The sequence below is a fragment of the Heterocephalus glaber genome, unplaced genomic scaffold (genome assembly GCF_053883595.1).
Source record: "Heterocephalus glaber isolate CG9 unplaced genomic scaffold, H.glaber_assembly_v1.0 deba00001720, whole genome shotgun sequence".
Lineage (NCBI taxonomy): Eukaryota > Metazoa > Chordata > Mammalia > Rodentia > Bathyergidae > Heterocephalus > Heterocephalus glaber.
Genome location: NW_028258433.1, coordinates 13,524,364 through 13,596,452, shown reverse-complemented (window position 1 = coordinate 13,596,452; position 72,089 = coordinate 13,524,364). Strand labels below are relative to the sequence as shown.

At 41.6% G+C, this 72,089-nt stretch overlaps 2 protein-coding genes and 1 pseudogene across 2 annotated transcripts; 1 reads left to right on the top strand and 2 right to left on the bottom strand.

Annotated features, from left to right (window-relative positions):
* LOC147821719 (phosphatidylinositol 3,4,5-trisphosphate 3-phosphatase TPTE2-like) overlaps positions 1 to 30,020 on the top strand; it is a 30,719-nt pseudogene extending 699 nt beyond the window's left edge.
* A 2,538-nt stretch (positions 30,021 to 32,558) lies between these two features.
* Slc25a15 (solute carrier family 25 member 15) lies at positions 32,559 to 55,425 on the bottom strand. Its single transcript, XM_087199578.1, has 7 exons — positions 55,311 to 55,425; positions 52,556 to 52,670; positions 44,889 to 45,147; positions 39,758 to 39,895; positions 37,394 to 37,563; positions 36,308 to 36,466; positions 32,559 to 35,064 (listed from the first exon to the last, which is right to left on the bottom strand). The coding sequence occupies exons 2-7, from the start codon at positions 52,608 to 52,610 to the stop codon at positions 34,940 to 34,942; spliced, it is 906 nt and encodes a 301-aa protein (XP_087055704.1). The 5' UTR covers positions 52,611 to 52,670; positions 55,311 to 55,425; the 3' UTR covers positions 32,559 to 34,939.
* LOC101722286 (dynactin subunit 1-like) lies at positions 55,029 to 65,407 on the bottom strand. Its single transcript, XM_021257793.2, is given in 6 exon segments — positions 55,029 to 55,580; positions 61,053 to 61,655; positions 61,657 to 61,692; positions 61,694 to 61,912; positions 62,022 to 63,476; positions 64,051 to 65,407. Coding segments are annotated over 6 exon segments (4,197 nt in total). The 5' UTR covers positions 65,383 to 65,407.
* Between the last annotated feature and the right edge of the window lie 6,682 nt (positions 65,408 to 72,089).

Below are 72,089 nucleotides of genomic sequence, written 5' to 3'. Positions count from 1 at the left end.
TTAAGGCTATTCTTTTTTTCTTTTTCAATTAACAAGTAATTTTCCATTTTTTTGAAAACAGAATATCTGTACATTTATTTAGAGACTTAATTTGTTAGAAATTCTGGTAGTTTTCAGTGTAAAAATTTTTCAGTTTTCACCTTTTCTATTTTTTTATTAGTTATACAGAATTAGAAGTTTTATTTTGGCAGATTTGTACATGCAGATAGCATACTTCAATCATTTTCATTTTGCATTACCTCTTTTGGCCCACCATCCTCCTTAGTTTTATACTGGGAGGGTTGATGAATATATTTATTACTTATATCCATCCTCCCTATTACACAGCCCTACCCACACACCTTTATTCCTTCCCTCTAGTCTAACAGTCTCCTTTCTACCTTCTCATCTTTTTAAAATTCCACATGTCAAGGAGAATATGGGATATTTGTCTTTTAGAATTTGGCTTATTTCACTCAACATGATAGATCTTTCCAGTTTTTTGCAAATGATAGAATTTTGTTCTTGCTGTGACAGACCAATACCCCATTTTGTTTACGTACCACGTTTTCTTTTTCCACTCATCTGTTGATGGGCATATAGTCCTGTTCAATATCTTGACTATTGTGAATCATGATGCAATAAACATGGGTATACACGTCTCCCTATAGTATGCTGGCTTCAGTTGCTCTGGTTAAATATCAAGAAATAGTATCACTGGACCAAATGGTAGCTCTATGTTTAGTTTTTAAAAGAACTCCACACTGATTTCTGTAGTGACTATAGTAATTTACTTTCAAGCAAGCAGTGTAGAAGGGATTTATCATTCTTCATCCTTACCCGTCAGTACGTATTGCTTTTTTAAAAAATAATTTTATTGGTGCTGTTTAGATATACAATATAATTACATTCATCATTGGAAATCTGCACCTTTACATAACCTTTCTTGGTTCTTGTTTTTACCCCATTCCCCTGCCCTCCCTTCAACCCCTCCATCTTCCCTATTTACAAATATTTTTTCAGTTTTTCATTTACTCATATTAATTCCATTCCCTTCTTTCCTTTCCCCTACCCCTCACACTTCCCTTCCCCTTTGCACCTTTTCCGATTTCATATTATTATACCTTTTAGTCCTTATTTACACATTCAGTTTCTCACTCTAGAGAAACTACTTGGTATTTACACGTGTGTATTTATTTTACTTAGGAACATGGCCTCAATTTGCACCCATTTAGCTATAAATGTCTCTAATTTCTCATTTTTTATGGCTGAGTAGTACTTCATTTTATTTATTTGTTTGATTTTGTTACCCTGGATCAAAGTTGGGCCCTTGGGCTTGCGAGGCAGGCAGCAGAACAACTGAGCTATATCCCCAGCCCCTAGTACTCCATTTTATATTTAAAAAACCCCACATTATTTTTTTTTAATCCAGTCTCTAGTTGATGGACAATCGCGCTGCTTCCAAGTTTTAGCTATTACAAATTGTGCTGCTATGAATATGGGTGCACATATAGGACTTTGGTATGATTCTTTTAATTCTTTGGGGAAGATCCCCAGCAGTGCAATAGCGGGGTCAAATGGGACTTCCAGTCCTAGTTCTTTGGGGTATCTCCATAACGATTTCGACAGTGGTTGTACCAGTCTACAGTCTCACCAGCAGTGGAGCACGGTTCCTCTTTCCCCACAGCCCCACCAGCATTTGTTATTGGTTGTTTTCATGGTAGCAGCCATTCTTTATAGAAGTGGAATCTCAGCATTTTCAGTGGCATCACGTGAATGACCAGGGATGTTGAAAAGTTTTTCATATGTTTATTTGCTATTTCTACTTCCTTATCTGAGAAAAGTCTGTTCATTTCAGATGCCCATTTTTGGATTGCGTCTTTAAATTTGGGAAGTCTGATTTTTAAAAGTTATAGATTCTAGATAGTAGACCTTTGAGAAACAGCAGGTGAAATTTTTTTTCACAGATTGTGGGTCTTTTCACACTGTGGTTTCTCTTGCAGTACAGAAGCTTTTTAATAAGACAAGATCTCAGTTATTGTTTATGCTAGTTCACGGGCAAATGAGGTTTTTGTTCATAATATCTTTTCCTACCCCAGTGTCTTCAAGAGTTCTACCTAACCTCTGTTCCAGCTGGGTCAGTGTTTCTCTTTTAATATTTAGATCTTTAATGCATTTTGATTTTAGTTTAGTGCATGGTGGCGGATATAGGTCTAGTTTTAATCTTTGGCAAGTTGAAACACAATTTTTCCAGCACCATTTATTAAAGAGGCTATCTTTCTTCCAGTGAGAGTGTTTGGCTCCTTTGTTGAAGATGAGGTGGCTGAGTGTGTCTTGAGTTGCTTCTGTATCTTCTAATCTGTTCCACTGGTCCTCAGGTCTGTTTCTTTGCCAGTACCATGCTGTTTTTAACCACAGTAACTTTGTAGGATACTTTCAAGTTGGAGGTTTGATACCCCCTGCCATGCCTCTGCTGCCTACAATTGCTTTTGCTATTTTAGGTCTTTTTGTTCCAAATGAACTTCTTTTTTGTTTATTTGGTACTGGGGCTCAAACTCAGGACCTTTTGCTTCCGAGGCAGGTGTGATGACACTGAGCTAAATCCCTGGCCCATCAAATGAATTTTTGGATTGTTTTCTCAAGGTCTAAGTATGCTGCTGGGATTTCAATTGGGATTACATTGAATCTATAGCAGATTTGGAAGAATGACCATTTTTCACTATGTTGATACTTCCTACCCAGGAGCAGGAGATGTCTTTCCATTTTCTGATGTCATCAATCTTTCTTTTCAGAGTGCCATAGTTTTCAGAGACGAGGTCTTTGATTTCTTTCGTTAGGTTGATTCCTAGGTGTTTCAGTCTTTTGGATGCTATTGTGAAAGGAATTATTTGCCTTATTTCTCTCTCAGTGAGTCTGTTGTTCATGTAGAGGAAAGCTATTGATTTTTGTCTGTTGACCTTGTATCCAGCTACTGTACTGAATTTAAGTCCAGAAGACTTTTGGTGGAGTTCTTGGAGTCTTCTATATAGAGCATCATGTCATCTGCAAATAATAACAATTTGACTTCATTTCCTATCTTCATTCCTTTTATTTCTTTCACTTTTCTAATTGCTGTGGCTGTTTCCAAAATTATGGTGAACAGGAGTGGTGATAGTGCACATCATTGTGTTGTTCCTGATTTTCGTGTGAAGGATATTGGTTTTTGACCATTTAGTATGATATCGGCTGTTGGTTTTTCATAGATGGTTTTATCTGATTGAGGAAGACGCCGTCTGTTCCAATTTTTTGTAGGGTTTTTATCACAAATGCGTGGTGGATTGTTTAAAATGCTATTTCTTTATCTCTTGAGATGATCATATGGTTTTCGTCCTTGGCTCTATTGATATAGTGTATTACATTGATTTTTGTATGTTGAACCATCCCTGCATCCGCGGGATGAATCCCGCTTATTCAGGGTGTATGATCTTCTTGATCTTCTGCATTTTATTTGCCATTATCTTATTAAGAATTTTTGTATCTATGTTCATTAGTGAGATTGACCTATAGTTCTCTTTTTCGGTTGGGTCTTTCTCTGCCTTGGGGATCAAGGTGGTGCTTCCAGGCATGAATTCGGGAGTACTGTTTCCCTTTCAATTTCATTGAAGAGTTTAAACAGTAGTGGCAGTAGTTCCTCTCTCAATATCTTGTGGAATTCGGCAGTGAATCCATCAGGACCTGGGCTTTTCTTAGTTGGTAAGATTTTAATTACATTTTCAATTTCATTGGTTGATACTGGGTTGTTTAGAATTTTTAGCTCTTCTTCCTTCAACTTCGGTAATTAATACGTATCTATGAATTTATCCATTTCCTCTGTGCTTTCCACCTTATTGATGTATAAGTTCTGTAAGTAGGTATTGATGATCCTCTGGATTTCTTCTGGGTCCATTTTAATTTCATCCTTTTCAGTGCTAGTTGCATGGATTTGGGCCTTTTCTTTCCTTTTTCTGATAAGCTTGGCTAAGGGTTTGTTGATTTTGATTATTCTTTTGAGGAATCAACTCTTTGCTTCACTGATTTCTTTGCATCTTTCTGTTAGTCTCCATTGCATGGATTTCTGTTCTGATCTTTATAATTTCCTCCTTTGTATGAGCTTTGGCTTTGTCCTGCTCTTTTTCTAGAAACTTGAGGTTCAACATCAGATTGTTTAACTGGCCTCGTTTCTGTTTTCCTCAGTATTCACTGCTATGAATTTCCCTCATAAGACTGCTTTCATTGTGTCCAATAGATTCCAATTGTGTTGTCATTTAATTGAAGGAACTGTCTGATTTCTTCTTTAATTTCCTCTGTGACCCGTTGGCTATTCACAAGTGTGCTATTCAGTTTCCATTTGTTTATGTAATTCTTGTGGTTGCTTTTGCAATGGATCTCCAATTTCATAGCACTATGGTCTGATAATATACAGGGAATAACTTCGATTGCTTTGCACTTAGTTAAACATGTCCTATGAGCAAGTATGTGGTCTATTTTGGAGAACGACCCTTGTACAGCTGAAAGGAATGTGTATTCTGATTTTGTGGGGTGGAAGACTGTAAATATCTGTTAAGTTCATTTGTTCAAGAGTTCGATTGAGTTCTACTATTTCATGACTTATTTATTGTCTAGTTGATCTATGTGTGACAGTGGGGTGTTGAGGTCCCCCAGTACAATAGTATTAGTGCATGTATGACTTTTCATGTCGGTATTTGTTTTATATAGTTGGGCGCACTAGTGTTTGGTGCATAGATATTTCTGATTGTCATCTCTTCCTCTTGGATTCTTCCCTTTACAAGGATGTAGTGTCCTTCTTCATCTCTCTTCATCAGTATTGGTTTGAAATCTACTTGATCTGCAAAGAGGATAACTATTCCTGCTTTTTTTCGGGTTCCTGTTGCATGGAGTATTTTTTTTCCACCCTTTAACTTTCAGTCTATGAGATTCCTTTTGAATTAAGTGTGTTTCTTGTATGCAGCATATTGTTGGATTTTGCTTCTTGACCCATTCTGCCAGTCTATTTCTTTTGATTGGTGAATTGAGACCATTAACATTGATGGTTACAACTGAAACGTACTGACTTATCATTGCCATGACTTTTTCTTTTTGTTGGGTTCTCCCCATTTACATTTAATTTCTTGTCATGCTAGATGGGTTCATTCTGCTTTGCTTCCTGGGGTTGTGATCCTCAATGTCTGTTCCTAGCAAATTGTGTAAATTCTTTGGAATGCTGGTTTGGCATTCACGAAGTTCCTAAGGTGTTCTTTGTCATGAAAGTATTTTATTTCTCCATCCGTTTTGAAAGATAGTTTTGCAGGGTACATTAATCTGGGTTGGAGGGTGTTTTCTTTTAGGGCTTGGAATATGTCACTCCAAGCTCTTCTTGCCTTGATGGTTTGTGTTGAGAAGTCTGCTGTGATTCTGATGGGCTTTCCTTTTTATGTGATTTGTTTCTTTTCTTTAACTGCTCGTAGAACTTTGTTCTTCTGTTGTTTCTGGAATCTAAACAATTATAAGCCTATATGTAGTTTTTTTTGATCAAGGCTATTTGGAGTCCTATATGCCTCACTTATCTGTATGTCAAGCTCTTTTCCCCTGCTTGGGGAGTTTTCTGCCATTATTTCTTTGAAGAAACTTTTTATGTCATCTCCACTCTCTCCTGCTTCTTCCTTGACTCCATTCAGTCTTATGTTATTCTTCTTTGCATCATCTAGCAGCTGCTGGATTGATTTCTCATGTTCCCTTGTAATTTTGAAGCAATTTTTCTTTTCCTGGTCAGATAAATCTTATCTTCTATATCTGAAATTCTGTCCTCACATTGGCTCATTCTGCTGTGTAGACTTTCAGTGTTTTTCATGTCCTGAAAATCTATTTGCATCTGTTTTATGGATTCCATTTGTTTCCTATGTTGGGATTCCATCATGTTCCTGAGCTCCTCTCTAGATTTATTAATCATGTCTTGCACTAGGGGCACAATTTCTCCTGTTATCTGAGAAATTATTTCTGATTTCATTTTTTCCCGATCCCCTTTTGTTGCCAGTTCAGTGGGTCCAGGTGGTTATCAGAGTGTTCCATCTCATTTCCCGTTGGGGTTGCTGTAGGTGATCTGGAAGTCTGGTTTTGAGACATTTATGTGTTTTCTCATTTCGACTGGGGGGGGCTGTTGGCGCCTTCCTGGATTACCTCCTCTGAGCTGGGATAGGTGAGGCAGGGGCCGGGAGCAGCGGTAGGGGTGGTGACCCAAAAGCCCTTTCCTGTGGGCTGGGACCAGCGGGAGGGATGGCCCGGAAGCCCCTTCCTCTGGTCCAGGAACAGTGGGATGGAGTCCCAGAAGCCCCTTCCTCTGGACCAGGAGCAGTGGGATGGTGGCTCAGAAGCCCCTACCTCTGGGCTGGCAACAGAGGGACTCAGTACTGTGGTCTGGTGTTCTGGTGTCCTCTGAGTCTTTGTAGTGTGGAACCAGGTGCCTGTACAGAGGAGCGGGGGTGGGGGGGTCCGGGGGATTGTTGCCGGGGCATAGGCTGATTTGGCGAGTCGTGACTCGGGACCTCTGTAGGGCGTGCGCAGACCTGCCTGTCTGCAAGTGGCCTGATTCGGCGTGTTCCGCGCTACTCTGTGTGGAGTTTTATATGTGTCTTTTAGTTGTATGTTGAGTTCTCTGCATGTACTTGGATTTTTCTATGATTTCTGTACATTGGTCTTTTTATTCTGTGCATGAAGCCCTCTAATTTTTCTCTATAATTAGTCTATGGTTAGTCTTGTCAGCATCATCTAGTAGTGGTTGGATCAATTTTCCTTGCTCTCCTATTGTTTTTAAAGTATCTCTGAGTATATTTCCTTATGCCTGCCCTCAGTGATTTTGTTCTCATGTTGGTCACTTCTATTGTTCATGTACAGACTAGGTCACTAGATGAATTTGCTAAATGAGGAATTGTATATAGTACTGTATTTACATTACAATATTTAGAACAAAGAAATGATCAAAGGAAACTCCAACTTGATGACTTTTCTTTCATTTGTTTAACTCTTCCATGCAGTACTGTAATGTATAACAGAACATAAAGCTATTGTGCAATACAATCAGCAAAAATTAGAGTACTGTGGACCGAGGATTTAGGATTTAGCTCAGTGGTTTTGCTGCCTGCTGTGCAGGCACAAGGACCCAAGTTTGATCCCTGGTACCAAAAAAAAAAAAAATTGAAAAAAAAATTAGAGTACTGTATAAACAATACCATACCCCCCCCCCCCAAAAAAGAGGAGAACGAAGAGGCAAGGGAGGAGAGGACTATAAAACAGATTATAGAACTATACCAAAAAAAAGCAGATCATAAATCCAAGCAGAGGGTTGTAAGTCTGAACAGTGCTAGCATGAACAGTCACTAAATTGGTAGATCATTCTGGGTGTGGTGCTGCAGGCCTGTAATCCCAGCTCTTGGAAGACTGAGGCAGGAAGATCGCCCTGAGTTTGAGCCAGCCTGACCTACATAATAAGTTCAAGTCCAGCTTGGACAATGTAGAGAGACCCTGTCTCAAAATAATAATTATAATTATAATTATAATAATAACAAACAGGTCATTAAATGAGAAGTACCTGTATTCAGAAAAATTATTTTTCTCCAAGATTTATGTTTCATATCTTTTCATGGACCTGTTTCTTTGGTAAATTTGTCATTCATGTTCTGAATTCTTTTGATTAGCTCCTTTGATTTTTTTTATTTGACTCATCTTTAACCACATTGGTCAGTTTGTCAGTTCCACAATCTGGCTATGTCATCTTTGAGTTTGCCCAGCTTCTTTGCTTCCTCACTGATCATTTTGCACAGCTCAGCTATTCAGTGTTTGATTTCCTCTCCATCAATGCCGCTTGGATCTGTTTTGAAACCGTTAGGAGTCTCTGTAGGCATATTGTTGCCTTGTTTCTTTATGTTCCTATTTTTTGTATGTGTGCTAAGAGTTGGGGTCCATCAAAGTGAAGAGTCTTTGTTGTTGGTATGAAGATGTCTTTTTAGTTAGGTTCTGTTTTCCAGTGATGTGATCTTGGCTTTATTTGTCGAGAGATATTATCCACCACTTCAACCTATTTAGTTTAATTGGATTAGACCTAGTCACTGTGGTGTAAGAGAACTTTTACTGGTTATAACAGCATCCACAGATCCAACTATACATCAAAATTTGACAATGTTGTCCTTTTGTCAATGCACCTTACAGACTCTACTATACTGCTAATACTTAGCAGACAGCTAAGTTAAAAAATATTTAAGACAGTTGGGCAGGGCTGGACTCTCAGCATAGAAAACAAGACACATTTACTGAGGGTTAACATTAAAAAGAGAAAAGCTACTACACCCACATACTTCCCCCAGGGAAGCTATATGACCAGATTCTCCATCTGATCTCCATTTAATCAATATTACCTGGGTGACTGTACTTATAATCTCATTGGTTGATCATGGTTTTGGCCCAGCTCATGCCCACCTTGTGATTTTCCACTGGATCTTAGTTTTGTTCCACTTTGTACCTGCCTTACCTCGTGGCTTTGCCCCATAAAACACCTTTGAGAAGAGAAGTGGACCGGCAACCCACTCTCAATGTCTCCTCTCCCATCCCTCTCAGGCAGAAGCTGTCTTTCCCTCAGTAAATTTTCCTTAACTCTTAACCTCTATTCTTCCTAGAACTCTTAATTTTAGAGAACACAAACTGGCATTTCAGATATCTAGTAGGCTGGGAGTTATCCTTGTTTCGATTATTTTTGCTTATTTGGTTTACATGGTGCCATATATTACTAGTAGCATTCAGTCTGGCTTGTGGAGGGATGGGGGAAAGAAAGAGAAAGAGGGAAAGAAATGGGATAAATCATTAAGAGGAGAGGGAGATAAGAGAAATGTCAGTGAAAAATAAGGTGTCAGACCTGTTGGAGGTATTTTTATGGCTGAAGTAAAAGGTTAGTTTTAAGGGGTTTGATAGAAGATTTGTGGAGGCAGAAGAAAGGATGCAGAGGGAAGGAAGTATTATATGAGACTGAGAGAAGCTGTGAGGTTGTTGGAACCTGTTAATTTGTAGTTTTATTTAGATCCACTAAGCACAGTTCTGTTAAGGGTTATCTCGTGTGGCCATGAATGCTACCATTCAAGTTAAAGCACTCTAGTCTGGCTCCATTGAATACCCCACCCTCCCCTGCACACCCCTAGGTTTCCAGGGATGCAATCCACATGTCCCTACCAGCAAGCTCAGTGATGCCCACAGTTTGTAGTATTTAGCCTCTCTCTGGCTAGGGCAGAGGTGGGGGCAGCTTTTCTTTTCCATGCTGAGCAGTGGGCAGGGGGTAGGTTGCTTCAGGGACAGTGTTCCTTGGTGTTTGAGGAGGTGATGGGGTGGGGAGGCATTGCCTGTTTGGGGGCTGCTGTCCCTTTCTATGGTTGCAATTTGCAGTTTCCCTAGGCCCCTACCTGCAGTTAGCTCCCAGCTTGGGTTTCTTCTTCCAGGTGGGAAGGAGAGTTTGTAGGGGGCCTGTCTCAGAAGTCTGACATCTATAGTAGTATTGTCTTCCTTCATGCTGTTAGAGCTGCTCCAAAGATGGCATGTTCATTGGCTAGAGGTTGTGGGGGAACTGTGGACCAGTGGTGACCCTAATTCCCTTTTTCCACAGCCTAGGTATTTGAATCAAGCTGGAGAATTAGTCTTCCAGCTTAATTTTCTATATCTGGATCTGTTTATCTTCCTTGTTTCAGAATACTTGCATTATCTGGTGTCTCTTGTATGAGGGTCTCTGATGTGCGTCTCTAATTAACCATGTTGGAGTCTTGATTGAATTTTTATAATTCTTTCCTTTTTAACCGCTATCATCAGCTTCAAAAATTTATTTAGTTATTTGTATACATATTTATTGCAGTACTGGGGATGGAATGCAGGACCTTGTGCATGCTAGGCAAACACTCTACCACTGAACCACTCTCCCCTCCCCACAAATCTTTTTATAATTACTCCAAAGATATCAAACCACATTCTTGGTTTAGCTGAAGTGTTTGTTTTTTTTATGTTGACCTAATAGCCTGCATTCTTTCTAAATTCTCTCATTAGTTTTAGGAGTTACGCTATAGATTTATCTGGAATTTTTCTAGTCTGAAAATAATGAAAGTTTGTTTCTTCTATTTTAATCCCACCTCTTTTGTTTTTCTTCTTTTGTAATACTACCTACACCCTGAAGTAGAAAGTTAATGGATGCAGTGAATAGTGGGCACTTTTGTTTAATTCTTACCTTTAAAGGGAATGCTATTGACATCATGGCATTAAAATGGTGTACCTGGTAGGTACATATTCTTTTTGTTAAGTTAATGAACTTTCCTACTTTTCCTTAATTTTTAAAGTCAAAAAGTTAAGGGCCCAGGATTATAAAAAAAAAGTCAGGAAGTTAAATAGTTTACATTTCTTTCTTTCTTTTTTTCGGTACCGGAGATAGAACTTGGGACTTTGCGCTTGCGAGGCAGGCGGCAAAACCACTGGGCTAAATTCCCGGCCCCATGCCATTTCTAATTATGACAATTATGTCAAATATTATGTAAATCTGTAAATGTTAAAGGAGAAAGAATTTTAATTTTGTGAAGACTAAGTTGAATGTTTCAGGACTACTTAATGAAGTTGAAAGGCAACAACCAAAATCATGGCTGAACCAAATGCAAGCAGGACCACTAAAAATACTGAGAGAAAAATTGTAGTAGAAAATTCTAGAAAGAGTCTACACCTAGCTTTCTGTAAAGAATCTGTAATGAGAGATTATAGATGATATACTGGCCTTCATACAGTGAGCCTGGCTTTTCCAAGACAGAACTCATATTTAAAAAGTTAAACTCTTTGTTCAATATTAGAATTTTAATGAATTAAAGTATACTTATGTCTGAGTTACAGTAAAGTATCTAAACCATGCACCGGTATATAGCATTTTTATGACTCCTTGCTTTACTGCTTTGCTGAATGAGAGGACAGGATTCTGCTCAAGGTATAACTGTTAAAGGAAATTTCCAAGTTTCTTTCAAATGAAAAAAAATCAGTTACAGAGACCCAGAGATGTCTTCCACAATTGAAATTTTAAAAGTTGTTGTATATAAGAGGCAAGAGTCTAATACTTGGTACCCTCTTGGAACAAGAAGCTTTTATTTATTTTGGTACTGGGGATCGAAGTCGGGTCCTTGTGCAGCAGGTGGTGAAACCACTGAGCTAAATTCCTGGCCCAAGAAGCTTTTATTTTTAATCATAGCAGGAAATGGTATAAACTTCTCTTTAGAAGTACCCAGATTAGAATAGTGTTATTCAATTGTTAGTTGCAAAATCAGTTTAATGTTTCATTAAAATTTTTTAAAGAACAAAATTTAGTGTCCCAGGTTAAAAGGTAAGTTGGGAATTACATGATTAAGATCAGTGTGTTCTGCCTAGGTCAAAAGCTACAAATTGTTACATTTTTTAAAAAAGCAACATATTTTTTTCAAAGTGCAATTTTTGTAGACAGAACAAAAGTATAAATTAGAATAAAAACAAAAGACTTTGAAAATGAAGTGACATGATGCATGAAGTCAGAGATTTGCTTTAAAATCCTGTAGCAGAAAGAAAAACAGAAGGAAGAAGGCAAGGAAGGGAAAAGAGAAATTAAAGAAGTATAGTAAAATGCTGATAATAATAGAATCTGCAGAACAGGCCCATGGGGGCTCATTATACTGTTCTCTTTGTATTCATTATGTTTGGAAACTTTTCATACAATTAAAACTATTAGGTAAAATGGATGGAATAAGAGGTATTGCTCGTGATAGATGGTGTTTTGGGTTCTGATCATGTTTTGTCTTTTATAGGTATTTTATTTGTGTCAGTTACAAAAGTAGAGTGTATAATTGGTTCTTAAGAAGTAGAGCTTTAGCTTTGGAGTCCTAGAGGAGAGCTGATTACATTTTCCTTTACTGCACTGCTTATCATTAGTGATTGAGGAAAAATATGCATGAGCACATGAACCACGCCCACAGTTAGGATAATGAATTCCAGAAGAAAACACTCTGGCTAATTCTGAATTAAAAATGCATTCAGGGTGAAAGAAAATCAATATAAAATGCACTCTGAATATTTCTGAGTGTATTTTTACACAGCTCTACAGTGAACAATGGTTTCTTGAACTAACTTCTTTTCTTTTCTAAGAAGAACTGGAACTACGGTTTGTGCCTGCCTTATTACCTGTAGATTGTTTTTAACTGCAAAGGTATGCCAGATGTTACTGTATGCTCTATCTTATTGACTGAATTTGCTGTTTCCTAAATAACACTGGTAGAATATTAAGACTATTCTTTGAGGGTAAATAAGGACCAAAATGGATGACAGACATTGGGAAACAGAAAGAAAATGTTCAAATGGAAAGGCGAACAAGGGAAAGAGGATGGCGAAGGGAAGGAAAAGGAGGGAATAAGGGATTTTTAAAAACCGCGAAAGAATAGAAGGAAAACAATAAAAACAAAGTTTTGTAAAGAGGGAGGGGAAGGATTGAAGGGGAGGGAGGAAAATAGGAAAAAAAGAATTGATATATTATGTACAGGTACACATTCCCTATGATGAATTTTATCATTGTGCATGTCAAAAGTGTACCACTAAAATTAATTTTTTAAAAAGATTATTCTTCGAGTCATAATCCTTAAGTGAAATTGGAGAGGTAGATTTTAGGAAGCCTGGTTTTGATACTTCCTGTTTAACTGGAATGCCAAAAATCTCATTAACTAACATAGATAACATTTTAAACCACTAGTTTTAAAAATAAAAATTAATGCCAAAAACTCTATGATATATAGATTACCAGCATTTTAAATAAAGGCAGGACCTAGAAGAGGCAGGATTAGGGTGAGATGAGTAATACAAATGCAAAGAACCTCAATAAGATGCTTCACTCACTTCCCCAAGAAAGTAATATAATTTCTTTCTTCACAAAAATATCAAATAGCCAGGTGTGGTGGTGGATGCCTATAAGCCCAGAACTTGGGAGATTGAGACAGGAGGATCGGCATGTGTTCAAGTCCAGCCTGGGCTACATAATGAGTTCAAGGCCAGCTTGGAATATATAGTGTTACCCTGTCTTTAAGGAAAAAAAAAAAGAATATCCAGATTAATTGGATAAGTTCTCCAAAGGGCCTGGACCATCCTTAGAATTGTTAAGTCAACTCATTTTCCAGCTCAGAATGTAGTCTCTCATGTGTATAGTTATTTCTGCATAGTCCATATACAGGGGACCTGTCACCTCTAGATATTTCTTTGGAAACAAGGTAAGCTGTTTCTATCTCTTCAAGCAGGGTTCTCAGTTGTCTTACTGCCACAATCTTGCTGAGCAGTTACTATTTACAGAATATAACCCCAACAATTCTTATCTTTTGGACTGTAGTTTAGAGAAAAGAAGCTGAGGGTTCTGCACCACACCCAGCTCTCTAATCCTACCACCTTGTGCTTTTCTGATTCCTAATTTGAGATACACGGGTTTTGAAAATGGATGTTCTATCTATCCTTATTCCGCATAGCCCACCCCCATAACACAGTGTCTGTGGTCCTTCGGCTAGGTCAGTAGGGTCAATGCAGGACATGAGGGAGGAGGAGAGAGGGGTGGGGCAGGGGAGAGAAAAAGAAAAAGGGAAAGGAGGTAAAAGAAAAAGTGACATTCTAGTGTAGTGGTTTTCAAAGCTTATATTATCATCAGTGAGTTATAAAATTGAATTACTGGATTGTGATTAGCATTTTTAAATAAAAAGGAAAAGAGCAAAATAGTATCAAAGGAGAAGTATTCTGTGTGTGTGTTAGTGACAGGTTTATTAATATGGATTGTTGCTTTAAAACTAAAACTTTTTTTTTGGTACTGAGGATCGAACTTGGGACCTTACGCTTGCAAGGCAGGTGCCAGAACCACTGAGCTAAATCCCCAGCTAAAACTAAAATGTTTAAAAGCCATTGATCCAGAGCTCTAGACTGATAGCAGGTACTTGAACCGCAGTACTGTGCTATTTCTAAATGGCTGCACTGTATCCATAACAGCTCGTGTGATTTCTTTTGAACTCAGTCTTCTAGTCTATAAAATGGAAGGTAGGAAGAGAGGTTGGACCAAATAATTTGTAAGGCTTTCCAGCTCTAAAATTCCATGCCTTTATGAATTTTGAACTAGGGAAATTTTTATGTGGCTTTATTTGTTATTTTGGGTAGCTTCTACCCAAATGTTGCTGGCTAAAAGAAATAATGTGCCCTATAAATTTTAACAATGCATAATGTAGGAGAGGGAAGAGTGCATTGGAACCACCGTGTATTATTCCCTTTTCCATAGGAGAGCACTTATTTTGGGGAGCGACCAACAGATAAAACCAGTAGCACTAAGTTTCAAGGAATAGAAACTCCCTCTCAGGTAAGTTTTCTTTATAAAAGAGGGAGTTTTTTTAGAGGAATGCGTAGGACTGGCACCTGTTATTTGGTTTTTTAAAAATTCTTTGGTGATCAGCAGCTGCACTAAGGCACCCTGCAGTAGGCCTTGATCCCTTACAGGGCTTAAGAATCATATCTTAAGACCTGTCTCTGCTTGAGTAGCATTGTGCTCTCCCAGAGCAGTTGACTTTCCATTTTATATTTGTATAAAATATATATTTCCATTTATATTTGTTATTGTTCAAGAGATGATTTTCAGCTGGATGTGGTAGAGGATACCTATAATCCCAGTACTTGGGTGGCTGAGGCAGGAGGGTCTCTGAGAATTCGAGGCCAGTGAGTTCAAGGACAGCCTGAGCTACATAGTGAGACCCTGTATCAAAAGACAAAAAAAAAAGTGATTTCCCTCCTGAGTAATAAGTCTAATACTTAAAGTTCCAAACTCCCCCAAAGTCACCAGCCTTTGATTTTCCTGTAAAGAGGAATTAAGTCTTTCACAAACCCTATAAAGGCAATAGCCAATTTAACCTTTGCAGAAGAATATCACAAAGACTAATTCTGCATGACTCCTCTCAAGAGGAGAAAGAGAGAGAGAGGCTATATTCTGAAAAACAATGAAAAGGGGAAATGTTTTTCAAAAATCCTATTATATAGCAGACACTGTTGTACTTTTACATATATCTCATTTAATACTTGTAACACCCATGTGAAATATATGCCATTACCCTATTTCTTCCTTTTAAAAACATTTTATTATGGGAATTTTCAAACATATACAAAAGTCAAGTGAATCATATAATAAATCTCTTTATAGTCACTATGCCACTTCAGCAATATCAGCCCATAACCAACCATGTTTCTTCCATTCCCTCTCCAGGCTCCTCAGCCCCCTGATCACCACCACTTTCCACTTTTTCTTTCCCTAAACTTATTATAAAGAGATCCCAGTCATCAGATCATCTCACAAGTATCTCAGAATGGCATCTAGCATAAAGACAAAAAAATAAAACCTTATGAAACAGCTGTCACCATACAATCTGAGCACTAAGTCAAAGAATGAAATCACAGACAAAAAGGAGGATGTTAGGAGAATGTTTATTGGAAGTAAGAAGAAAAATAGCTTTCTGGTGGTCCCAGAAAATGGGGTGAGAGGATACCTACCGTCGGCTAAAAGTAATATATGAACTTACCAAAGTCCAGCTCTAATCATGCCATTTCCATGGACAAAATCCATAGTGGCTCCTTGCAGTCAATGGCAACAAACTAAATGTTTAAACCTGGTCCTCTAATATAAGGCTTTCTCCCACAATGTTCATTTACACACTCCACATTCTAATGCATTTTAGACATTTTGCTGTTTCCCTGGCCGGTCAACACTTTTCATGCCAATTGAGTGCCCTTTCCTTCCCAGCCTGAAATAGTCTCTTGCTTTGTCAGTTCTTACAGACTTTTGTGCTTCTTTAGAGACTGTCATTTCACATTGTTTTCTAGTTGTTTCAAGTAGTAATTTTCATATTCCCTTTAAAGGGAAAGCTCATAACTTACCAACCTTTCTACCATTTGCATTCAAAAATGTCTTGGTATCCACCACCCTATATCTTCTTTGCTTGTAGTGAGTGTTTCTATTGACTTCTGATACAAGTGCTTGTTTTAAGCTTCACAAGAAGGAAGTGTGACAGCAAAAGCAGCTGGAGGGCCCTAGTGGGTTACATCCTTTGGTAGAAGATGGAGCATCTGGTAACAGAAGCCAGAAGGATGTTAAAAGGATGTTAAATATATCTACTTCAACAACTCTTCCCATGCATCTTTCCTTCCCCATTTCTTCTGCAAACATGCAATTTCCCAAACTTTAATTCAGAACTAGCATACTGTACGTTATAACCATTATCTCTTCTGATTCACTGGGGTCAGAAGCAACTCAAGGACTCGGCTGCAGGTTTAACAGTGGTGTTGGTAAGACCCCAGAACAGAGTGCCCTCTGCTGGGTGTTAATTCTTAGATACAGCCACATTCTGCCCCTACATTGTAGTTTTTTATACTGACCACATTGCGTCTATCCCTGAGTAAGACCTTGCAAGAGCCTTTTTTTGTAATGGTTCTTTCTGTCACTGGCCACTTATGCTCGTACACTCAGATTCATCTGCTTGCTGCTGACCAAATCAAAGAAAGCTATATATTTGATTAAAAAGGAGAAAGGATTCATTCAAAGCTACCTCTGAGGAGATGTAGGGGCCTATTTGCCTCAAATCACCATCTTGCCATTTATAGGGGTGCAAGTGATATAGGAAATGATATAGGATTTATAAATGATATAGGGGAAATATTATAACTCCCAACCTGCTAGATGTCTGACATGCTGAGTTCCTGTTCCCCAAAATAGAAGAATGAATTCTAAGGAACAACGGAAGAGTAGGAAATATTTATTGAGGGGTAAGATACAGCTCCTGAGAGGGAGAAGGGGACCCCACTTCTCAGGGGAAGTTTTCTAGAGCACAACCACATGGGTAAAATGTGGGTTACTGCTATGGTCCACCAATAAGATTATAAGTATAGTCACTTAGGTTTACATTGATCCAATGGGGAAGCAAGTCATGTAGCAAGTATACATGGAGGGAACAAAGAACTTTTTAGGAAGAGATAAGTCAGAGGGTCTTGGTCACCCACTGAGGTGACTGATGTCTAGCTAGACGTCATCAGACCAGGTGTTACCACTTATTTTAGGCCTGGTCATTTTGTCTTTATCTTGAGGCCTGGCCTCCAACAGATGCCCCTCCAGCCACAGTTGTAATGTGTTTTTACCTTTGTCCTGACTCTCTTGAGGGTCTAGCCTGTCTGATTGCCTATAATATTTTGCCTAACTTAGCTGTCTACAACACAAGGATCTTTTTTAGTAAAGAACAGAGAGGATGGGGAGCATGAGAGAGACAGTGCAGATCTTCACACTTGCTTCACTTCCAGCCATCTTCAGCTCATCCTCCTCTTTCTTGTGGAAATGGGGCCGGCATCTGCATATTCCATAACTTCTTTTGGGCTGAGGAAGAGGGTTTGGGCTATGGACTCAGCAGGAGAAAATTTGGGGAAGTTGCTTATCTCTAAAAGAAAAAAACCCCTAACTTTTAAAGTTTCATTTTCAATGCCAGTTACATTTCTAGTGGAAAGTATGACACTTAATCGTATTAGTGCTGTCCAATTGATTCAGTATCAGAACTCTACAACTCCTTGAAGAAAAGTCCAAGGAAATCCTTGTGAGCAACTTGTCAGGGGGGAATGATGAAACTAAGAGAATTCCAGGGCTTTCTTGCAAAAGCAGAATTGGAAAGTGGAAAGTGAAAAAAACTATATCCTTCAGGAACAGAGAAGAATGACATAAAATCTACTACAGACTATGGAAGGCTTTCTCTGCAGTCTTCACATATACGCTTCTCCCATGACTGGAATGCTATTCTATAGCAAATCACAAACCTTTCTCTGACTCAGTCGCAGTGAAGTTTATACCTCATATTAATAATATTGCAGCTGTGTTTGTTCTTGGCTCTAATCAGGTGCCCTCTCAATATAGGCAGCCCTTAAGCAAAAACTGGTTCTTTTCATGTCACTTACCCACAGCATGGGGCAGCATACATTAAAATGCTGAGCTATGCAGTGGCACCCCATAAATGTATCCTTAATTTCCTACTCCCTTCTAGGAGTTATTTGCAAAAAGAAAGAAAGAAAGGGTGGGGGAGAGAGGAAGGGACAGTGGGAAGGAAAGAGAAAAGGAGGGAATGAAGAATGCTGACTTTAGACTTTTCACCCCCACTTAAATCAAGGCTTCTGTTGTTTTACAGAATAGATATGTTGAATATTTTGATAAATTGACGACTTTATACAACTGGACTCTTCCTCCAAGAAAAATACTCATAATTTAAAAATTCATTATTCAATTCATGGTAAATGTGATATTTATAAATAAAGGATTGGGCTGGAGTCCCAGTGTTCCCACTAACCGGGAGAGTTTTGCTTATGGTTAAATATACAGATCTTAATTCCAATAACTGTCTTTTTCTATTCCCTGACAGGTGGACTCCTCCCCCTGGAATTGCCCATTGGCCAGGCAATGCATGGCCATATTGTCAACTCTGTTGTTCCTCTCCTTCTCTTTTTCATTTGGGGGCTCCATCTTTTTTTCTTCTTTCCTGTTCTCATTGCTCCCCTGGCCTCGGCCCAGGGTAGACTTTTCAGGTTACAGCCTTTGACAAAGGTGAGAAAGACCCATGAGCCCTCAAGAATACTTCTTTCCCACCCACCTCTAGCTCAGGGCTCATCTTGGCAGAGGTGTCCCCATATCATTTTCTCACCTACTCCTTTCAGAGCCCCTTTTTTTCTCATAACTCTGGTTTCTCCCTTTCCCCTCTCTCCTCTTGTAATCCTCTCACCTCCAGCACCTTCATCAAGATCCCTTAAATATATAATGAGCAAGTGTTTTATTTGTTGCCGCATAACTATTGAGTATGTATGCTAGTCTTCCCTTCCCTTAGGGAGTCCGTGGGTGATTACCAGAGAGAAGTAAGTATGTGGATATACATCAGATCACACTGTTAGAAGACAGGGGAAGGAGTAAGAAAAGCTTCCTAAGAGGCAGCACTTGGGTCCTCCCCCAACCTGAATCTCCATGAAAATGTAAAGGGTTGGGAGAAAGCAGGTCTTGGTGGGAGTCTCTTTACCAAGTATTTAGAAGTAGTAAAATCCTTACCAACTTCCAAAGAGCTGACAATTTGACTGCTTCCAAAATGTAAGGAAAGAGAAGAAGCTTTGACTGAAAATCACCCAGGAAAGCAGATAATTGGTCAGATTGTCTTTCACTGAGATTTGAGAAAAAGAAGCAGGGAGAGGAACCAACCTACAGCCCCATGTCTGTTTCTCCATCACCCACTGCGCTTCTGCTGCACAGAAGGGGAGGTGGGAAAACAGGGATGTCGTAGCTGGAAGGGATGGGGACTCATACACGATGGGGAGGTATTGAGCACTAGACATCATAGGCACCATGGTGCCAAAGTGTTAGTATCTGCCCAGATAGCCTAGGATGTCTGGCCTACTGAGGAGTCACACAAAATAAGATCTAGACATATTTTCTTTGATGATTCCAAATTTTTAAAAGCCTGTAAATTACTTGGAAATTTTAAAAAGACAATTCATTGAAAAGTAAAATGCTTTTTTCAAATTATTGATATAGGTTAATTTCTCCTAGGAATTTTATGGAAATTACAAAGGTTTCTGGCTTCTGAAAACAAATTTCAACCCATTGTTTCTGGGGGAATTTTGGCCTACATTTCTGAACAAGCATCATGAAGTCTTGAAACCCAGCCTGGTCTAGCAGGAGACTGCTTGGATATATAAGTGAGCAATTGTCTCTGAAAAGGCTCTGTAGACTGCAAATTATGGCTGCATCACGGGACCCATGTAAATTATGAGAGACAGAGTCTTGTGGTTGACCTGACTCAGGACCTCACCTGAGGCAGACCTCTCAATGGAGAGATGCTAGCCTTGTCTGAAGATGTTAGGAGTCTGGAAACAGCATTGCCTTGCTCCCCTTTCTTTCCACACTTGGTGAGGCCCAGAAAAAAGAACCAGACTGCAGTGTGAGAGTTAGTACATTCTGCTGTTGGAGCACTTTCTTCTGCCTCAATTTCTTTACCAATGGAATTAACAACATCAGTACAAATCTATGTGAATGCAAGCATTTAGTCTGTGTTAGCTTTTTGTTACTGTAACAAATACTTGAGCTACATCAATTTATAGAGAGTAAAGCCTTATTTTGGCTCACAGTTTTTGGAGGTTTCAACCATAGTTGGACCTGTTGCTTTGGGCCTATGAAAAGTGGGTGAGTTCATAGTGTATCAAACTATTCACCTTCTGACCAGGGCACAAGAGAAAGAGGCCTGGCCTCTTCAAGGGCGTGGCCCCCACTCCCCTAAAACTTTCCAGTAGGCCCCAACTCTTAAAGGTTTCCACCACCTCCCAACAGTGCTACACTTACATGATTTAAAATGTTTAAATGTGTGAGAATTTAAATCAATACTGTTTCCTTGACATGTGGTACTTAGATCTTTGATTTCATTTAGTCCTACATTTTACTGATTTCTGGTAGACATCAGTGGAAGGAAGGTCTGCTACTGGAATAGGAGAGAGGGAACTGAGGCAAGAAACAATGATTTCTAATGACACATTGAAAACAGAGTGCTAATGAAATAAAATTAAATGAAAACAGGATAGGAAATGATCAAGAATGTATAACTTTATTAGAATACTTGTTAAGGTGAAATATGCAGGGTTGAAAGGAAAGGGGAGGCTTTAGAAACCAGGTCTCTGGGGAAACGATAAAAGAACATGGGCTTATTTGGAGGAAAGAAAAAGGAGAATGAAACCAATTATCTGTAAATATACACTAAACACCGCAAGAATTTTGGATATAGCTATCCTATATTTTCACAGAGATTGCTTTAGAAACTAGATTGAAAGTAGGGCAAGAGGAATTTAGATTATCTATTATTTTAAAATATCATCATTAGAAGTCTGAAAAAAGAGACATATTAGGGTTGCAAGTCACCTTCCTTAATTTTTTTTCTGGAGAGGTGAAGAAGTGAGATTCTCAAAGCTGAACTACATGGGTTTTTTTGTTTTCTTTCTGTCTAGCCTAAAAATATTCTACTTTGGGATTCAGAATTGTCTTTGAAGTCCTCTCTTTCAAGGACAGATCCATAGAAGACCAAATGATTAAATACCATCAATTGGTTAACTGGGATCATTTTTCTCTTTTAAATTAACAATGTTAATTGGCAAGATGGTTTGATCTTTGTTTTAACCAGCATATTTTAAAAATTGTATTTGGGAGTTGGTAAAGGCAATGGGAGTGATCTAAAGGTGCAGATAGTAATGCACCAAGAGACTGTCTTTTCCTGTTCTTCCACAAACTATAGGGTAAGAGAAACCAAAATTTGGTATTAGTTTGAAATATCAATGCTAAATTAGCATGCAACCTCCCCAAACCACCATTCACCCCAAAGAGATGCCATGTTGGTTTCAGGTTGCCGTCCACCTTGGTGATGTTGAGTTTGGAAGCAAACTAGAGTTCTCTTTACCTCATTGTTCAAAATAGTTTTTAAAGGCCATTTTCCAGAATATACTTCAGTTCAGAGTGTTGCTGTGCCTTTCATTTTTCCACAAATGCTGAGCACATTTCCAGGAACCTATCAAGGTTTCAAAGTCATTTATCTGGACAGTTTTTGCCATATTACATTCTTGGTCATTTTATTTTTTACTATATCACACTGATTCTATAATTTTAGTGTCCCTGAAAATTACTTAGGAGCTTATAAAGATGCACATTCCGAAACTGCACTCCCTTAGTGTTATTTAGGAAGTCTGGAATGGGGCGCAGGCATCTGTCGGTTGAACAATGTCCTCAGTGACTCTAACTCGGATGTTCTGTGGGATGCACCTGAGAAGCCGTGCAGGAGTAAGGGTATGGGGAGAAACCTCTGTACCTACTGTAATGGGGCTTGGAGGGCCACGCTTACCTAAAATGTTGAGGAAGTGCTTAATACTGTAGACCCTTTCTAAAACAGTAAGAAAATTTCTTTCATTGATTTCCATCTCCTGTTTCAAGTTATCAACATTATTCTCCCCACACCCTTTTGTTTTGCTTTGGTCTCCCCTATCTGAGGGCATTCTTGCAGGCCTAATCTTTAGCTTTCTATTCTTATCTTCAAAAATAAGACTTTTGTCTATGCTTATCCACCCCCTGCCCTCTCCTGCCTTTTTTTTTTTTTTTGAGACAGGGTCTCGCTATGTAATTCAGGCTGGCCTTGAACTCCCGATGTAGCCCTACCTGGCCTTGAATTCACAATAATCCCCCTGCCTCAGCCTCCCGAGTGCTAGGATTACAGGCGTGCAGCACCACACCCGGCCCATTGCCCTTCTTTAAACTATCATTTGTTCTTACAATCACTGCATATCTTTTCCTATTCTTGCACAAACTGTTGGGTAAAAGAATCGTATGAACCAAAAATTCTGTGTTTGTTTTAAAGATACTTATGAGTACTATGTGGCAGATGCAGGAGCTACAACACGGGCAGTTTCTACCCCAACAATTCAAACACCTTAGTCATCCCTGATTTAGCAAATGAGCTTTTCTTCTGCTCTGCAAACTGCACCCACATTCGCTCACTCAGACCTTAAACTTTGGTATTTTTATTCTGTCCTTGCCGTGGCCCCCTAAAATTCAACTAATCACTAATTCCTGTTGATTATACATTTGAAATTTCTCTTTATTCTCCCTTCCTGTTCCCACTGCTACTATGCACCTAGTCTAGGACCTCATTTGTTCATACCAAGCCTTCTCCAATGGTCTCTCAACCTTATCTTCCTCCTTATATGATATGCTATGTATAATCTTGCAGTGTGCAGCATGAAATAAATATTGCTTTCATTGTGAAACGCTTCAGGTAGAGCAAACTACACACAGCATGTCCAGAGTCAAAGACAGTTAACTTCTTCAACTCAACATTTTTATTTTGTTTTACTCTTTTTTTTTGGTACTGGGGATCAAACTCCAGTCCTTGTGCTTGCAGAGCAGGCGGTGGAACCACTGAGCTAAATCCCTGGCCCCTTTTTGTTTTGTTTTTTTGAGATGCAGTCTCCCTATGTAGTTCAGGCTGGCGAACTCACTATGTAGCCGAGGATGGCCTGGAACTCTTGGTGGTCCTCCTGCCTCAACCTCCCAAGTACTGTGATTACAGGCATGTCCCACTACACCCAGGTTTGGCATGCTCAACATTCTTATCTGTAAAATAAAGATGACATCTCAAATGTTAACTAAATTAGATAATATATATAAAATTACACTGTGAACTGTAGATTACTAATGTTATACGTGATAACCATTGGGCCACCTTTACACAAAAAATTCTCACTTCAGCAACTGCAATTTTATTTCCTTGGCTTTTGACCTTTCAAGATACACTAGCCCTAGCATACCTGAACTTATTTCTACCAGACCTAAAGATTCCACTCAAGTAAAATAAGTCATCACCTCTGGCTCTTGGAACACAATTCTAATTTCTACTTCATGTTTTTGCTGGCCTTTCCTCCCATATCTGCGCTATTCATTTATCCAACTCCCATGTCCAAGTCTAATTCTACTTCCTCAATGACACTTTCTTACTCCGTACTTCCTGTTGCCATTCCTTAATTCCTCACTGTACAACAGCACATTCAGTCTTCACTATACAGCTTGGCACTTATTCTGTATCATTCTACTGTTGTTCCTGTGCAACTCCCTGGAGGAACTGATTGAATCTGCACCTTCTTTTGTGTTTTTCACAGGATCTAGCATAGACCTTTCTCATATGGATGCCATTAATATATGGTGGTAAATTGATAGCAAAGAAATATTTAGCTTAGCTTCCAAGTTGTTCCTCCCAGAAACTTAAAATATTTTTCTTCACTCCATCAGCCTGTAATGGGCAAGATCAACAGTCTCATCAATAACACATGATTTTTGGTAAAACAGAATCAGTTATTCATTACTTTTTGAATGTTGATGTTCGCTTCTTAGTACATTCTTCAAAGTCCTCCCTCAAAAAAAGGTCCCAAAAGAAGAAAATCAGATGATTACTGATGATTAAACATTAATGCTTACTTGGTTAAATTCCAATGGAAAATTTAATACTTATTTTCCAACAGGGCTCCACCATAACCCTCAAACATGTAGGTATTTAAAATTTTTAAACACCAGTATTGTGATTTCGTAGAAAAGATGATTAACATTTATTTGTATATGACACACTATGACGTTTGTATACGACTTATACAAATAAATGTTAATCATCTTTTATGCACCAAGAGTTCTTGATAGATTTAGGAAGCCTGGATAAATGAAAATTAACTTCACTACCATACTTGTCTCATTGGCAGCTAGTTTTATAGTTCTGAATTCCATGTGTTTCTTCTCAGGTATTTCACGACATTGAATCAGACAGAGTAATAATTAATATATTCAATTGTCCAGCTCTGTATGATGATGTGAAAGTGAAATTTTTATCTTTGGTGAGTAATCAGGAAACAATCTCTACCACTTTTCTTGTCTAGTCTTTTGAATGATTTTGGTTTGGAATTTCTTTTGTTACAATTCCCAACAAGGAAGATGATAGCAATCAACCAATGACCAGGACAGGGGAGGAAAGTAACAAATCAGATCCACAGCAAAATTTTTGAAAAGAAGAATATACATATTTTTTTGCTCATTCTTTTTTCTAAATTCTATGTGATTTATATGTATTAATTTTCAAATAAGACAAAATACAAAAAACAAGATGCTAAAAACAAGGATATGTTTAACTGTACAGAAGAAGTCACATTTTTAATATCTTTAAAAAATAAAGCTATCCATAATTTACAAAATACTTTAAAACAAGGGAGATTTTACTTCCCTTTGAATTGATATGTTACAAATGGTATTAATCTTATTTACTTTATGAAAAATGAGAATGCCTTCCATTGTCATTACTCTGAATATCATTACCATAGTGTATAATTTATTTTGGCCGTTTTTAAAATGTCATGCTTGAATATTTTTCTTATATAAAACATTTCTAACCCTCAATAGTTTCATTTTCCTATTAAATCATCAATCAGAACTGCCTATGGAGTTGGTCAACTTAAAATCTATTTCCTGTGCCTTCCTTAATCCCTTGCTGGCTCCCTGTTGGAAGAGAATCTATTAAATACTGAAATAGCTGAAGCAAGTGGTCCAGAAAGTTCCCATATCAGACAGTTGCCCCTTGAATATGGAGCCACTCTGAATTCTCAAGTAGTAGTCTCTAAGCAGAAATAGTGGTATAAAGAACCCTGGGCCAGGGAACCTTGACAATATCCAGTCTTTGTGATTGTCAAAAGTTATGACATGAAAGCATTTTCAAAACATATAGGTACTTCTGTCATCATCAGTGTTGATGGTTAATTATTCAATGTGGCTATCTTGTAGAAATGGATGATGCATGTTATAGTTTTCTCTAATTTAGTCTTGAGGTCTCTCTCTGGAAAGTGGATATAAGTTCTAGTATTACTTTGACAGGGCGCCGGGCAAGGTGGTTATGGTTGCTTAGCAATGTGTCTCTCACAGGATACTTCTTTATCCTGGTGGACAACCTCATGCTCTAGTGTCCAACTGGTGACCAGGTGTCCCTCTCTCAGGAAACTTGTTTATACTGGTAGATACCTTTGTGACTGTTATCTGACCTGTGTCTAGTTTATTTCTACCAAGATAGCCACTGCCTAAGAGAACCTGAGAGGAGAGTTAGGCTCAGAAGTGTTGGGCAGGTGAGGCACAAAGAAGGCTGCCCAACAAAACACGTGAAAGAACAGGAGCAGTGTTCTATTACTTAAAGATCCCATAGAGGAGAAGGAAGCACACTTCACAGGGCCAATGGGAAGGGGGAAACCATCCAGGACATATCTGTCCAACCAGCAGTGGGGAGCAGAAGGGACAGAGAGACGTAGGATCAAAGCCTTCATTGGGGTCGAGTGTTACCTTAGCAGCTTTCCCACAGGGAGGTCTAACTGGTGGGTTTAAAGAAAGTGGGCATGAGTTTCATGAGTCACACAGACTGAGGAGTAATCACTGTGCCACATTTGCACAGGTGCCCGGAGTATGGGGGGGCAAAGGGGCAAGACGAGTAAGTTGTACCTAGATGTTCCATAGGAAGGTGGTTACCAGGAGGTTGGTTGCATAAGGCAAATATCTGGGTTGATCACACTGAGGAACTGGAAGAGGGCATAGAACTAAAAACTGTGGCAGGGATGACTGAGCCTTGGTTCTGGTATGAGAACAATAGATGACAAGGCCATGTAAACTTTTAAGAATTCAATTCAGGGCCGGGGATTTAGCTCAGTGGTTCTGCTGCCTGCCTTGCAAGAGCAAGGTCCCAAGTTCCATTCCCGGTACCAGAAAAAAAAAAAAAAGAATTCACTCCAAAATGTTTGTGTATAAGTAGGCATAAGTCCTTAGGAGAGTCTGTGTAGTACTATCAAAAACAGATTAAAAGACCAGTATCTAAATTTATAAATATCTATCATGGAGAAAATACCTTTTGGGGAGTGGAATTGCTGTCATATGGGAATTCTACATTTAAAGTATTGAGGAGCTGCCAAACTGTTCTCTACCTTGGCTGCATCATTTTGTGTTTCCACCAGCATTGTATGAGGGACTCCAGTTCTCTGCATCCTCACTGATGCTTTGTTTTGCTTTTTTTTTTTATTTTATGGTGAGGCTAGTGGGTGTGAACTGGTATCTTTGTGACTAAGAATCTTCATGTGCTTGGTGGTCATCTGGATATAACATCTAGAGAAATGTCTATTTAAATCCTTTGATCATTTTTTATTTGGGTTGTCTTTCTGTTGTTCAGTTGTAAGAGTTTTTTATATATTCTGGATAAAAGATCTTAAGAGACATGATTTGCAAACATTCCCTCCTATTCCATAGTTTTTCAACCTGTTAATGCCCTTTAATGCACAACGTTTAAAAAATTTTAATGAAGTCCAATTTTACCTGTTTTTCCCACTATGCCTTGCATTTTATTTGAAAATACTGACTAAAGATAATGTATCTTTAACCCTTAAAAAATACATTTCCTTGAAATTTTTGATATAAACAGCAAGAGAAACAATATTCTCTTAAAGCCTCCTTTGTGTCTTAAATGTATTGTTATACAGTATGGAGTACTCATATTTGATAGATATAATGTGATGAATATATAAAGAAATAAAGGAAAGAATTTTAATCTCTTTGTAATCATTAGGTATCAATTTTATTATGAAAATAACCTTTTTTTTAAAACCATGTCTTTTTAGGAGCTTCCCACGTATTATGACAACTGCCCTTTTTTCTTTTGGTTTCACACATCCTTTATACAAAAAAACAGGTAGGGATATAATGTAATCAAATAGTAACAGCTTAATCTTCAATGTCTGGATGTAAAGTGTAACGACAAGTTTTTTTGCCTACTGTTATTAGTTTATAGAAACAAACTCTGAGTCACTGTACTCATGGCCTTACTCATCTTAATGAGATTATTTTAAAAGTACAGCTGTATCCGACTGATAGCCCAACCAGTTGTCAGATAGCCTGACCAGTCACTGTGAGATGCCCGGTCAGTGGGTGAGGGGACAGCAGGGGATGAAAGGAAAATATACAAAGAACGAGGAATAAAGAATAATGAATGGTAGTTTATTACTTGGGGGGCTGGGAATTGAGCTTTAGCTCTCTTCTGGCTAAGACCACCTGATCTTAGCTCTGCCCTGGTTAAGACCACGAGCTCTGGATTAGTCAGTATTTCTGATTATACAACACAGCAAGGGGGCGTGAAGGCAGGTGTAGGGAATAAGAGAACTAATGCACTTAATGAGCCAGACTTGGAAAAGGTGAGAAACTATGTAAACTTGTGAAGGCCAGATCACAGTCAACAAGGCACCTGTGCTATCTTGCGGGTCATTGCTAACAAGCCACTTGCAGTGTCTAGATAACGTTTGATCTTAGAGAATGGTTGCACAGAGTCATAATTCCTCAGCTGTAGTGTTTCCTTGCTATTAGAGATGTCATGACCTCATCAATCATTGAGACCTCAATCGTGACTGTTGTCATAGGGAAGTCTATCTCTGAACACCAGCTGAAAGGTCAATTAGCAATTCACACTTGGGCCTTGGAGTGATTCATAATATTAATCAATAGCCAAATTCATAAGCCAAATCAATAATATCTAAAGCCTGCTCAGTACAGTTTTAAGCTGGTCTCCTACACAGCTGTTCTTGAGACTTACTGTTGGGTTAGACTCAATGTCCATGCCACACAACTAAGTTAAAATGTGTTATGTTCAGATCTTGATTGTGAGAATGAACTCCTCTCATGAAGTTTAATATGCATTTGATCAGTACCTTGAATATAGTAGGTCTTCAGTAAGTGTTAATTAACTGACTGACCACCAAATTTTATGCTAAAATAATGTGATTGAGGGAGGCTGCAGCTAGTTTAAAAGCTGATTGGCACACTTATATCTACAGTAGAAGTTATAAAACATAATAAGTATTGATGCAGCCAACTAGAAAATCATTAATAGTCTTCATGTGTGTGTGTGTGTTGCTGGGTGTTTAACCTGAGCTTTATACATGCTAAGTCAGTTCTCTAACACTGAGCTGCACCTCCAGACACATACAGTCTCATATTTAAACATGATTTTCTAGAAACTGAATTGGGAAGAATTATTAATTGGATTTGAAGATTATTATTCCAAAGAACCTTCTACCATATCTGGAAACTCATTCTGGAATCTACAAATTTTCCATTTTAAATAGTTTTGTAATGGTGGGGAAAAAATGAGAATTTTTATATCACCATGCCACTCAATATAAAAGGAAAAATATTTTAAAAATCATTCAGATCAGATCAGACTTGAGGAAGTAGTTGTGATTGTATGTAACATGAACTGTCATTGTTGTTACATCCAATTCGAGACTTTTCTTCAAGTCTATGCCAGATCTAATAACACCTCAAGTCTAATAAGGCAAGAGTAAAGGAAAATCTGGTCTTCACATTTGTAATGCATACACATTTCATAGATTTTTGAAGGAGTGAACTGTGGATTTAATGGAAAAAAATTATCAATTTTTTTCTGCATGTATACAATGAATTTTGGCTTCCTCCAACAGAGACAACTAGGTGGAGCTTCATTTGCTATCTCTCAAAAGTGGTTCTGGTTGAAGGATAGCCATCTTCATATTGAGAAGCAACACATTAGATTATTTTTATTCTTACTTTTATATATTTCTACTGATGTTTGTAACATTTAATTTCACATATTGCTCAGTAAAGTCAGGAGATTGATGTTTAGTGAAAAATATCAACTTCATCATTTAAAAGAGAAACTGTATTTTACTACTAGGTTTTATTATACATCTAGTCTCCAGCTGATTTCTATCACTCATAAAAATTTAGATATATGAAATCTGAATATTGTTAATTCCATGAGAGGCAGTGTTAAAAGAATCTGTAACATATTGTCACTGATGTGCTTGTTACTGAAGATTAAGGTATTTTGTGTCTCTTCACAGAGGTAGAAGGAGCCAACAAACACACTAAAAGGGCGAGGTCCTAATTATGGTGAGCAAGTCTTTTTCTAAAGTTCCAACAAGACTGCCCTAATGCATGGCTTTTCTATTAGTTCTCAAATAAAATGTGAACTGGGCATGTTGGCACACACCTGTAATGCTAGCACTCTGGAAGGCTGGATAGGAGAATCACATGGTCAATCCCAGCCAGGACAATTTAAAGACCTTGTCTCAAAATTTAAAAAAAAAAAAAAAAAGGGTCCAGGATACAGCTCTGTGCAAAGGCCCTGGGTTCAATCCCCAGAACCACTATTAATTAATTAATGTAAAATGGAATAATTTTTTTTTCTATCCTTAGGCTTTATCTACCAAGAAATGAACTGGACAATCTTCATAAACCAAAAACATGGAAAATTTACTGTTCAGGATTTGCAGTAGAGGTATATTTTGATGAGAATGAACCAGTCATGCTTTAGCTGGTATTTGATTAAAGTGCACCTCCAATTTTCAGATAGAATCGTGTCTGTCCCAGTCCCTGCTGCATACTTTGTCTTCTAAATCTGTCTTAGCTGACATAGCTATATTTATACATATATATGTGCATTTGTTTCTGATAAATTTATTAAATATATACAGGTAAAAATCAATGGTGATTTCTTTTTAGTTGTTTTGTTTTTGAGACAGGACACCAGCATCTTTTTTGAAAGACTATACTGTATGTCACACAAAGTTTGTCTTATATTTTCATAAATTTGGAACACACAGAACACAGAAATATTAGGCATCATTTTAAGAGCTTAGAAATAACAGACCTTTCATCTCAAAATAACTGAGCTATTTTAACATTGTGATCCTTGGCACTTTCCTGTTACTCTAGCTACTCAAAATGCAGAGGTGGGAAGATCGAGAGTTTGAGGCCAGCCTGTGCAACTTAGTGAAACCCTGTCTCCAAAAGAAAATGGGATCTCATCAGTACCCATGTACTTTTGTATTTTGGATAAGTATGCTTGTTCCCTTCTTTTATGTTTATAGTTTCAGATTTACTACAAAACTAAATTCCATTTTCACCAACTGTTACCATATATCAGTTAGGCAGCAAACAGTTTTAAACCTAGAGAAGAAAAATATTTCACTTACCAGTCCCTCATCCTCAGCACACTTTTTTCAAGTACCACACAGGTAGCTTGCTTATGATACACACTTTGTAACTACATATACACAAAAGGAATTGAAAAGTTATGCACATGTACCAATTCCTCACAATGAATGTAATCATTATGTACTGCAAACATGTACTAATAAAAATTAAATTTAAAAAATTACACATACACAGGATCTTGGTAAACATAAGAGACAAAAAATCCTCATTGTCTTCTACTTTTGTATAACATCATTAGCTGCTGACCGGTGTGATGCAACAGAGATCATTAATATTTTATTTGGTACTGAGTGCTACTTTATCCTAAACACTTTCTTTGCCACTGTATCTTAAAGCCATGGCTGTCCTTGAAGAGTTCTATTTTGGCTTTACTAAAAGTACTCATCTGAATGATTTCTCTTTTGGTATGGCTCTCAACAATCTGGACCAAGTTGAATTCATGAGGGAATGAAAAGTAGCAACTAATAAAACCTGTGTCTCTGCTAAAACACAGTAGAGTATTGCATAAACTAACAGCTACACACGGTCATTAGGCAATATAATCTTACAGAGCCACCATGGTATGTGGCCCTTCATTGAAAGGAACATTATGTAGGGCATGGCTAGATAACTCATTCCTTATAGACCCTGAACTGAGTCACACACTAAAAAAGAAAAAATCATGACAATATAAAAGGGGTTTGGGGGCTCGGTAGACCACTCCAATCAAGCAACTTTGTTACCAGCACACTAACCTGTGGGGACCACACTGGTCAGCCCCTCTGTCTGGAAGTTGCCACGGTGTTGGGCTTTGAGTGGAGATAGGACAATAGAGCACGGCTGTGGATGCCAAGGTAGACATGGATGGGAATAAAGTCCTGAGCCATGGTGGGCATAGAAGACCAGCAACATGCACCAGCCAAGAGTCTGCAAAGCTGGTGGGCAGCCTGGCTCCTCTCTTCCCTTGCCTCTAAAATCCTAAAAAGGGTACCAATGGCCAATGCAGTGGCCCAGCTAAAAGCTTTTTCTTTCCTCCCCTTAGTCTGCCTCCTTTTGAAGAAAAAGACCATAAAGCATACTTTCAAGCTTGCTAACAGTATTCTCTGTAATTAGAATTACAAAAATATGTCTTGTGGCAGAACAGGTTGTATATATTATTTTTCATCCAGTGAGCAGATTATGTCTAGGAAAATAGGAAAGAAAAAAAAACTTCACTGACCCAGGGAAGTTTGTGTGTGTCTGTGTGTGTACTCAGTACTAGGAATTGAACTCAGGACCTTACACTTGTGAGGCAGGCACAGCACCACTGAGCTAAATCCCCAGCTCAGGAAGAGTTTTTTTAACAGTAGTAATGAGGGAAGGAGACTCCAATAAGAATCTTAATTTCAGAAGTAAAGATGTAATTGAGGTTTTTCTCTTCCAGCTCTTCAAGACTCATCAAAATTTCTGGCAGTTATGAGTTGCCACACTATTCCCCTTTTGCTCTTATAAACTTGCTCAGGCTTCTTGGGGTGTTGCTTTCTAAAAACACAAAGTAACTAATTCTTTGAACAAATTCAGAAATTTATACTATAATATATCAGAATGATACTGGTTTCCTTAAATAGAATTTACTTACTTGGAATAAACCACCCAAAATTTTATTTTTAACAACAGAATAAGAGGTAGAGTAAAAAAATTCTACAGGGTCATTACATAACTGCAGTATATATGAATTTTTTTTTTTACCAACTTGCCTATAGTGAAATTATTTTACATCCAGAACCTTTGTGAAAAATGCTTTGTAGTAAAACTACCACCTTGAAACAGAGTAACTCATTTTTTGATTATTGGTTCTTAGCATGGATACAAAAGACAAATAAAACTCACCATAGACTCACATTAGGTAAATAATTTAATGATAATATAAGACTCAAATTTCTTTAAACATAATTTCAAGTTATATTTTTCTCTGGAGTACAGATCTGAAATGTTACAAACTGTATCCAAATATTGAACCACAAATTAAACAGACAGAATGAAAAAAATTCGTCTTTTGATTCCTCACTTCACTTGCTTCAGACTATTGCTATTGAAGATATTTAGTTAAATCTTTAATGGACAATCTGTGAAAAGATCTGCCAACTGCACTGCCTGGGACCAGCCCCTGAGTGCCATGAAGGAGGACCATGGACTCCTAAGCAGCTCCCTTCTTGCTAGCAGCCAGTCCCATTTTCTCTATTTTACTTCAATCCAGGCTTGTTCAGTTGAAGCACCACTTAGTAGCTACTGACCATTTAAATATATAGAGAAAAATAAAGTATAAAAAATGGTTTTCTTGTAAAGAAAAAAATGGAGGTTCTGGAAGGCTGAGGCAGGAAAACTGCAAGCTTGAACCTAGCCTGGGCAACTTAGTGATTTAATGAGACCCTGTCTCAAAATTAGAAGATAGAGCCGGGGATGTAGCTCAGTGTGAAGGCCCTAGGTTTCATCTGCAGTATCATAAAAAAAGAGGTGGGGGTAAACAGAGGACCAGCTATAGCACGACAAGCAGCACTGCCCCAAATCCATAGCTCTCAGCCCTCCACATTTGGCAGCATGCACCTTGCTTCCACCCTCCAGATCCTGGCACAATGGCTAAGAGTTGCCAGAGGCATGGCAAATAGCAGGAAGCTTAAGGAAATAAGGTTTTACCCAGAGTTGCCATTCTGCCCACAGGAACAGACATACAAGGTAAGGATTCATTAACATCCTCAGCCTGCTTACTTCTGGCTTTTCAGACCTCTTAAGAATATTTATTGAGAGCACCCTGCTGGTCTTAGAGCAGCACAGAACGAGAAGGGCACTTTAGTGTGACAAGACTGATTCCTGACCGTAACTCCATAGCCAAAGAACAGTTGTCCATCCCAAATCCATGTGGATCAGATCTCCAGTGGGATTTGCTTTTCTTGGTTAGGAATACACACTGCCTAGTTTAATAAAATTGCTTTTCTTATGCTCCCCATCTAAAGTTATTATAGTGTGCTATAGTTATTAAGTGTGCTTTATAAAGGCACAGCCCATCTAAAGTTATTAAAATTCAGGACTGCCTGCCAGCCCAAAGTACAGAAGGCACCAAGATGCATGGCAGGGAGTTATGGATCCCAAGGTAAACTTCAGGACAGGTGAGGCTCACTTACTGTGAACTCTAAGCACTGTTTCTGCTCTGTTTGACAGAAGAGGGCTGCACCCATGACTATCATTAGATCATCGAACAGGGAGCAAAGGCTTCTCTTGGGTTTGGTACTCTCTCCCCTCTGGAAGAGCTTCCAATTGGTAGAAGTAAAGTAGGACAGGTGAGACAATGAATATTCCAAAGTGGATGGACTGCAAGTCTACCCAGGTCAGGACCAAGAGACAGAATTAGGTAAGAGCTGCTGTGAGCCACATGGATCTTCATCACAGCACAGCAGCACAGCGCATCCCCTCGGCCCACCCTCTATCTACAGCCAAGCTCAGGGGAAGCTCTTTGGGAGAAGGGGAGGAAGGAAGCTGGTAAGAGTTATACTGCTCCCCAAAGGCCTGATGGTCTGGGTCACAACTAGCAGTACACTCAGAACACAGAATACAAGCCCACCTAGAAAATGAATGGCACTATTTTAACAGTAAAGGATCATGGAAAAAATCCACAATGAAACTCTGAAACTTTTTCAAGAATACAGAAGCCACACCAGTATGCAAGCCTATTTTCTTAGAAATCTATGTGAATATTTTAGTTTTCAAGTACCACTTAAAAACCTTTAACCTCTTAGTACATAAGTACAGTAGACTTTAAGTACATCTACAATGGGTTAAGCAATCATTTATAACCATTTTCACATACACACACAGTCACCTCTGGGTTTTCTGGTAGTATTTGAGGTTAACCATGGAACCAAACTGTGTTTCCCTCAATACATAAACATCCAAACTGCATGTATACACACAGTTTTATGCATAAACAATGGTCTGACAGAACTACATGAAGCCTTTCAAGTTAGGTGCGTAGGACCACAAGCCATCTGGTGTATTTTATCAAGGGCTAGAGCAACAACTTTTCTCTTTCAATTATGGGCAGGAATTGTGTGATGTAAAATAGAGGTGCTTCCATCAAGTTTAAGGTTTAGGGTAGAAGGGAAGATAAAGAGAAAATTTCCAATAAATCAAAATAATTCCACGTTGTTCTTGTACTCCATGAAACCCTGAGATGATCAGTAGTCCTCAAATGCCTGTGCTTTGGAGGCAGGCCCACCAGGCACTTCAGAATGCTTCCATCTGGCTCATCATCAACTTCCTACTGTACTCGTAGGCCAAAAATAGTGAGCCATTGGCAGGGAAGGCGCGAATCATTGTAGGTTTCAGTCCAGAATATAAAGCTGTTATTCCTAGAAAACAAAAGGGCAAGCAAAGACTGATGACCCTTCCTTGGGGATACCCCATGCAGCTGCAGAGAACAGGAATATTTGTGCTTACATATCCAGACAATAGCACTAAGACTCAACAAGTGATGGAAGGACTAACTTCCACTTTCCTAAACAGACTTACACAAACATGTTCAGGTTTCCTGGAAAAGCTAATTGGTATATATACCTATTTCATGCCTGGTTAATGGAATATGGATGGGGTACAGCTAAGGCCTGACCCAGCCAGACAGAGGCAACCATAAAGCCCAAGGCAGCAGCAAGAGCACCTACACCAAAGTCAGAGGCCCCTTTTCTGTATTAGCACCACCTAGCATGGCTGTGAGTACTGAATTAGATAAGGGGGGCATGCATACTTGGCAAAACTATAAAGCATCATGTGAATTTAAAGGGAAGTCATTACTGATAATGTAGAAGATTTCTGTGCTCTATTTGGGACATAAATTAAAGTTGTTTCTGTGTTGTGCTCTTTCTTTTAAAAATCAAAACAGAAGTTCATCACTCAATTTTTAACATGTATACTAGATACAGAAGGGACAGGTTGCATAAAGTCAGATTTACACAAACAACTAGTCTTTATCCTCCTACATACCTCTAAAAATTATAGCCAATCACTATAAAAAGTTATTCAGTCAAAAGTTATTCAGTCCATTTCTGATTCCAGAAACAGCATTAAGACTTATATATTCTTTTAAAGTCCTAAAGTGGTCCTGTTAGAGATCATGCTCTGATAATGTCTGTATTCTCTAAACCAAGTGGTGTGAACTTCAAATCATTTAAACCCTTAGATTGAGTCCATATCTTAAAAATTCCCTCCAGGCTGTTAAGAACAAAGAATCCTGACAGGTATCTAGTACAAGGGTTACAAAATTGAACTTTAAAGATTTGTGAGAGCCTTGATAGCATGATAGCACACCCTTATAATCCCAGCACTAGGGAGGCTGAGACAGGAGGATCACTCTGAGTTTAAGGCCAGCCTGGGCTACACAGTAATATCTTGTCTCAAACAAATTCTTGAGAATGGAAATAAGCTAAGGCAAGGGTCTGGCAAACAAAGACACAAATGTGTATTAACATGCAGTGCTAGAAATAGGACATGAAGTAGGGAGAAGAGAGCAATTACACATCTGATCAAACCTCAGATAAGACGAGTATAAAGTGACCTGTCTGTACATACCTACTCTGTTTCTGCAATTAGCAGACTCACCTTCATTTCTCACAACACTTAGAAAGGTTCCGATAAATCCTGCCTGTTTTCCAGACATGGAAAGAACTTGAATTCTGGATTTTATACAATCCACTGGGTATACAGCAAGCCACAAGCAAATTCCACCAACTCCACCACTTAACATCAAAGGGACAGGGCCTAGAGAAGAAAAATAGCAAATGATGTTTTATCTCAAAAACAGCTGATGCTATATATTTCTAAAAATCAGTGGCCACAGGTAGATAAAAACCAAAATACTAATGCTACAGAATACAATGCTTTGAGAAAACTGTCAAAGCCCAGAATACATGGTTCCCTTTAGCAGCCAGTGTCTGGCCTGGGCCTCGCCAGAACAAGAAGCCCTAGACAGGGCTGTGTTTAGGCTGGTCACCCAGAGCCGCTGCCCTGGTCTGCACAAAACAGCAGGCTCCCACAGCATGGCAGGGCCTCACCTCGGCGAATGAGGAGGGGCCACGGAAACACAGTCCACATCTTTTTCAGCCTTCTCACCCTGAAGTAAATATGTTAATGCCCAAAAGCCCCAATTCTTTCTTTACCATGAAAAACTAAAATTGTCTTATTAAACACACCAGTTAAGTCTGGGAGCTTGATTAACTGCATAATAGATCCAACACACTGAAGTGAGATGCTTAAATCTGACGTGTGAGTCAACATTGTCAGTTGTGTCAAGCAGCTGAATAAGACAAGTTAGACCTATACTTTTCACTGCTCTCAAAACACTGTCAAGACTTATTACCATATTTTAAGCTTAGTGCAAGATTTATAGGTGGTTTCTCAAGGGGAAGGTAATTTCAGTATTTCTCAAAAGTGCATCTAGAACAATTAATAAATTTTATTCCAGAAAAGTAGTTTGGATACACTGCTTCAGCCCCTGTCCTGAGGGGACAAGGTTGGGGGAAGAGTGCTAGCAATCTCCTGCTGCCGTATTACTTTCTAGCATCTAGAAACTTCCCAGTTCTGAGCAGACCCCCACAGAGGGAGTACAGAAAAGATAATGCACAGAAATCACACCATCAGGAAGCAGATACTATCATACCCAAATGCTGTCCAGGCAAACATATTTACCTAGTTCATCTTTTGATCTCCCTGATGCAAAAAATGATCGGCTTAGTTCATAGCCCCCAAAGAACAAGAAATAGCCTGGTACTTCCCGAAGTAAAGTGCTTGAGAGTCCATGGTAGAAGCCCAAGGGGCCATCCTTCCTAAGGACACTTTTCACGACAGACCAAACTGTACTGGGAGGAGACACAGAGTGAGAGATAAGGTTAGTACAGGCAGGGAAGGAAGAGGACAAGGGCATTTATATTTAACTAACAGACTTGATCAAGCATGAACAATGGAGCAATCAATTTTGTAAACAGGAACCAGGAATTCTAACAAAAGGCATCCTTTAGTAGGAAAGAAAAATCTCAGAAGCAAAAGTACTTTATAGTAAGTTTGATCATGTAAGTTACTAAGAAAATTATATTAAATGAATGCACACATTTCTAGAAGTCACAGTATCCAAGATGTAAAAAGAGCTATGACCCATGTTTTCTTTTCCATAGTAAATAAGTAAAACCTGAAATTATAATAAGGAGTCATCCAAACTCAGCAAGAAGAAGACGGTTTTCCCAGTCCCTTATCTCCCTTGGATTCCTGTCTCTGATTTCTGGTGTGTTTTAGGAGAATCTGTTCAGATGCTTCTGTGCTGTTTCGTTTGATGGCAGCAACATGAGCAGAGGAGTTAGTATTACTTGAAGGCTACACAAATTCTGAGAGTTGAGCTAAGATCCTGCCATGCAAAAAGCACCCAAAACTGAGTCCCTAGAGAGCAGAGGTGCAGGGGAGCTCCTTTTAAGCAGATCAGAGCCCTGCTCCTAGAACAGCTGGAGCACAGCATACTTGTAGACTGCAGACTTTCTTTCACGATGGTGTGAGTGACAAGTTTTTATCCCCATGTTGAATAGGGAGAGAAATCACATACTCAGTACAACTCAGTGAATTCCCTCTCCTCACCTTGTTCTCAGACAGCAGGGGAATCAGCTTGGAGAGGATGAGGATTAAGTCCTATGGTAACAAAGACCATGAGTGGTGATCTTTCTGAGAGCTTCAGAAGGCTCCACCAGGCATTCGTTGGCTGTACCCTTGGATAGCACTGCTCCCATTCCATATACACATTGTACAGCCTGCCCGACTCGAGCTATCATATTCACTAACATGTAAACCTCAAATACCAAGCCAACCAGTATTTACGTTTTTGTAAAATGTCCATCTAAGTTCTGTGGATATATCTTTAAGTTACCTTAAACTACTTCTAAGGCATATGAGGGCAGCTTTCTGGGTGATGTTAATGTTTTATTCTTAATCCAGGAACTGGTTACAAAGGGTCTTCATTCTGTGACTATTTACAGAATTGTACACTTATGATTTGTGTGCATATTCATGACACTGGTGTATGTTACATACAAATAAAAAGTTTTCAAGGCTTTCACTTTTGGACTTCTATTTAAGTAATGAAGAACAGATACAACGAATGAATCTCAAGAGTGCAGAAAACAGGCACTATTACAAAGTCCACTCTGGCTAGGAGGAGACTCAGAAATGAAAATGGTCAACCTGTCCACTGGCTTCCCCAGCAGACCCACAGGCTTTAAGTTAACCATAGCAGCCTCTTCAATTTGAATTTTAGCCAGCCAGATGTCAAGATAAATAAGTTTTGTGATTAATAAGGTACTAAATTGCTTTTCAATTCAAATCAATTATATCATATATATATGATAATCATTTTAGGGCTGAGCTGGAGGGCGATTTGATCATTGAAGAACAGCTGTGTGTTGACAAGGGTTTTGAAGAATGTCTTCAGAACATGGCCTTTGCTAGGACATTTGAAAGACTGGGGAAGGCAGGGAGGAAGCAGACGAAGTCAATATTAGGATCTGGGGTCATGAGCCTGAACACTCATGTGAAACCTGGGAAAGAGGCATCAAACACTCATCACAAAACTCAAGTCAGTATTTAGGAAGGCTCAGCTCACAGATCCAGTTCAAAAGCTGCCTACGACATGCCTCCAAATATTGTCTGCACCCAAGGGGATAAAAGGGGTGTTAAGCTCTAGGCTGCACCATTTCTGGGTGTTAGATATTTGCCTCAGATAGCACATGGAGTGTTGAGTGTAACCCTCACTGTACTCAATGATCATTTCAGAAAATTATACTCTGACTGGTACAAGAAGCACAATATTTTCTTTTTTTTTCAGTACCAGGGATCAAACTCAGGACCTTGAGCTTGTGAGGCAGGCGTGGTGCCACTGAGCTAAATCCCCAGCCCTCCCAATATTTTAGAGTAGACAAATCCGTTTCTGTTCCTTAGTTTCAACACAATATAAAATTTAAAACATAATATACAAAGGCAACAGGGACCTAATATTTGTGCCTGAACAGCGCTTACTTCTGGCTTCTGTCTGTCTTTCCTGATGTCTCCATTTCAAACATGGTCTGCAGCCGGCACTTCACAAGCTCTGTGGGGCACAGCACCAGAGCCGCAAAAGCAGAGGCGACGGATCCTGCAGCTGCATTCTGCACATCACTGAAAGCACAAACAGAGAAGACTGCCGCACATCATCAGCTCATTTGTTCCTTCAGCAACACCAGAAGAGAGGGTAGGGAACATGTATGTGCTATTACATCTAAGGATCCTATGATCCTGTGAGGAGCCAGCAATATCCCAATTTACATCTGGAGAAGTGATGCTTAGGGAAGCTACATAATATGCCCAGAGTACACAGCTACTAAGTGACACTGTGAGGAATCAAACCCAGGCCTGACTGACTTCCCCATTGATGCTGTGTTTATCAGGCACAGTGCTGAATTTGAATGTTTGTGGTCCCCTCCACAAAATTCATATGTAGAAGACCTAACCCCCAATGTGATACTATTTGGAGGAAGTGTCCTTGAGAGGCAATTAGATATAGATGAGGATTTTGAGAGTGAGCTCCTCATCGTGGAATTAGTGCCCCTATAAGAAAGGACCAGACAACAAGTTTTCTCTCTCTGCACTGTGAAAACACAGTAAGCAAACACTATCTATGAATCACAAAGTGGGCCTTTAACAGACACCAAATCTGCAAGGACCTTGATCTTGGACTTTCCAGCCTCCAGAGCTGTGAAGTTTTATTTCAGCCTCACCACTCTACAGTATTTTGTTATAGTAGCCCAAGCTAAGACAGTTGACTTATAAAATAAAGCCAAAACAACTTGGAGAGGGGGAAAAAAAATCACCCTGTCCCACCACTCAGAGCATGCACTATTGACATTTCAGTATATTATACATTAAGCTTTGAGTAAAATTAGGTTATAAAGCTATCCCTCCCTGCCCCAAATCTAACCTGGAGCAGCCAGACATGTACATAACCACCAGAGATGAAAACTCAGCATAATTTTTTAAACAAAACTTCCTACATTGTGAAAAGATGTCTCAGTTTAGCTGATGACCTCCTGCCATGGTCTGAGTGTGTGCCCCAAAGGTTCATGTGCTGGAAGCTTGCTCCTCAGTGTGGCAGTGTTGAGGCAGTGGGACCTTTAAGAGGCAAGGCCTAATGGAAGGTAGTTAGGTCACTGGGGGCACTGCTGCTCTCAGTAGGAATTAATGTCATTCTGGCAGGACTCAAGCTAGTTCCTATAAAAGCAGGTTGCTATAAACAGGGAAAGCCTCACCTCTGAATCTCTCTGGCTTCCTATAACACCTATGACCTCTCCCTGTCACACATACTGTACTGCAACCATCATACCATCCACCATGCTCTGATATGGCCAAAAGGTTTCTCCAGAGCCAAGCAGATACCAGTGTCAGGTTCTTGACTCTCCAGAACTGTGAGCTAAATAAACCTCTTTTCTTTATATGTTACCTAGCCTCAGGTATTCTGTTATAGGAACAGAAAATGGAAATATCTCCTCAGCCTCAGCAACACAGAGGGCAAGAGGAGGGGACAATAGGCCTCAGAGCTGGTGAAGCCTGAACAAGTCTGCATACTCAGTGGATTTAGGTGAAATGGTTAAGCTGGACATCTAAACCAGGAAAAAGGATGAATGCACACACATATAAAAATTGAAGCAGTCACCTTCTCTCATATGGGCTTAGTACCACCAGCCCAGTCACCAGCAGGGCTGGGACACTAGAATTCAATAGGAGTTCAATGGGGGCAAAGTCTGAGCAACAATTCTCTGGATGCCAGGAAGGCTCCTCTAAGAGTTCATGGGGGACAAAGAAGAAGACCCTTTCTGGCCCAAGACAGTGTTTTGTAGGTGCTCTGCCAGGATTTGGGATGCCACAATCCTGCATGAGCAAAACCCACTGAACTGGTTCCCCAACTCACACATTAAGCCTTGGCCTCTTGCTGTCACTGGACAGCTAAGACCACCCTCAAATTCCCCAAAACCCTGAGGGGAAACACCTCAGCTGACTACCCTACATTGAGATCCCTAATAATTTCATTCCAGTGAGAAACAGCATAGGATCAAGGCCTCCTCCAATGTAGGCCCAGGTTCCTATTTCCTTGTGGCCTAGTCCTGGTGCAATGACCAGATACAAGGGAGCATCCAGGGGACTAAACCGGCCCTTCGACCCAGGTCTCAGAAGAGCTGGCTTAAAGTGGGGCTTTCACTCAGGACGAGGATGCTGGCTGCAGTGCATACTTCCTTTCCACCTCAGAGAAGAAGCCTAAGGCCATGAACAGAGAAGAGCCAGCCTGGTCTGTAGAAACTATCCTGTGCCATTCAGTTCACTCCTTTCTCCTCCTCATATCACTCCTTCTTGGCTCATTTGCTCAAAACCAAAGCTTAGAATGGTTCCTGCTGCCTTCCAGTCAGCCTGCAGATCTATATTTAGCCACCCGCAGGGACTCTCTGTCAACCTGCTGACAGGTAACTATCAATTAGGGTCACTACCTGAGTTTGCCAAGTTGCTAAAACAAAGGTGACAGTCAATAAACATGGAACTCTACTCAACCTCTGGTGCACTGATAGCTCAGACATCTGATGAATGCCAAGCACCTTATTAAAGTGCATGCACAAAGCCAAATCAGGTCTGCAGTGGACTTTGGCTTTCTAATAAACACTTCCATTTACCCATACACAAAATGAAGCCCGGTTCTATGTGTGGTGTAAGTGTATAGAACTGGTAAAAAGGGCAATTGGCATGAGATGGGTTTTCAAAGAACCAAAGGTTTGTCATCTTCTCAGCTGACTTTTCTCAGGCAAAAAAAAAAAAAAAAAAAAAAAAATTTATGTGACCATTCCCACTGTGTAAGCACCATCCAGCCAAAGGTCACATCAGAGCACCACACTACATCGTGTTGAAACCAGGAACAGACAAATATTTACAGTGGACTGAAGAAATTCACAACGGCTTCTCACAAGCAGTTCTTTCCTTTCACTGTGCTTCACAAACCCTCTCTCTAGATTAGACCCCTACAAACTATTCCAGAACCTCCAATGTGGTCTAAGAGAAAGCAGGACTGACCAGGGATGAGCCAGAAGGCATAGGCTAAGTCTGGCAATCGTTAGTTGTCAACATGTGCGCCTCAGTATCCCCACCTGTAAGTCACAGATGACACACTTGCCTCACTCCTCTTAGGGTCGCAGGGAGGGCCATATAGATGTGGCATGTGCCAGAGCTTGGCAGACTCCAGACAACATTCCCCCAAGAGCCAACAAGCAGATACTGTTCTTCAGGGTGAAAAAGAAGATCCTAAGCTCAGAAAAGACTGTAGTGCTGTGTTAGATCATGTTAAAGAAGCTGGTTGCTTCACTGAAGAACTTCAAAGCATCTTTAACATGGTCATGACAGGGCCATAATTTATGTCTCACTGCTGGACGGCTCTGAACCATGCTGGGCAGCATGGGACCATCATGCATGTACCACTGGTGGTTCAAGCTGGCAGGCACGTGTTAACAATGCTGTATATACCACATGACATAACTGCCTCCAGAGTAGTTCCCTGCACCTTCTCAGGGACACTGACATGGGCTTCTAGAAGTGGGGCACAGGAAACACTGTTGTAAGGTACTGCATGGTTCTCAGCAGAAAAGCACTATGCTTGGACTGCAGTCTTCATAGGCTAAAACGGTGGACAGAAGGGGGCAGGCAGGCCAGATCGCTTCTGTGTGAAGTTATAAGATACCACCTCTGTCCTGTGGCTGAAGGGGCTGGTCTGCTCAGAGGGGAGCACCAATTTCTTCCACCAGAACCTCACACAAGTGCTCTCTGCTTCCTGGCCTCCTTCCCATGCTGAACTTCCTTAAAGAGGCCAAGGGAGAACTCAAGCTCAGGACTCAAGTGGAATGTGTCTCCCTCCGCTGGGGAGAAAACTTTTGCTTCTGTCAGTCTCCATCTTGGGGTCCCACACTCTGGGTTTACACCCTGGTTCTGTCTCTACTTCATGTCTCCTTTCGCCCTCTGGTGCTGGAGGGTAGTAGTGTCAAGAGTTCAGCTGTCCTGTCTATCCTTATCCTGTCTCCTTGGGGATTTTATCCAGTCCTAAGCCTTAAAAACACAAGTTCCACCCACCATGATAGAACTGCTGGGGCTGGGGATTTAGCTCAATGGCACTGCCATCTGCCTCACAATCGCAAGGTCCTGAGGTCGATCCCTGGTACCAAAAAAACAAAACAAAACAAAAAAATCTATGAAAGAACTTCTATCTCTATAAGGGCATGTCTGTGTCCTGTAGGTGCCTCCAGAGGACATTTTGGTACACAAGGAGCCTACATTACTCATGTGGGACCTGTAGTCACATAGGGTTTCCAATTCCTACCAAATCAATCAAGAAGACTACCTTTTGCAACCCTCAAGCCAATGTAATAATTTTAAATTATTTAAGGCGGGATAGTCGTTATTTAAGGAGGGAATGCTGCTTAGTCTGCCAAGTTCTGGCACATATGTGGTGTCTGTGTGCCCCTCACTACGACCCTGAGAGGAGTGAAGCAGGTGTGTACTCTATGTCCTACAGAGTGGGGAAACCGAGGTGTGCATGTTGACATACCAGTGGTGTCTGAACAGTTTCACCTCTGTATAATATCCTGGAAAAGACCAAGCACGAGCCACTGTTTGGTGGAGACTCAGCCAAAATAAAAAGGGGTTCACCTCCATTTTCCCAGATGTTTCCAACACCTCCTAAAGTTCCACATTCCTCTTCAAACCTATTTATCTCAGGTCACCTCTTCCAACACTCTGCACCATGCTGATGAAGTGGAACCTAAAACTTGGGTCCCACATTGCATCTGTGGTTTTGGGTCCACATTGCATCGTTCAGCACTTCTCCCCATTTGACAAGCATCCTCCCAAAGATAGCAGACTGCCAGGGTGGGTCCTTCCCAGCACCAGGCTCCAAGGGACCTCTTGTTTGCATAATACATATCCTTTTTCCAAGGTTCATACCAAGACAGCTTATGACATCATCATCCAATAGAAGGTACTTATTTTAAAAAGGAAAATGTTCTTCCCATGAGCTATCATTAAAAGCATAGCCATACAATAATGTCAGTATTTTTGAAAAAGCACAAGGCACCAGGTCTGGACTCACCTCAGCTTTGCCTGCCTGTCCAGTCCAACCACTCTCCGAACCAGCTGCTGGCAGAAGCCATAGCACATGAAGAGCACCGAGTTCTCAGCGATGTTGGCAATCAGCGCTGGGCTAGTGCCCTTGTAGAAGCCACGGAACCCCACCTGCGAGTAGGTCTTCAGGCAGCAATCAGTGAGGCCCCGGTACAGGTCAGGGAACGTCTGCATCTTCACCTTCATTGTGTCGAAGGGCTGCCCGGTCAGTACACATGCTGTGCCCCCTGGAATGGACACAAGAGTCTACAGGTTCCTAATCTATCCATAGGAATGCAGAATGGTGGCTTGCCCCAGGAGGATTACAAAGGCAGACCTCCATTCCTTCTGACCCTGTTACCCCTGAAATCTTGTAGCTGAGTCTAGCAAAAATTACAGTGGGACCTGGCACCTGAGTCCCGCCCCAAAGGGCCACACACTCTTGGGAGGGGAGACATGTGCCCCAAAATCCAAGTCCCAGGCTGCAAAGGTGTGGCATGTTTAGGAGATAGCAATGGAGTTAGAGCTGGAGCACACTTTCCTGTGGACTCCTGGACAGGCCATGTGACCCATGAGCATCTATTCCTCATTCATGCTCAGCTCCCAGCGTGAGAGTGAAGTTAAAGAAAAATGGAGTGCCTGCTACACAAGTGGTTAATCCATAGCAGGGACTGTGGATGAGACAAAAGCCATACAGAGGAAATGGCAAACCTGGGAAGGGACAATCACTCCCTCTTTGCCTAATGCCCTGAATTATGGTAACTATCAGAAAAATCACAGAGTGCTAAATGCCAGAGAGAAAACAAGAGCCTGGCTAATCCCTGGAGAGCAAAACCTTTGATCCTATGAAAAACCCTTTCTAATTTTAACTCTACTAATTCATAATTTGTATTACAATAAGGAATAAATTGGAATTTATCTTAGTTTAGCATAAATGGACTGAAGTTTACTAGTGCTCAGCATAAAGTTTGTATGTTTTTTGTGTTTTGTTTTGTTTTGGTACTGGGGATCGAACTCAGGTCCTTGCGCTTTTGAGGCAGGTGGCGGCACCACTGAGCTAAATCCCCAGCCCAAGTCTATATGTTGTTATACTGTAAGAATATCACATAAACTGTATTAGAATTGCTCCAATAAGAATGAGCTACAATTATTATATAATAACTCCAGACCCGGGCCAGGAATTTAGCTCAGGGACGCCACACCTGCCTCACAAGCCCAAGGTCCTGAGCTCGATCCCTGGTACCAAAAAAAATCCAAACAAACGAAACAAACAAAACTCCAGACGATGCACTGAGGTGTTTTGAGAAGAGCCACTGGTTAATGTTTACTACTCTCCCTGAAACCTGAGAACCTTCCACATCTCAAACACACCTTACTTATGCTGAGAAACACTGCAACAAAATGATGCTACTGCTAAAGTTTTATCAAGGAAAAGCTTATGCAAAATATTTTAAAAATGCAATTTCATAACTGTGACATTATACGTGACAACACCTACATTGTAGAAAGTAAAGCATCTAAGAACTATTTAGTCTGTTCTTTTAAGCAATCAAAAAGATCTGCCTTCTGTGATCTCATCACTACCATTCAACTTCTTCTAGGGCTGCAATGATACACTTCTGCTTTGTCTTGCCAAATCATCCCTAGGTCCGAATTTGTGGAATATGAGTTTGCTTTAATTCAGAGTTACTCTCTACTAGGTACTGCTGAGCTAAGACAAAATGAGACCCAAAGTATATCAAAGTAAATTAATTATACCATAACATATGATTATCAGAATTTTTTTAAGGATAGATACCTCAGCATTAATTTTTCTTTATTATACAGATTGAATAATGAAACATAATTCTTGAAGCCAACTTATGTTCTTTCAAACTATGATATTCTCCAAAGTTCTGATATTTTACATAATGCAGAATATATAAATCTAGTAAAAAAAGTAATAATGAAAATAATATAAATTTTTGTGCAAATAGTTAATTAAATGTCTAAAAAGCCTAAAGTCTAATTGTGTAAGATAATTCAGTAATATCTAGTGTAAAATACAAACTGATGATCTGTGAATTAATTAAAGGAATGTAGCACTCTTAGGAAATACTTTTTAACTATAAGCCACCCTTTACATTTGATGGCCTGTTGATTTTACATATTGTTGAGCCTCTATCAAGGAATAAAAAAGACATGCTACAGTGCACACCTCCAGCCTGAGCAAGTATAATACTTTTTATATCCATTGATTATTTTCAAATATCCATGGATCCATTAGTTACAGTGTTTCTTAGGGAGGCATCTTTTTATAGCGTGTAGGCCACAAAATTATTGCATTAAGAAATCTTAATATCAAAAAGTGTTTTGAGCATGCTACTGTGGTATGTATCTATAATTCCAGCACTCTGGGAGGCTGAGTCAGAAGGATGAAAAATTTGAACCCAGCTGAGGCAACTTAGTGATTGAGTGAGACGCTGTCTCAAAAAAGGAGGGCTGGGCTGAGGATGTAATTCAGAGTGAAGGTCATGGATTCAATCACCAGTACCATCAACAAAACAAAACAACAGTGCTTTGAAATATAGTTTGTTATCATAATATTTTCTATTGAGGTATTTACTTAGTTATTTAATGCAGTGATAATACTGAATAACAGCAAATCACAAAATCTCCATCTCACATAGTCCTCTGTGGGTCACAGGGGCGGCCATGTAGAACTTAGCTAACACTTGTGCCTGAGGTGGGAGGAGCTAGGTGCTCTGGATACAGGACGCTCTCGCCTGTGATAGCTTGAGACACTTGAACCAGCCACTCTTTTATCTGGAGCATGAAAGCCCGGGCATGATCTTACATCAAGTGTGGAGTATAGAAGGCTAGCTAAATCACTGCAGAACTTTTCAGACTTCTACTTTTGTCACATTTATTAATGTCCTTGGCCAGATCATATCACAAAGCTGGGGCTTGCATCAGAAAGGAAGACATGGTATAGTACTTGGTGTTATCTGCTATTTAGATCCTTTGCTAGGAATGAAGGACAAGTTAGCCATTGCAGGGGTGCTCAATTTCTCTAATTCTGCTTCTTTTAATTACATTCCACAAATGTTGGGTCCAAGAGTATCCCTTACCTCACTTCCTACCCGAATCACCACATCTGAGAATATTTGTCAGGGAATCTAATCTGCAACATACTGCAAGTTCCACAGAAGTAGTCACAATGATTCAAGGATCATGTAAAGAATGGAAGTGCTAAGTGCCATCATTTCCAGCATAACCATCAAGTAGAGTGAATTTTCATCATTCTTTTTTTTTTTCATTAAGTTTATTGGTACATTTTAGGTATACAATACAGTTACATTCATCATTGGGATCTTGTACCTTTACATAATGTATCTTGGTTCTTATTTTTTCCCCATTCCCCTGCCCTCCCTTCACCCCCTCCACCCTTACCTATTTACAAAGACTTTGTTTCCATTTTTTTTTAGATAAACTAAAGCCTTTAATTCAGCACATTACTACTTGGATGGAGTGTTTCCATATTTTCATTCAATCAGCCTGAAAGGTATAGACACAGGTTCCCACAATAGGCATCTGCAAGGCATCTGTGACAATTCCACTTCCAACAGGGAAAAGGAGGAAGACAAGTGAATACTGACATGCAAATTCCTCCCCACATCTGTAATTTACCCTATACCACCTGGTCCCGCCCTGCCTCTTCCTGTGAGTGATGACTACTCAGAACGCCAACATCAGCTGCTGGGCCCAACACCTAGCAGATTCTCAGAGATTTATTAAGTGAATAAAGCCAAGGCTAATGACAAGGACCAAATATTTTCCTATTTACGTAGAAGCTGGACTTCTGATCATGTTTTTCTCTTTGAAAGACAAATGAAAAGAACTCTGCATGTCACAGCTGGCTGCTCCTCATTCGGCAGGAGAAGTGCCCAGACTGTGGCATTCAACATTTACCAAGGGTGACATTCAGATTGTCAGCTCCTGACACACGGGCAGCAAACCACAGGGCACTGAGGCGATCTACCTAGGCAGAGACTGTACTGATGGAGAAGGGGCTGCTTGGAGGGACGACAGACAGGCGAACCCCACAGCCCTCAACCAATCACAGTACCATTTAACATGGCAGGGAAGCATTTTGTTTTTAAGATATTCCAATCAAAAAAGGTTTTTGAGTTGTTTTTCACTTTGGCATTTGAGAGGATAAATAAATAACCACATTCCCCAACCACATTCATTATTCACTGCAACAGAGCTGTCAGAGCACTGGCTGGGTTACAGTATTAGAATTGTTAAACTACTAACTCTTAAAGTACTACCTAGGTTTCCTTTTAAGAAAATGTAACTTTTGTGATACACCTGGCCTCAGATCAATAATTACTCAATTATCTATCTTCTTTAAATTCCCCCATCCCAGTAGTCTAGGGCTCAAGACCCTTTCCTGGAATCTCTTGTACAGCAAGTGAAGACAGGGACAACGATGACTTCTTGGCACTTTAAAAGAGAAGAGGTGGACAGGAAACCTGTCTGACAGGAAGCTTTGTTTCAAAGAAAAAGGAGACGCAAAGAGCAACATGTTTGTGCTCCACCCCTGACCCCTCAGACCACAGCTGCTCTGATCTCACAGATGAATCACTTCAGTGAGTGGGCTTCGGCCGAGAAGCACCAGGGGTCCTCTACTCCTGGCAGAAAAATCCTGAACTCCAGCAGTTTACATGTCCAAAAAACCATGGCAGAGAAGACGCCAAACTACTCCTTCACCTCCAGGAAGGTGGCTGCCCCCATGGGGACGATTTATGTTTTCTTCTGAGGTTAGTCATTTAAGGAATGTCTAAAAGATAACAAAATTAGACAAGGAACCAGAAAATCAAGATCCTGGCTCTGCTTCACATTTCCTAGCTGTGTAACCTTGAACAAATCCCCCTCTTTGGGACTCTCTTCTGCACTGGAGCCAATGATCTCTAAAGGTCCATCTAGCTGCATCATTCAATGATTTTGGTGACATAGAGACCATTATAGGGGCAAGGAACAAACAAACTCATGGGCTCTTAACCTGTTATTCATCAAATGCATGATTTGGGTTTTCTTCTGAGGCAGTCGGACTTAAAATTAATTTCTGCTAACAACTGTGACTCTTCATCTAGGCCTAAAAATGCCCTAAATGCAACTAAAAGCAGACCAATACATGACCTTCATTTTGTGAAAATCTGGATCCGATTATTTTCAGCTCTACACATAGGCAAATTAGTCATTTAAGGAGTGTCTAAAAGATGGTACAACGAGGTTTATCAGCCCTAAATTTACCTCGCCTATCTCATTACCCTTCAGGATGGAGGAAACAAGAATAAGATTTACAGGGACTTTCAGCTACACCCAGCAATTTCCACTGTCTTAAACCTACCTCATCTTGGATCCCAGCAGAGCCTCACATGACTGAGACTGCCTTTCAAGCTGTGAGGATTCTTCCCATGGGAACCAAATTTGGCCCTCAAGTCATGAGGATTCAACCTGAGCTACAAAAGCAGGACTGAGATAACTGATTGGACCCTGGCCCAACTCAGCTAGTCCTTAAATACTGGCCTCCTGTTTTTGTGGATGGGCCAGTCTGAACCCCTATATCAGAGTGTGCTCCCTCCAGCTACTCAAGTTGGAGTCTTTTCCTATTTGTTCTTATTTTTCTTGTAGGGGACTGGCTTCATCTTTGCCAAAGCTGTATTTCCCTTTATTTTCTCCTGCAATTAAAAATTTCCCTATAAATCCATCCTTTAAATTTCTAGTATAATAAAAGTAAAGACATAAAAGCAAGTGGCACTGGGAACTTCGAAAGTAGGAATACTGCTTCCCATTTGCATTCCAGGTACCTCACAGTAGACTGGAGGTTCAAATGTCACTAATAGGCACCTCTTCTGCCCAGTCTCCACCCAGGCTCCCTGCCCCTGCACTACAGTTTGCCAGCCTTGGAAGTTGCAGAACAGGGCAACTCTACATTAGCAAGGGGGAGCCCTGTGCTGCTAAGCATGGAGAGAAATACCTACCAGGAGTCAGCAGGGACACAGTGCCCGTTTGTGTAAAGGACTGATGTGGTAATAGTGTAATTGTTAAATAAAACATGCCCACCACAAATGTGTTCTATACCAGGCTCCTCAATACTGCTGCAACCTACATTAAAACTACCAAAGTATAAGCATGGTATCCAAATACCTGAATGCTACTTAATTATATCAAAGATCCTAGATCTTTGATCAATGGACTGAAGGACATAAAATGGCAAAAGCTGAGGATCCCCCCTGTGGTTAAATACCCTCCTGAGACAAGCCCATGCCCAGGGCATTCCAACAGTGAGAGGCCAGAGGCCCGCAGAGCAGTGTGGGGGACTGATGCAAAGGCACAAGACTAAAGGGCAAGAGACTGCAGGCACGGAACCAGCCAGCCTTCAGGCCTGCCAGTCAGGCTGAATACTCCTGTGGTCTCTAACCTGGGAGAGGTGCCCTTGCTGGAGCTCCTTGTCAGTATCTACAATATGTTGTCTTTAGCTTTCCTCATTAGGCTACTTTGGCTAACCTTTGATTTGTAGATAAAGACTTTGTTCTCTAAACAAGGATTTTTTTTAAACAATTGGTCAAAGACAGCATGAGAGGTGGCAGCCCCTTTAACAGTACTTGATCCGTTGACCTGGGAGGTACCACTGGATTAGAGCACATTGGGCAACGTAGCCCTCTGGTCTCCCCAGACTGGGAAGCTGCAACCTTTATGGGAATCAGTGTGGAAGGCAAGGTAGAGTCAGAGGTTCACTTGGGAAATGAGCAATCCAAGTCCTAAGATAGCACAGGACTTCGGAAAACTAAATGACCACCATACCATATGAATCCCATCCCACAGGTAGCTTTAGGCTGAGCTTCCTAGTATGCCTGCCTTTTTCTTTTCTTCTTTACGGTCCGGGGATTGAACCTATGGCCTTTGCACTGAGCTACATCCCCAAACCCTTTTATTTTGAGAGAGGGCCTTGCTAAGTTGCCTGGATTGGGCTCAAACTTGTCTCAGTCTTCCAGAATGCTGAGATTACAGAAATGCACCATCATGCCTGGCTTATGCCTGTATCCCTTCTAACACAGTGGCTGGCATGTTGCCAGCACTGGCTCCCAATTGTCCTTGGGTTCACCTTAGCTGACCGTTCCTAGAAAATCCTACCCCCTCTCCTTTCCTTCTGGTTCTAAGACACTACTGAATATGTCTCCCTTCTAAAGCAGACCCTCCTTCCTTTCCCAGCATCAAGAATAGTAGCTAGCATTTCCTACAGAAATAGCACGGTGTTTTTTCTGTACTGAAAAGGACCTGAAGATAGCCAAGACTGGGATGGAGTCCAAAGTCACCTGCATACCCATGCTGTGTGACAGTGGACAAGTGACTTAATCTCTGAGCTGTTTTCCAGGAGTACTGGGGACATTCTCACCCTTCACCCAAAGACTCAAAGTTTTATAATACAACAGAAATTACCTTTTGCCATGCTCTAAACAATATTATACTTCCATTAAACAGATTTGATTCAAGATTAAAGCATGTTGCTTCTAGGGTGACAAATGGAATATTTTCACACCACTTTCCCTGAACCTTGCAGAGATGATACTTGAGGAACACAGAAGACTAGGTTTTCTCTGGATTTACCTGCAGCCCCCGCTGTGAGGTCAATGGCAGCTTGGATGGCAGGATTGGACTTCATGGTGCTGCTGGGCTCCGTAAAAGTTGACTCTCTGGAGCTTAGAATGGGTACTGCATATCCCTGCAGGAGCCAAGAGTTCACCATTAGTCAGGCCTCTGAAAGTTACTGAACCTGAACTTCTGGGTTCTGGGAAATGGGCTCTACCTTGCTCCTATGGAATGAGGCTCAAGGGGTTCCTAAGTAATTGGTGGCCCCGTAAAAACCTCATACATCCAAAACCTCCTCTGAATATCACACTACACCCCCTAGCAGCACTTCAACCAACCTTAACAACAAGCTTGAAATGAATACCAAATAAAGAAGCCAACCTCAGACATCCTTAGCCACAGCAGACTAGCTTTTCAAAGACCTAAAATGAAAGTTCACTCCACTAGGCTTTGTTCTGAGTTCAGATAGCAGCCTGTGCTGGGTGCACAAGAGGCAATAAGAGGTCTGGAAAGCAGCAGGCAGGAAGCAAAAGTCAGGAGCTCTACTAAGTCACATGCACCTAGGGGCAAATGTCTGCTCCAGCAGCAAGGGGTCCGTTGGGCCCCTAAAGCTGGGGGTCCTCATCTGTACAAGGTGAATAAAAACATGATACAAAGACAATTACAGATCTGAGTGTGGTGATACACACTTGTGATCCCAGCACTCAGGAGGCTGAGGCAGGAGCACTGCAAGTTCAAGGACAGCCTGAGCTACAGAGTGAGACCCTATCACTCACTCACACACTCACACACACACACACACCCCTCAGAGGCAATCACAGTGAGCATGTTATCACCTGTTCTCAGAACCAGGCCCACCACAGAGCACCAACTGCCTTCTTTTCACCATTATCCACTCCAGGTTTTTCAACAGTAAACATGCAAAAGATTCACTCAAAGTCTTGTAAAAATGCAGATACAGTGCTGATTAAGTAGGCTGCAGTTCGGGCTAGGGATTCTGTGGTTGTGACATGCTCCTAGGTGAGGCTGATAAGGCCCACCCACCAACTGCAAGTTCGCTTTAAAAGAATCAACCTGTGGCACTTGTTACATATTCAAATTACTAGGACTCTCTCCAGATCTTGATTCATTACCTTTGGGCTGGAGCCTGGAGAGTTCGGGGGGAAAAAAAAACTAGTCTACACCTCTCGACAAAAATCAACTATTGCTGAGATACAGACTTAAATATTAACTAGGGAGAAAAAAAGGTGGCTCCTTTAGCTAGAAGGTTAAAACGACCAATTCAGCAACCAGTTTCCCTAGAGTTTTCAAACTGTGATTTATTCGTGAATAACAAGGAAAAATGTCCCTTCCTTGTCCCACTGAGGAGGAGGCTGATGGGCTGTGTTAGATAAAGACCAAGGTCCATTTGAACATGAGCATTATTCTATATAGGTCAGCAGAAAATAATGGTGGCCACCAAAATGTTTAACTACTTGAAACATTTTGCCAATGACCATACTCCAAGAATCTTTTCTTCAGTTTTTAAAAATTTAAGAATCTTCCTTAAGAGCCAAGATACATCACGGACAGATACAAATTCCCTATGATGAATGTGATCATTATGTATACCTAAAATGTACCAATAAACTTAATTAAAAAAGAATCTTCCTTTACCAAAAAAAAAAAAAAAAAAGCTAAAACTAATACTAGCAACAACAAAAACAGTAGCTAATAAAACAACTAAGTCTGAAGTACAAGATCAAAATTTTATGTTACTGATTGGCCTGGAGAGTGTTATTACCCTTCAAAAGTTACTAGGGTCCTAATTGGTTGTCCTTTTCCAGAAGGGATAGTGAAGTCGGAGGAAGACAAGGTCTTCTCCAAGGTCACAAAATAGTAGCAGAGAGATTATTGAACTCAAAAGTCGTTTCGTTCAGATCTATGCCCACAAACCAATTCCAACTTGATCATTAAAAAAACCCCCATAAAACAAAATCCCCACTCAATTCTGCATTTTTGGAAAAAAAAAAAAGGAGACAGGGCACATCCAAAGTGGCCTCTCACCTAAAACTCAATCTGTTCATTTCCTTTGATGTGGACACTTTATTAACTTAGAAGGGAAGAAAAACACACACTATTTCCTCTGTGTGAGTGCAACCTCTACAAGAGACTGCAGGGTTTTATTTAAACCAAATTTAATCACATCAAACCCTACATCTTACTTGTAGAATTACAAATAGCTACTTGTAATGGGTACTAACAGATGAATCCATAAAATGTGCACAATTCAGATTATGCGTAGCTATGGCTTGCAGAAGACACAGGGCTTGGAAGAAGCGAGACTGATCAACATGAATTAAAACTGACTTCTGAGCTCGCTGTACCACTCGGAACGGACACGCGGAGTCCTTCCAGTATCCAGAGCCTCTCTCCCTAGCTACACCAGGGTCCGACTCGGTAGACAGAGACAACAGCGCCAACTACACTTCGCTCTCCTTCCTTGGGGAAACTAATTTCTCGAACGGACGAGGAGGAGGCTGCGTTTTCCACCTGGGCAGGCGAGCTGCCGCGGGAGGCTCCAGCCCGGCCGCCCGCCGCCCTCCGAGCGCCACGCCGCGCGCCCGCGGGGACAGCAGGGGCGCTGCGCCCATTCAAACGCGCTCCCCGGCCGGTGGCTCTCGGGGCAGAGGAGGACCCCGCTCCCCGGCAGCAGGCCTGCCAGGCCGGAGCAGCTCGCGGGCCACGCGCTCCAGCCGCCCGGGAAGGTCGTGACGAACCCGCCCGCGCTCACCGCCGCGCCCGCGTAGTCGCGTCCGCTCTCGGTTCCCGCCCGGCGGCCCAGCCAGATCCGCCGCTTTAAATCCACGTCGGCTGCGCCCCGCCCTTCTGCTAGGCCGCCCAGCGCCCGCCCTCGAGGCGGGAGCGCGCGGCTCCGGGCCGCGCCCGCACCGGGTTCGCAGGCCGCGCGCGCCGGAGAAGCGGAAGTCGGCGTGACGAGGAAGGATCGGGCCGTCCGGGACCGAGTCACCGAGGGCGCTGGTCCATAGCTCTCCCTGGGAGGCTGTAAATTTAAATTCTAATCGAATAGGAAAGTACTGGAATGGTAGCAATGAAATAAGCTTATTACCAGTTGTTTTGTTTTGTGTTTTTAAGTTTCCAGTTTATTCTCCCAAAGAAACGCATCCGTAATAGAACACCAGAAAGTACATATGAAAATTTAACTCCAACTCAGCTTCTCTGGTCTTTTAATCTAATGGATTATAAATTATATCTGTGGTTCTTTGGCATTTATTAAAAAGCTGAAAATATTCAAAGAAGCTGTTGTATCCCAGGAGTGCTGTAATTTTCATCAGTGCCCTAGCAGCTGCTCAGCTGGAAGGGTCCTGGTCTATGTCAGACAGCTACTGGGGTTAGCACGCAGCCCCCACCCTCCCCTGGCTTTGCTTCGCGTTCTTGTGTTTTCACTTTCTACATTGTTTTCTCCGTTAAGACATAGTTGGGGGGGGGGGTTGTTTGTTGTTCTTTACAACTTTCAGCCTTGTTTGGATTATTGACATTAATTGAAGTGATTTGAGTTACAGGTGAGTGACTTATTTGACATGGTGTGTGCTAGTGCTTACCACAGCTGCACTGGGGAACAGACCTTACTGGTCATAATCAAATATTATGAAGGTACCAGAGTGCCCAAAAAGTGAGTCACACATTAGCATCAGCACTTTAGAATATGGGCTTATGGAACACATTTTAACAACAGAAACAAACCAGGGGTGTTGGGTGACTTATCTAAAGTGACATGTTACCCAACAACTTGGAACCTATAGCCATGCCATCTGGCCCAGTGGCTTTTACAGATTAGGAAAAGGAGGACCAATGGAAACCTAATTACAGACAGACCCAAAGCTCCTGGTAGAAATTAGAAAGAGGTCTACCTTTGGAGCCAAAATGCTTGTGTCAAAGTCCACGTGTGCCCTTTAGTGAATCATTAACCTCTTCTAAACCCCAGCCTGGGATGACTCTATCCTGGGCATCTTCATGAAGCCCTTTTGTCCCTGAGGCTGCTGGAGCAATCCACCTTCCTACAACTGGTATCCCAGGTGGAGGTTTGCCCCCTTGCTGAGCCATCAGTCCCCAACTTAATGCTTTTTCTTGTCCTTCTTTAGCCCTTTCTTCTCGTCTTCCAAATGCTGAACACTCCTAAACCATGCCTTCTGGCTTTCTCATTTCCTCCACCTCTCCTTGACAAACTTCAGCCCTAATTCTGTAAACTGGGCAACAATTAGGATTTTGCTTAAAATTTTAACCCCCAATCTACAAAGTTAACTTTTCCATACAAACTCTTATTCATTTGTCCTCAGGCTGATTTCCTCTCTGAACACCATGCCTAGTACAGTGTTGGGTGCAAAGGAGGATCAGGAAGAAACCAAGTCATAGAGAAGTCAAGTCACTTGCCCGAAGCTATAAAGGCACTAAGGAAAGAGCTGTATTCAACAGAGCTCTGTCCAGCTCAAAAAGCTATGTTTTTACCCACCTTGCTGTGCAGTACTGTCCTAAGAAGCCTTCCTTTACAAAGCTTTCTCCTTCTAGGAATAGATCTCCTCCTAGAGGGCTGTAGAGCAGAGTGCTTGCCTAGCATGTGCAAGGGCTTGAGTTTGAGCTCTAGCACTGCAAGATCTCCCCCTATGATATTTTATAAAAATCACTTAAGTAATTCAGAATCCTTCCCAACACTGTCTTAAAAAAATTATCTTTAGGAACAGAGAAACAAATATATAGCTGATAAATGTTTAACATCCCCCAGGTGCTCAGAGAACTGATTGGAAAATCATCTGGTTGACCTTAAATTAAGAAAGTATCCGTGCAAACTTTGTTCCATAATTCCCTAAAACTCCTATGACCTCTTGAAAGTAGTTTTTAGTTTTGGGGTTTCAGAAACACAGGACCTCAGGCATACCAGGCAAATGCTCCCCCACTGAGCTATATCCCTAGTCCCCTAGAGTGGCATTTTAGAGACATGGATCACTGCCCTCCAAATACACTGGGCAACCCCACAGTATTTCAGAGGTAGGTTCAAAGCAGTAAATGAGGCAATGCTGTGGTCTCTGCCTCAGGTAGCTGTTCACTGCACTTGGGACTGCACAACCTAGGCACATCACTTGGGCTGGCTCTGAGATGGGTGGCAGGTATGACGTAGATAAGAGGACAGGCGGATTGGTTACATGGAAAAGCAAACCTTTGTGAAAGTAACAGAATTTCACAATGCAAGGGTTAATGACATTATAAGAACAATTTCACAAAATATGTTCATGAGAGTTGCAAATAAATGAAAAACACAAAGCATCTTTGGTTCAAATGCACTTTTAGTTAATGTGGGAAAAGAAACTGCTTAATTACAGGATTTCAACTCCTATTAAATACTCTTGGCTGCTGTTAGAAGTTTTGTTGAACACTCCCCTAAATCCTGTTTAGAATCAGGTAGAATTCGAAATTTGAATTGAAATAAATAAACATGGATTTATATTTCTGTCAAATTATGTAGAATAAAAGGGACAAATTTATATCCAATGAAATAGTTGTTAGAACAATATTTTAAAGGGGGAGTACTATCTTTTATTTGTCTTTTCCTTGGCAACTTTCTAATGGGTAGCAAAAAAAAAATGAAAGAAAGAAAGAAAGAAAAAGACATACATATTTTGTAAGCCTTAGATTTGTAAAGTATACATTTTTAAAAGACAAAATTTACAATAGCAAAAATTAGGGGAAATGCCCATAAATGATTACAATTTTATGGGTTAGGAGTAAGGGAAAATGCTATCCCACAACTTTAAAAAGTCATTTTCACATATAGTTTAGAAAAAATTTGGCTGCAAGTAACAGAATGCTCAAATAACACTACATTAATTTTGAATAGAAAAATCTACAGATAAGAGTGTGCTGGTTAATCTAGACCGGTAACTTGACTGGATTAATAGATTCCCGAAGAGGTGATTGGACTATGAGGACAGTAACCTCATCAATGGGTTTTGTGGATGAGATCATAGGTTGGAGGAAGTGGGTCATGAGGTGTAACTTTGGGGCCTATGTCTGGTCTCCTTGATCACTGTGGGACACAACCCAGGCAGTGCAGTAACATGGGGATCTGAATGCTATAAACCAAATGGGGGAACGAATTCCTAAGGCAGTGGCCATTCTGCTGCATGGTGCCCTGGAGTTCTCTTCTCAAAGCAGTGTTTCACTTTTGGGATTTTGAGTTGAGAAGGGTAGGACTAATGATTCCTCATATTCCCTCAAGACATTTTTCCTATTGTCCTCTTGTAAAGTACTTAACTTCTTTTTAGTGCTAATTTTTTCAGCAACAAGTTTTCTCTTTTGCTCCATCTTTGCAAGCCCTAACTCTACAGGAGATTCCTTTCTAGTGAAACTTAAAGCTTTTTACATTATTCAGCTGTGCCTTTTACTTTTAATTCTCAAGGTAGATCTGTCTAAAAGGCCCCAACAGTAGCCATGCCACTGCCTCAACATTAGATTGCCTTGAAATTTCTTTTGCCAGATTAATTAGTCCACCCCCTCTAATCTCAGTCTCCCTCAAAGCCTCAGCACATTAGCAAAATGCAGATAAATTTTCTTCTAGGGCATAACACACATGGCTTGGAGTCTGAATACCAATGGAGTCCTTCCCAAATGAAACCTTTTGAGCCTGATCTTTTCCACTTGAACTACTGTCAGCATTCTGGTTTTCTGACCTCTGAGCAGAACCTTCCATCAAGCTCAACTTATAGCCTTTTAGGGCTGCTTCTCCAGCCAGCATCTCCAAACCTCTCCAAACTTCTGCAAGGCAGTGCTAAAGGCTTTTGAATTGCATATTCAGGTAGCATCATGGCAATGACTCCACTTATCTGGTAACAAAACCTGTATCAGCTATGGTACAGTAGAGGAACAGAATACATATATATGTTTACAATGGCTACCTGCAGAGTCAGGTGTGGAAAAATGCAAAAGGGAAGTCTATGTGCTGAAGAGTCAAAGAATCCAGTCAAAGATTGAAGACCTGGAGCTCAATGCAGAGTGCTGTGTGAGGCCATAACTGGAAGCCGAAGGGTCTGGGTTGGAAGGCTCGAGATAGATGTCCAAAGGCAATAGTGAAGACTGTAGTTCCTCCAAAGAAACAGAGACAAGAATTCCTTCTCCTTTCCCTTTTTATGCCATCAGGCTACAAGCCTGTTTGTTGGTACCACTCACACCTAGCATTGGTCTTCCCTCTTCAGTAAACCCATCAGACACACCCAGAACAATGCTAAACCAATCAGCTGAGCATTTCTTATTCAAGTTGACACCACAGTTAACTGTCACACCAGACATGGTGGCACAGACCTGTAATCCCAACTACTCAAGAGAATGAGATAAGAGAATTAAAAGTTCAAAACCAGCGTGGGCAGGGCGGGGGATTTTAGTTCAGTGGTTTCACCGCCTGCTGTGCAAGAGCAAGGACCCGAGTTTGATCCAAGGTACCAAAAAAACAAAACAAAACAAAAAACAGCCTGGCAATTCAGGAAGACCTTGGCTCAAGATAAAAAATAAAAAGGACTGGAAGTTTAGCTCAGTGGTAGATCATCCTTGAGTTCAATCCCCAGTACAAAAAAGCACAGGTTAATAAAAGAATAAATAGCAGATTTATTAATGTGCACAAGCACAGGAGTCATACAAAATAAAAGCCTCAAAGGAGGCCTGATGGTTGATGGTTATTATCCTCTTTATAGGGCAGAGGGTGGAGGCTGCAGCTCTTTTGGAGGCAGAGTGGACGATTCTCAGGGGAGAGAGTACATATGAAAGGCACAAGTACCCTGGACTAGGATGTGCTGATTGATTCTCAGTCATCTCTAATGCAAGTGTAGTCTTCCCTGGTTGATGACATGTCAGTAAGAAGATCTGAAGGCAACTGTGTTCTCTTTAGAGAATCTGTCATAGGAGGATGAGGGACCTACAGAGAGAGTCTTCCTGCAGCAGCTGCACTCTCGATGCTCTTCAGTTGATGTTCAAAGTGGCAAAGTTTAAGGTATCCTTTTCTCGACCCCAAATCAATGTGAACAGGGATCCCAACCAATCTTGCCTGTGGAAATCCCTGCTATTCAACCAAATTCCATCTTAGGCAGAGTCTCCTTGTAATCCCTTTCCAGATCCCTGGTTGTTGTTGTTGTTGTTGTTGTTCTTGTTCTTCTTTCTTCTTCTTCTTCTTCTTTTTTTTTTGAAGCAAAAGTTGCTTTAATCAAGGGATGAAGTCCTCACTCAGTCAGAGGGACCTCATTCAACCTTTGGTGGTGGGAGTCTCAGCCTACCCCCCACATGCCCTGAGGCCCCTCAGGAAAGAGGGAGAAATGAACAGCAAATTATGGAAAATGCCTGGGGACAGGAATGGAAGAACCCAGGTTAAGGGGCAGGAGTGGGGCTCTGACAAGATGGGAACAAAGCTGAACAGGACAGGAAGATTTTAGCCCACATGGTTCTACCTAGGGTTGGCTGAGGTGGCTGTGCATTGGGCCAAGTGGAAGGCCACTTTGCCCATGTAGACTGTGTCATCTTGCTGCTCTTCCTTGGCCCTGAGGAAGGCTGATGAAAGGAAAGTGGCAAAGTCAGTGGGGACTGTGGCTCCAGGGCGTTGAGATACTGTCTCCTTGAGGACCTCATCCTTGAGCTTCTCAATGGTGTCACTCAGGGACTTGAACTGAGCCACTTGCTCCATAAGCTGGGCCGATGGGCTCTTGGAAGCAGGGCTGGCACGAGTGATATCTACTACATGAGTGTGAGTGCTCAGCTGATTCAATGTCTCCAGCAGCTGACTGGTCTTACAATATAGCACTCCAGCGGCTAGCTCACTAGCAGGGCCCTCATGGGGTGGGAGGGAAAGCTTTGCAACATGCAGAGGGGGCAGGGCTGCCAAGGATGCCTTCATCTGGGCTCCCTTCAGAATGCTGTTCTCATGCTGGAGCTGAGAGATGTGCAGCCTCATGGCAGAGATCTGCTGAAGCAGCAGGGGTGAGTCCTTCACCAGCCCTGGGCCTGGCAAGGACCCTGGAGCCTGCCCAGGAGTTCCCCTGACAGCAATGCCAGAGACCAGTGTAGCAATGCCTGAGGGAGGGGGACCCCCGGAGCCCCTCAATTGTGCGCTTCGACTGGTTGGTTGTTCAGTCGCTGTTTTAGCTCTGCCTTCTCTGCCTCCAGCTGGTCAATGTCAGCCTGGAGCGCATCCATTGTCTCCTCAAACTCCTTCTCCTTCTTCCGCAGCAGAGTCTGGGTCTTCTCCAGCCGAGTTTGGACTTTCTCAATGCTCTCATCTGCATCTTTGGCAGTGCTGTACAGCTTCTTCTCCAGGAGGCTGAGCCGCAGGTTCACCTCATTCAGCTCCTCTCCCTTAATCTTTTTTTTTTTTCTTTTTTCTGGTACTGGGGATCGAACTTGGGTCCTTGCACTTGCGCAGCAGGTGGCGAAACCACTGAGCTAAATCCCCAGCCCTCTCTCCCTTAATCTTGAGTGACTTCTTCAACTCCTTGATAACTGTCTTTCGATCTTCAATCTTCAAACCTAGGCCTTCAGCATCTGTGATCTCTGCACGAAGGGCTGCAGCCCGAAGCTCAACCGGAGGAGGCTTGCTGGGGGGCTGCTCAGCATCATACTCCCCTTCCTGCATAGCTGTGGCCAGCTTGTTCATGGTGCTGATGAGGATGGTGCATGACTGGTGCAGACACTCATAGGGGCTGCTGGACAGGCTCCCATAAATCTGTTCATTTGCTTTGAAAGCCAGCTCCTCCAGTGCAGCCACAGGTAGCCCCTCATTCTCTGCCAGGGGGCCAATGAGCTGAGCAGCAGCAGCTGTCTCTTTTTACAGCACAGCCACCACCCATGTCAAGTGTTTCCTGCAGTCTAGGAGTGTGTCTGATACCTGGGATCCAAAGGCCAGTGCAGCTGGGATTCCAGGAGCATCTGTCCCTGGCATTCGCCTTCGGATCTTCTTGCAGAACTGGCGGATGTCACTGCATGATGTTTCTAGGTCCCGAAGCAGAAGGGCAAGATCTGTAGCCTCCTGCCCACCCTGCAAGAAGTCACGCAGCCGCCCCACCTCCACGCTCATGCAGTCCAGGGCACTCTGGGTGAACTTAATGTGGTCAGCCAGCTGCATGGTACAGTCCTCAGGCTGTTAAGCAAGGTGGATGCTATATAGATGCTGGTAGTATTTGATGGCCTTGGTGACAGCCTCCATATTGACAGCTTCATCCAGCTGATCCTTGTGCAGCAGCTCAATGAGGAAATTTAAGGAGTGCTCATGGGCACTTATCTCAGGGTAGAGGCTGCCCAACTTCTTATACACATCCACATTGCACTGAGAAAGGGCATGCTTATAGTGGTGCAGTGTGCCCTGCAACAGGCTCAGCGAGTATACCAGTCCAGTAGCAAAGCTGAGTTGCTCCCCTGCAGCTCCTCGAAGTCCAGGCCGCTCCGAACAGTTCTCACTTAGTTCAAGTTTCTCTTGGGCCTGCTTCCAGATCAGCTCTGCCTTGCAAATGAGACGAGGCATAAGCAGCAACACCAGGACACAGTCATGGTCCCCACCTGGCCAAAGGAAGCTGTCAGGCATGAAGGCTGTCAGGAGGGACATGTGCTGGTTGGCCTGGGCCACCTCTATCCGTCTCAACTCCATCTCAATTGCCTTAGCATGTGCCTTAGTCTCAGCAAACTTGATTTTGAAGTCAAAAGTCTCTGGAGGTGGCTGCTGCTGTCTCTCCACAGATGCTTCCCGATGGTTTGTCAGTTCCCGATTCACATCCTGCAGGTGGGCGGTCAGCTGGCGGTACTTCTTGATGGTTTGCTGGTAGTCTGCAACTGTCTCTTGGGCTGCCTCCACACATTTCTGGGCCTCACGCACTCGGGCACCTGCCATGTCCAGCTGCTCCCACAGCTCCAGTTCTGTCTTGTAGGGAACGGGAAGGGGACGTTACCAGAACCTCTGCAGTGAGTCCTGGTCTCCTGTGAGCCATGGCAGCACACAGCGAATTACAGGAAAGGTAGAAAAATGAGACTGAGAAGAAGGTGAGCTTTGGGTCTGATCAGTGCTGCTCTGGGCGGCAAAGACAAAAGCCCCCAGCTTACCACACCTTTTATTCAGTACCTTGTAACAAATGACTTGCAGAGAATTCAGTACATCGGGAGAAACAAATGTAACAAATGACTTGTAGAGAGTTCAATAGTTCACATTGGGATAAACAAGGTGTAACAAAAGGCTTGCAGAGAGTTCAGTACATCTCGGGTAAACAAGATGTTAACAGTCCAAGAACAGTGAGGAACTGAGCAGATGTTTGTTCTCCCAGGATAATTTCAGCTCCCAGGATGTTTCTTGTCGTGTAGAATCACAGCATCACTGGATCACTGAAGTCTCAATTGTGACCAGAGGCCAAACTGGAGTTATTCTGTAGCTGGGCTGTAGGCAAGAGACTAGGCTAACCAAATGATTTTTCCCTAGAATTATGTAGCATTGCTCCCAACACTGTCTCACATGCATTCTCCTGCAGCTCATCATTCATCTCATTCATTGCTTCCAAGTCCCCTACAGTCTCCCTCACCTCCCGAACTTTCTCTTCCAGATTCAGATTCCGGTCAGTCAGCATCTCCACCATCTCCTCAGCACCCAGAGCAGCATCCACCTGCTCCTTGAGCTCATCAGTGGTGCTCTCTGCCTGGGTTAACTCCTCCTGAAGGCGCTCTCGCTGTTGCCTCACAACTTTCAGCTCTTGGTTCTTCTTTTCCATAAGTTTCTGGAGCTTCACATGTTCGTGCTTCTCTGAGGAAGAAAGATCCCACATCCTCACCAGGGCATCCTTGAGATGAGTGTTCTGCTCCTCAAGCTGCTTGAGCTGTTAACTGGATGCAGCCCCACCTGAGCCCTTCTCTTCGATCTCAGCCTTGAGGATCTCCAAGTCTGTAGTAAGCTCATCCACACGCTCCTTCAGGGCCTCCACCTCCTGCTGCAGAGACTCAGCCTGCTCTTCAGCCATCTCCTTGTCCAAAGTGGCCATCTCGATGGCAGCAGCAGTATCTGCCATCTCCTCCATGTAGCACTCCTTAGCCTCCATTGCCTCCTTGGCTTCCTTCCATGCCTCCTTGAGGTGCTGCTGCAGGTCTGTCTGCTGCTCCTGCATTTTGCTCTTCCATTCCTGCACCTGCTCCAGCTGGATCTTGTGTTTCTCCAGCTCTTTCAGCTTTGCCTTGTCTGTTGCCCATTTTAGTCGCAGGGTCTCCAGTTTCTCCTCCAAGTCTCGAACCTGAGCCCTCAGTCCCTCCTCCTCCTTGGAAGGGGAAGAAAGTGGGGGTGCTGCTCCAGGAGAGGTGAGGACTGGCGTGGGGATGATGGGTGCTGCCAATGGAGTCTGAGCTGGGGTACTAGGCTCACTGCTGCTCAGCTCCCCTGCTGATGCTGAGCCAGAGGGACCCAAGGAGCTACTGGCCCCAGACACCCCAGTACTGGCTGGGCGAGTGGGCAGTTTGCTAGTCTTTGCAGCTGTATCAGCTCCCTCTCTTTTGAGGACCTTTGAAGCAGAAGAATCAGGTGTCTCTGGAGAAGTAGTATCTGCTCCATCTTCAAATACCTGGATCTGGGATTGGCGCACAAAGATGCCATGCGTTTCATCACAAGTGAAATACTTTCTGCCTTGGACAATTCCATCATTCTTGCCCTTTGCTTCATCCAGGATAACACCTACCCATTTGCCAGTGGCAAAGAGTGTGGATCCAACATAGGCCACAGTGCCTCGGTGGCCTTTTCCAATCACCTCCACACGGGAGCCTACACACAGAGGCCGGGCACTTGCCTCCACACTCATCCTGCTGCTACTAGGTGTCCGTCCGGTCAAGGGCTCCGCGCCCACCTCAGGTCCCACCGGCGACCGATGCCCAAGCCCCTGCCAGCCCCTTCCCTGGTTCTTCTTAACAAATAAGGGTACTCCTACCTATTAGTAACTTGCCTTTAGCATCTGTCCAGGACTAGACACTGCGGCCACCCCAAGAGCTGGAGATACAGATGTGAAAGAGACAATAACTAGCCTCAAAAAAAATCTCAGTCCATGTAGAGAAGGAAGGAATAAGTAATTATAATCCTGGGAGACATTCAGCAAGAGGGATGCGGTTAGGGTGGTGTTTGTGTTGTCAACTTGCCATTACTGTGACAAATACCTGAGATAATCAGCTTAAAGGAGGAAAGACTTATTTTAGGTCATAGTTTTAGAGGTTACAATACATGCATGGTCAGTTGGCTCCTTTGCTGTGGCCCTGTGGTGAGACAGAACTTCACAGCAGGCAATACATGGAGAACAAAGCTGTTCACCTAATGGCAGTCAGGAAGCAAAAGAGAGGAACATGCCCTTCAAGGACATGTTCCCAATGACCTAATTTCTTTCTATTAGGCCCCACCTCTTAAAAGTTCTACCATCTCTTAAGTAGTGCCACAGGCTGGGGACCAAGTCTTCAATAGGTGAGTCTTTGGGAGATATTTAAGATTCAAATCATAATGTGTGTCATCCCAAAAGGATGGAAACCAGTTTCAGGATGGGTTTTGCAAGGCAAGTGGCCCTTTGTTAGGAGGGTGAACTTCAAAGGCAGATCACTCAGGCTCTTAGTTACCAAGCACCAAAACATGATGTGGCACAAAAGCAGTTGGTTAAAGGTGACTCTTAGGATCAATGGATGAGGAGATGGGGCTCCATGAAGAGCTTCCTCGAACAAATGCCCTGCAGAACTGTCCCTCATGGAAGCCTCTGTCACAGACCCACAGAGCTGCAAGATTGTAAATTGTGCCACTGCCCTCTTTTGTGCCAAGACCTCTGCCTAGCAGCTGCTATTTCTCCGAAGCTGGGCCCTTTCATTACCAACTTCACCTGATAAATTACTTCCACAAGATGTCACTGCCTCATATTTCTCATTTCCTAATTGATCCAATGTAGACACCAGTAATGAATGTGGCTAGGTCAGAGCCTGTGCCCTGCTCTTCTGGCTTTTGTCTTGGAGAAGCACAGTCATTCACGTTAGGAAATTCCTTGAGCGTAGACAATGCTAAGCAGCTAGAAAACATGACACAAGCCCACTCTGGGCAGGCAGAGCATTCCAGTGAGAGGGAGAGACACAGGGGCATAAAAGCACAGATGCATTCGTAGACCAATAAGTAGGGGTGCTCATTGGAGGACTGAGGAGGGAGCATGGGAGATTGGGTTGGGGGAGTGACTTGCAGAATTCTCATAACCCTGGGGCTCCAACAACAAGGGCCAGTATTTCCTTGTATCTTATATCATGTTCCTTTCTGAGAGATGCAGGAACTGTGACCTGCTCCTGGCCAGGCATGGTCCTGCTTCTAGTGGGTTTTAGTCACTATCATTGCAATAAATCTATTGAATTGTACCATCATAGACTCTACTAGCTTGAGAGATGTGTGCGTACACTCTTTCTTCTCTCTGTCTGTCTCTCATGTGCACATTTGTGTCTTTCTCTACATCTGGGCATCTGTTGCCACAGCTCAGTCTGTCTTCATGGTATACTTTTCTAATGTCTCTTTTGCTTTCCTACAGGAAGTATTCAATTACAAACTCTTAGGGCCACATTCACATTCTTTGACAATGGTTTTAAATAGACATAAGATCAAAACCACTTTTGAAAATGGCAATAAAATGCTGTTTGTAAAATGGGATGAACTACAATCCAGCTCACAGTAAAATAAATGAAAAACAATGCCAAAATTGTAACCCTTTTATAGTATCAAATCAATCTTCCAAAATTAGCAGTACAAGCATTTTATAAATTTTTTAATGTACACAGCCAGGCACAGTAGACATGCCTGTAATCCCAGCACTGTAAAAAGCTGAAGAAAGAAGAGCACAAGTTGGAGCCCAGCCAGAGCTACATAGCAAGTTTGATGTCAGCCTGGACTACAAAGCCAGACTCTGTCAAAAAACAAAACAACTACAACACACACACACACACACACACACATGCACACCCCAAATCACTAAAGGCCACAGTAGAAGATGAAAGTCCACTCATAATTGGTTCTATGTCTTAGAAATACCTATTAGAAATATCATGTAGATCCACTCTCTCCTTCAGGCTTTCCTTTTTATACCTCATCTTTACATCGGACGGGGTTCAGCAAGTTCCTCAGTCTAGCCTGAGTGCTGCTTTCAGCTTGGGACTTTACATCTACACCACAGTTCTCTGACCAACAGGTGCTAGACTGATCATACCAACCAGAGCAGGGCGGGTGACACAAGTAATGGCAAAACAGTTGCCTCGGCAGCAACCACACTAGGCTGTCTCAACTCCAAGATATTCAACTCTTTCTCCTTCTCTCAGGGATTTTTGTCACTGTAGTCAGCAGAGATTTGAAGATTATCTCAGTCCCTTTGTGGAGAATCCCCTTCTATAAACCAGACAAGACAATTAAAGCAGGAGGGCTTGGTATTATATCCCCAGGAAGGTTATATATATTATATCAACTACTTAACATGTAGTTTTAAAATTATGCTTGTGATTTAATACCAAAAAGGGGAACAGGCTGCTAAGTAGGATTCCCCTGTCCCACACTGGTGATAGGGGCCAAAAGTTAGGGGAAGAGGTGCTAAATAGCATGCTTTCTAAAAAGAGCTACCACAATGGGCTAATAATGTATCTTTCTAGGGTTAAAAAAGGTGACGGAACCTGCCACCTGGCTCATCCATCAGCTTGGCGCTCCTTGTCCAGGCTCCTGCAACCTCCAGCCTATCTTAGGACAGGAATTCAGGTGGGTGATGGGGGTATTTGTCATTAATCAGAGGCAAAGTCTGTGGGCAGGGAGAGTTAAGGGCTGCATCCTGAGACCTATTCTTTCCCTTTACCAAATCAAAGGGACCACCAAAAGATTGATGGGGATACATTCAACTCTCTCTGTAGTAGGATGCTTGTTGAACCATCAAGCCTGCAGCCAGATGGGGTGCAGTGACTGCCCAATCAGAGCTGAATACCAGTGGGGTCTTGGGAGGACTTGGTGGGGGTCATGGCACAGCTGGAGTATGGGGGTCTTTAAGGATGAGTGCTTATTTCTCAGAGATTTCTCAAGGGGGGAGAGGTATAATCAGGAAGTGTGAGGGGGACACTGGCCCAATGGACACCAGCAAGGTTCTGAGTAGCTCCCAGGGGTTCATATGAAGGAGGATGTTAGCTGGAGGAAGGGGAGGTACCCCAAACTTCCTGGGACCCAAAAGAGGGTTAGGGTCGGCTAATGATTGCCCTTCTGTCTGCTGTGGGGTGAACATGGCTGAACATGCTGACAAACTCCTGAAAACCCCCACAACTGACCCTGAGGAGCCCTCTCCTTGGCCAAGAATGCCAGTATCACACGGACCCAGAGCAATGCAGTTCAAAAGGCAAACCTTTCCTGGTCCCTCTTGCCCTGTCCTAGAAGAGCTAAACTCTCAAGAGAAAAAGGAAAAGGTCAGAGATTGGAGTTGAGATTGTTTCAGACTGAATTATAGTAACTAAAGGACTGAAAAGTTCTAACCTTGGTCTTACCACCCTATTTTAAAGTGAAGTTCAGCCCCTCCTAACTCTGCTGAACCTTTTGATTTTCTGCAGCACTTTACATGCCATATCATTTATTATTTATTGCTTCTCTTGTTTATTGTCTCTCTGTCCCCCTCTAACAACTGCTCCATCTCAGAATGTAAACTCCACAGGAGCAAAGACCTTTGTCTTTAAGTCATGTTTTCCTAGCATCCAGAACTATACTATTTATTTTGGTAATCCTTCACCACATGTGGCTACTTAACTTTAACTTAATTACAATGAAATAACATTTTAAACTCGGTTTCTCAGCTGTAATAGCCCCATTCAAGGGCTCAGTAGCTACATATGGCTAGCAGCTGCCATACTGAGCAGGACCGATATAGAACAACTTCATCATTGGCAAAAATTCTGTTGAACATCACTGATCTAGAACAATAGCTGGCACATTGTGGCACTCGGTAAGTATTTGTAGAGTGAAGTCCTGAGGTTTGTTTGTTGGCAGTGCTAAGAATGGAACCTAGAGCCTTTAGCATGCTAAGCAACTGCTCTACCACTGAGCTACACCCGCAGCCCCTGAATTGTTAAAGACAAGATAGCTGGGGATTTAGCTCAGTGGTTTAGCTGCTGCCTGCCTCACAGGAACAAGGACCCGAGTTTGATCCCTGGTACCACAAAAAGAAAAACAAAACCCAAAAGCAAATAAAGACAAAATAGTGTAGTGCAGAGGCCCCTAATATTTTTAGCACCAGGGACCGGTTTGTGGAAGACAATTTTTCCCGGACCAGGAGTGGAGGGGATAATTTCAGGATGATTCAAAGGAGCTAAAAACCTAGATCTCCTGCATGTGCAGTTCACAGTAGGTTTGGAGCGCTTGTGAGAGTCTAATACTGCTGCCGCTCATCTGACAGGAGGCAGAGCTCAGACGGTAATTAGAGCCACAGTGAGAGGCTGTCAATAGAGAAGAAGCTTCACTCCCTTGCCCACTGCTCACCTCCTGCGGTGTAGCCCATTCCTACCAGTGGTCAGTGGCCCTGGAGGATGGGGGTGCATGGTCTAGTGGATAAGAAAACATTAATAACTCTATTAGCTACCTTTCCATTGCTGAGACAAAATACCTAACAAACAACTTAAAGGAGGAAAGGTTTATTTTGGATCACTGTTTCAGAAGTTTCAGTCCTTGGTCAGCTGGCTCCAAAGCAGAAACACCAAGGGAGAAAGCCCTGCTGGAGAAAAGCTGTCCACTTCATGGGAAAGAGATTAAATACAGCATGGCTGAAAGCAACCATTGGGAAAAAATAAAAACCACTCTTATATCCTCCACAGAGCTAAAAGCCCTTAATAAAAGCCCTTCTCCTTAGAGAAGGAAGACACAGGAATAAGCGTTTTTAGGTGTAAGACATTAGAGTCAGCTTGAGATAACATGTATTTCCATATTTGTATGCAGTTTCACTGTCACATCTGTGACCCGTTATCACATCAAAACAAAAATATGTCCAATATTCTTATGTAAATTAGTTTTTGCAAGTTTACAGTTTCAAATTTCATGGTTCACCCAAATTACTTCATTCAACCAATCAGTTTTCCAAGTTTTATTTATTGTATGCCCACACCATGGAAACTGCTGTGCCAAGGAATATGTGCATCCACTTCTGCTGGGGAGGTGAGCTGTCCACCAGTAATGAGTTGACAAAGGGCAGTGTAATATGGCCTCTGTATTACCTAGAATACAAATCTGTCATTATAAATTCATTCAAACTTATATGATCATTTCATACATCCACAATATACTATTATGTCCTTATGTTAAAAACATTTCTCCAGTAAAGATAAGCTGGATTTAGACATTTTGTATTTATTTTTTTAATCTTAAAACATCTTTTTATTTTTTCTTAATTGTATGATGCTAACATGTTCCACAGAATCACTTCTCCCTGAATTTCAGTTTCCTGATATTTTGCAGTTCGAGCTTGAGACTGGATAGGGAAGGAGGAACACTGTCTTGAGAGCTACACAGATTGGTTCTAATCTTAATTCTTCCACTGATTGCCTGGCTGGCCACAGCCAAGCTCTTTTCCCTATAAACTTGTTTCCCCAGTTGTAAAATTGGTGGGAGTGGGAGACAAAATGGATGCATTGTTCTCAAATTTCCTGTTGTAGAGCTCAGAGGAGCCCTGCCTCATTTAGATAAGGAAAACACTCTGTATTCCAATGGCCAGATCTTTCTGCTATGAGTCTAACAAGGTAGTCTTTGGATACATTCCAGAGTCTGTTTTATGTCTCATAATCAGATTTTAAGGAGGACGGTTTTTCACATTCTCTGGGGGCCAGAACCCCATAATTAGTATAATAAAAGGAAAAGAGAAATTTTGAGAGAGATAATTCAGTAGATAAAAGGTATGGCCAGTAGTGTTTTTCATTCATTCTATAAATGTTATTAAGAGTATATTACATGGCAAGCATTGTGCCAAGAACAAGAAATAAAATGGGAGTTAAGCCCCCCAAAATGAACTGAATTAGTGTAGTGTATGGAGTAAGGGTTGTCAGGAGACCATATTCAGGCCACAGGCACATCACAGGTCTTGAAAGAAGGATAGCAGAGTTCATACGGCAACTTAGGATATAAAGAATCTCAATGGCAGCCGTGATCCTCCATTAGTACTTGGGAAATTCCCAGCCACAGTCAAAAAGATCAATCAATCCATTGGATATATATTTGATCACTTCATAAACTTTTCAAAGAATGCAGTTATAAAGGGCTGACCCACCTCATGCACCTCATGGATGCAGATTTTCTGAGGCTTTACTCTCGTTTCTCTGTCACTGTTGGTCTGTCAGAGGCAAAAGGGTTTCAAGATGTTTGTTGGGGTTTGCCAGCACCCACAGATGCAGATTAGTATGATGATGAGAAAAGAGCAGAGGGCACAGGCCATTTCAACACAAACCAGCTATTCTCTGGATATCTCCTTTGTATCTGAAAGATGAGATCAACCAGATGGCTCTGCTC

Coding starts and splice junctions, on each gene's coding strand:
- Slc25a15 (XM_087199578.1), bottom strand. CDS start 52,610: ATGAAGTCCAATCCTGCCATCCAAGCTGCCATTGACCTCACAGCGGGG. Junction 39,896..44,888: donor GACAGGCAGGCAAAGCTGAG/GTGAGTCCAGAC, acceptor TTGTGCTTTCAG/TGATGTGCAGAATGCAGCTG. Junction 37,564..39,757: donor AAGACAGACAGAAGCCAGAA/GTAAGCGCTGTT, acceptor GTCTCCTCCCAG/TACAGTTTGGTCTGTCGTGA.